Source organism: Salvelinus namaycush, chromosome 5 (genome assembly GCF_016432855.1).
Source record: "Salvelinus namaycush isolate Seneca chromosome 5, SaNama_1.0, whole genome shotgun sequence".
Classification (NCBI taxonomy): Eukaryota; Metazoa; Chordata; class Actinopteri; order Salmoniformes; family Salmonidae; genus Salvelinus; species Salvelinus namaycush.
In genome coordinates, this window is record NC_052311.1 from 55,746,770 (window position 1) to 55,818,384 (window position 71,615).

Here is a 71,615-nt window from a genome sequence, read left to right on the forward strand (position 1 = left end):
CTGTCGCTCCAGATCCAAAACCGCCTTGGCTTTTCCAGGGCAGTGGTATTGATGGTGTTTCTTCAGTGTGTTGTGTTACTGTGTGGAGGGATGTGAGTTTACGTAGTTTTCTTTATTTTCCATCCTTACTTTAACACCCACAGAACAGAAGCCTTTTCTTCTCCTAAACCAAAGGAGTGATGTCATCTCAATGTGCTTGTTATTTCTCTAATGTTCCACATGGATGATTTGATATGATGGGTGGTGTGTGTGTGTGTGTGCGTACACTGTATGAGATATTCCAGCTCTCGCTCTCGCTCTCTCTTTCTCTCTCTCACACTCACTCTATCCCTCTCTTGCTCTACTCTCAATTCAGTTTAAGGGCTTTATTGGCATGGAAAACATATGTTAAGCAAAATAGATAAGATACAAAACAAAACAATTTACAGTAAACATTACACTCACAAAAGTTCCAAAAGAATAAAGACATTTTATATGTCATATAATGTGCAAATAGTTAAAGTACAAAACGGAAAATAAATAAGCATAAATATGGGTTGTATTTACAATGGTGTTTGTTCTTCACTGGTTGCCCTTTTCTTGTGGCAACAGGTCACAAATCTTGCTGCTGTGATGGCACACTGTGGTATTTCACCCAGTAGATATGGGAATTTATCAAAATTGGGTTTGTTTTCGAATTCTCTGTGGATCTGAGTAATCTGAGGGAAATATGTGTCTCCAATATGGTCATACATTTTGCAGAAGATTAGGAAGTGCAGCTCAGTTTCCACCTTATTTTGTGGGCAATGTGCACATAGCCTGTCTTCTCTTGAGAGCCATGTCTGCCTACGGCGGCCTTTCTCAATAGCAAGGCTATGCTCACTGAGTCTGTACATAGTCAAAGCTTTCCTTAAGTTTGGGTCAGTCACGGTGGTCAGTTATTCTGCCACTGTGTACTCTCTGTTTAGGGCCAAATAGCATTCTAGTTTGCTCTGTTTTTTTTGTTAATTCTTTCCAAAGTGTCAAGTAATTATCTTTTTCTTTTCTCATGATTTGGTTGGGTCTAATTGTGTTGCTGTCCTGGGGCTCTCTGTGTTTGTAAAAAGAGCCCCAGTACCAGCTTGCTTAGGGGGCTCTCTCTCAATCTCTCTCTCTCTCATGCTCTCTTTCGCACTGTCTCTCTCACTCGCTCTCTCCTGCTCTCTATATATACACACACCATTATTGCCCACCCCCTCGCTGTTTAACTACTTAACTCCCTTGTATGACTGGGGAAAGAGACTACAGATTCTAACCGCAGTAGTTTCACTTGATAATTGACCTCTTTTACTACGAGTGAGTTCCCACAGCGTGCAGATAGAGACCACCTTGTTGCCCTAGACTGTGTAAAGGGTACTGTCTGAGCCCCCTGCCGGGTGCTGACACAGAGCCTGCTCTCCCTCTGGAGAGGGAAATAGAAAAACTCATCCAGTCTAAAACCTTTAGAATAGCAGGGCCTTGGCCTTGCGTGTGTGTGTGTGTGTGTGTGTGTGTGTGTGTGTGTGTGTGTGTGTGTGTGTGTGTGTGTGTGTGTGTGTGTGTGTGTGTGTGTGTGTGTGTGTGTGTGTGTGTGTGTGTGTGTCAGTCATGTCTATGAGTCAGCTCATAAAGTCCAACAAGGATCATTTAAAGTGGCAATCAGCAGTTACATACATTTTTGGACTTATAAATTAATTATACTGCATGTACCCATTGATTCTTAATTCGCTTGACAAGTGCGTGAATTGGACCATTTTCCTGTCCTGCTAAGCATTACTTTAGGAGTACTTTTAGGTGTCAGGGAAAATGTATGGAGTAAAAGTACAGCATTTTCTTTAGGAATGTAGTGAAGTAAAAGTAAAAGTTGTCAAAAATGAAAATAGTAAAGTACAGTTACCAAAAAAAAGTTAAGTAGTACTTGAAAGTATTTTTACTTAAGTAGTACTTGAAAGTATTTTTACTTAAGTACTTTACACTACTGCTCAATTGAGATAATTTCCACACTGCCACATAGGACTGCACGATATGGGCAAATAATCTAGGACTTATTTTTAACCAAATGTTGCAATTGGGATTTGACTTGCGAATTAGAGCAAAATTGAAAACATGGAAATAGAATGACTATTCTAATTCTATAGTTAGAATATAATAGTGGGCACTTTGAATACAGTGTTGTTTGAGATGACAACGAATTAAAATGCTAGGGAGGAGTTATTGTGACAGGGTATGAACTAAAGTGTTGATAGGTGTTTCCTAGGGGACCCTATAAACTTTGGCCAGGTTGCATGTTTTCTCTTAGCTACTTCATGTAGCTAACATATTCTTGCTTTACATATTCCTCTTTGATTTAGAAGACACTGTTGCACAAACAACATGCTGATTTACGTAGGTCTACACCATCACTGGTATTATCAGGCTGTATTAGCTAGCTATGTTTGCTCTTACTCAGTACATTTATTAGCTAGCTATTGGCATTAGCGGCTAACAATTAGCATCTCACAAGATTTAGTGTAACTTGCTAACAAAAGACAAACTAGCTGTTTGCTGATGTAAGAAACACAAACTAATAGTGTTATTATAGAACGCTAGTGGATTTATATTAAGAAGCAAAGTGAAAACAGCATCGTTGCCATCAACATTGTTGCATGTGCTGCATTGACCATGAAGACTGAACACAAGCGTCATCAAATGCGCTCCTTGAGTGAGAGGGGGCGTGGCTAGGTCTGTGTGGAAAGTGGCACAGAGAGAAAGAGCTGAGAGAGATGCCTCAAGTAGCGAAGTAAACTATAGAAATTGAGATTACACATTGCGTATCACATTTAACAAAACAAACATTCCAGTATAGAAGGTCAAGTAAAAACCCAAACCGGTCCTGCACCAATACTGGTATTTCATAAAATACGGTATACCGCCCAGCCCTACTAAAATGTATCTGTGTCCAGTATAAAGGAAGTTAGAGGTATGTTCGCGAGTCAATGCTAACTAGCATTGGTGCAATGACTGGAAGTCTAAGGGTATCTGCTACCCATAGACTTACAGTCATTGCGCTAACTCTAGTTAGCAATTGCATTAGCGCTAGTTAGCAACTTCCTTCAAACTACACGCAGAGACATAGAAATGGTATCCACATGTTAATCTGACTCTGGAAGATAATGGGCCTCTTTGCCAAAATCCCAAAGTGTCCATTTAATACTTCACACATACTGTATGCATCAATTTGACTTGCCTAGTTAAATAAAGCTTTAATAAAATAAAAAAATCTCACTTTTTACTTTGATTCCTTTGACATTTAAAATGATAATTTCCAAACATTTTAATGTATCGTTTTTATTTTTTCCCCAGCCAATGAGGCAAGCCAGGGCTCTGAAGTTTAGACTCAGAGTAGAGCTTGGAGGAGGACGCAGCTAACAAGCGTTACATCAACTCATGCAGATACAGAGAAAAGAGGCTTCCAGAGAGAGATGAGAAAATGAGAAGAGGGTAAACTTGCAACTGTAAAATGTATAATGCTCAATAAATAACAGGACCGATTAATTCCATTCCATTCGTGTCAGTTAGCTGGACGGTAAATCAGACAGACTTCATGGACCCATATGTGTCAGATCAGTTGTTCTGCTACAAAGGTGTTGAGAAAAAGACCAGATTATTCAAAACTTTTCCATGAGCCAATATGGTTCAATGGTTCTTTTAATAGCCATATTTTATTGTTAATTCAATTAAGGTGGAGCTGGTATACAGAAGGTCAGTGTTGGGTAGCAGTCAGGGTGAAAAATGTGTCATATCTAGATATCTATGTCCCTCCACTCTCCATGTTCTCATGTGACTGACTGGGTTTGAACTCGGGTCATCTACACACCATAAGACAGTGTTAGCCCGCTTCCCAATGTAAAAATCTACATACATTCATAGAATGTGAATATGGAGATGTCGGGGAGGGGGGTTCAACTTTGGGGGGGGGTTTCAACTGTTACAAACTGATGCGGAGTGGAGTGTTGGGGTGATGGAGGGGTCATTGGTTTTGATAGGGCCCCATAACAATTAGGAGCGTCTAACTGCCTTGCTGCATCCAAGCCTTAATTAATTCCTTATAATGTAAAGTTTCCCCACCAACCAGTTCCCCCACCTCAGGGGAACCCTGGCAGCGAATTAAACAGCCTCTCCGCCTCCTCATGCTGCTTGGCATGTCTGTTTTTTATTACAGGTTGAACTCGTTTAGCTATGTTTTGTTTTTTCAACTTTCATTACACAAACCTTTATTTTTGGAAATACGTTATTTGTGATAAATGACTGTTGGAAGCACACACTGTATTTCACCACTGGGGGAGGGGTGGGGGGAGGGGGTGACCGACAAGGACATTAAATCATTTTCTACACAGCTACAGTAAAACACACACACACACACACACACACACACACACACACACACACACACACACACACACACACACACACACACACACACACACACACACACTAGCAGACCCACACCAGTAGACCATTACAGTAGACCAGTACAGTAGACCCACCCCAAGGATGAATCAGCCTTACAAACAACTAGGTGAGGATGACTGCATGGCTGCTGCCTGTGGTCCTGTGTCAGGATGGTAGCTATGCCACTAGCAGAAAAAACACCCACCCACCGTGGCTGGAGCAGCTCCAAACTCCATGTTAACTACCCCCGTCTGAAGGTCGGCTGATGAGGTGCTAAGTGTCTAATAAAGGCAGATCAACACTCCTTAAATCAGGAAATTTCTCCTTTAATACCTCACCAAATTCACCTCCAACTGATGTGAAACAGATCAGGCTTTCTATAACAGCATCTAAAGAGTGGATAAAAGACACTTTTTCAAAGCACCCTGAACATTTTTTAACAAGCTCTGTTTTCTCTTTCCTTCCATGCTTCCAAATGAGAAATTCTTGAATAAATATTAGTGTTTCAGATTTGTTTTCCAGAGATCGTTCATCTACCCCTTGCAGTTTATGGCCTCGATACTCATTATGCCTACAATATTGCTACTGCACATGAGATCAGTTGAATATGGGCACTATCATAACAACTGAGCAGCAGCGGTAGAGGTATCCCAACCCTACCAACACTATAAATCTATAGCTATGCTTTTCTGAACCAAGCCACCAAGGTTTCAGACAAGGAGGTATGGGTATGACAATGTGAATCTATCATCTATACTTTTCCTTATCTCTACTAAACTGTATCCCTATCTGATCTGATCCTGGATAACCTTTGTCTCTCTTGGTTTCCCACTGAGTTCCTGGCACTGGTTCTATAGCTCTGGCTCAGGCCTGTGATCCATGACAAATCGTGTGATGTGTGGAGAGCATGGAGCCGCAGGGAAGCGCTTCACACAGCAGAGCTGTAAACACCAGACTGTATGGGGAGCGAGAGAGAGATAAACACACTTGTAGGTTTAGGAAGCCTGGGTGGATAAATATGCTAGGCCTTGGGACTATGAAGTTTTATCTGACATTTAGGTAAAAAATGATATATTCACTAAGGCCTCAATTCTGACCCGAGTTAAGCGTGCGTAAATGGAACGTAATTAAGTTTTTATGCATTTTTCCTTGACCTTAAGCATGATAATATTGTGCTATTCACCTGCTGTTTGTTTTGAGTGGAGCTCGAATAAATTAAGGTGTGGCATATTATGATTTTGACTTAATTCCCTAATAATTCCACCTACTTTATGCGCGAGGAAACCTAGAATAACGTCTAGCGAACCTACAGGTTCCAAGTGGAAAAACATCTAGGCCTACTTTCTTTTTTCTGATAGAAATAACACCATTCTCCATGCACTGTAATTTACAAATAGACAAGCGCTATCGATAAGAGCTAGATAAATGTGTAATCTGTTTGGATAAGGGAATTGTAGCCTAAATATAAATTCTACTTGTTTTAGATCTATTTTACCTTATAATCGCTGGAGACAAATGTGAAACCAGTCACTTTTTTCCACAGTAAAGTTTATGAAATGCTGTGCATTTATGCAGAATTTAAATTGTACGGCCTTTTAACTTGCAGGGATGCGCACTCTCGAAAGTCTTAATTACAGGCTACCCCGACTTTCTCTGTCTCCTATTTCTATCATGTTAAATATTAGCCACTATCAGTATCGACCTTCAGCAGGCCTAATAACCACACATATTCAACTGCCAATTTACTGTTAGTTCCCTTCAGTTGCATGGTGCAATCCTTGACTGTGTCATCACACAGTTCCAAGGTTAGTGCAGGCAATAGACTGTAACGATGTGCGCTGAGAGTCAGGAAGCAAGTTCAAGGAGTGAGTGTTTTAATAAATAAATGCAACATAAACCAAGAACCACAAACATCATACAGACTAAACACTGGAACAGAAACAATAACACCTGGGGAAGGAACCAAAGGGATTGACATATATAGGGAAGGCAATCAGGTAGGTGATGGAGTCCAGGTGAGTCTGATGACGCACAGGTGCGCGTAACGATGGTGACAGGTGTGCGTCATAACGAGCAGCCTGGTGACCTAGAGGCCAGAGAGGGAGCACACGTGACATAGACAAGAGTATAGCCTACTATTATACATATTATAATTATATGTACACTAACCTGCCAACATTATCATGGGTTGAAGAACTGAATATCGCAATTTTCAGAATAAATCAAACCAGTTTTCTTTGTTTTGTGCGTAAAGGCTCTCCAAACCTGTTCTTTTAGGATTCATAAATACTTTTCTTACCCTAAATAATCAAAAAATTGTATCTACCAATTGGTGCTGAAAGAGACGAATATGCATATATTTAGATGGCTTTCTTTCATTGATCCCTAATATTCTGAACCTGTTCCCTCCATATATTCTAGTGAGTCTGTCGACAAAATTATAACTTAAAGGTACACCGTATTTAAAGGGATGACTTAAGATAAATGTACTCGAAACTCTATTGAATGAAAACTCCACAAGAAAATCTGTTGGCCAGCAAGAGGAAAGGTTTTCAGCGGTTGAATTACATTTATGCAGCGAACGCAAGGGAACCATGCCTGCAAAGCCTGTTAAGTCTGAAAACCAACTACTGAGAAGTGCGTAGGAAATGTGTGTAAGAAAGATGTAACTTCCTAATTTGGAACGGGCCAATAGAGTTACTCTTTAGTTGGTCCTTTACATGTGAGATATTTCAGAACGATGAAAAACATGAAACATCTATCTGCACAACACCTTTGAACTTGGTGCTATAAGATTCTATCTGCAATCCAATCACACAATGCTGGGATGTCAATCACAAATAATTGTATGTAAGGTGATATACTTAGAGTCATGAAAGAGGAAGACATCACAAAGCAGTTCTGAGATCTGGGACTTGAAACATCCTCATTATCTCAAAACTATACATTTTGCAGTTAGAACTTTATAGTCCCAAGTCCATGATTATTCATATCATAGGTTCTGGTCCTCTTTTTCAATTCATTACATTTTTTTCACCACTTTTTCAGAAGAATGGCCATAACGTAAGCTCTTTATGGTAAAAACAAATAAATACAGGTTCCTTAGAGCATGTTTTAGTCCCTTAGGAGAGGCATTGCTGTTTTTTGTATTGTTCTATATCAATACGGAAACCTACATGGAAGGGGGTATTTCAAACATTACAAACTTACCACATTCTATTGATTAATAGCAAGTATTTTACTGACTTTGGGTGTCAGAGACCAGAAAAAGATATCAGTTTACTTATCCAGAGCGAAGCTTTAGCAAAGATGCTAGTTATCCATAGGATTTAAGGTGCATTCAGAAAGTATTTAGACCCCTTGACTTTTTCCACATTTTGTAACATTACAGCCTTATTCTCTATTGGATGAAAAATATTTTTTTGTCCTCATCAATCTACACACAATATCCCATAATGTAAAAAAACAAAAACAGGTGGATTCATTTTTTTGCACTTTTTACTCAGTACTTTGTCGCAGCACCTTTGGCATCGATTACAGCCTCGAGTCTTCTTGGGTATGACGCTACAAGCTTGGTACACCTGTATTTGGGGAGTTTCTCCCATTCTTCTCTTCAGGTTCTCTCAAGCTCTGTCAGGTTGAATGGAGAGCTACGCTGCACAGCTATTTTCAAGTCTCTCCAAAGATGTTAGATCGGGTTCAAGACTATGCTGGGCCATTTAAGGACATTCAGAGACTTGTCCCGAAGCCACTCCTGTGTTGTCTTGGCTGCGTGCTTAGGGTCGTTGTCCTGTTGGAAGGTAAACCTTCACCCTAGTATGAGGTCCTGAGCGCTCTGGAGCAGTTTTTCATCAAGGATCTCTCTGTACTTTGCTCTGCTCATCTTACCCTCTATCCTGACTAGTTTCCCAGTCCCTGCTGCTAAAAAACATCCCCACAGCATGATTCTACCACTACCATGCTTCCGGGTAGGGATGGTGCCATGTTTCCTCCAGACGTGACGTTTGGCATTCAGGCCAAATAGGTGTGTGCCTTTCCAAATCCTGTCCAATCAATTTAATTTACCACAGGTGGACTCCAATCAAGTTGTAGAAACATCTCAAGGATAATCAATGGACAGGATGCACCTGAGTACTATTTAGAGTCTCATAGCAAAGGGTCTGAATACTTATATAAATAAGGTATTTCTGTTTTTAATTTTTAATACATTTGAAAACCTTTCTAAGAACCTGTTTTTGCTTTGCCATTATGGGGTATTGTGTGTAGATTGATGAGGATTATATATATTTTTTATCCATTTTAGAATAAGGCTGTAAAGTAACAAAATGTGGAAAAATTCCAGGTCTGAATACTTTCCGAATGCACTGAAGTGTATTTGTCATTTTAGGGAACTACCACTTTAACAAATGTATGATGAACATGAATTAATATATCTGATGATGTGATTAGAAAGAAGGGTATTCTTTTTATTTCATTATTGAATGTCTGTACTTTACTATTTAAATTACTTTAACATTCTGTGCCATATGGCTGAACCCAGATTGACATTTCTATCTGCGATTGCACTCCCCCCAAAAAATTTGTTGCAAAAGTCTTAGGATTTTGATACTCACTTTAGGTACCTTTAAGGTGAGGACCCTGGGTTATGAAAGAAGAATTCACTACAAAACAGTTATGCGATCACAACCTGGGATGTGAAAACTTTGATGCTCAATATCTCAGAACTATGCTTTGTGCAGATAGAACTGTATAGTCCCAAGGTCTCGTATTGTAACTTGGGAGAGTCGGCCATGTGTCTAAGGGACACGTTTGGGGTTCTAAGTCTCAGACAGGGCTACGTCTTCATGAGAGCGTGTTTCCAAATCACCTCCACTACACAATGTACTCTATTGTAGGTTTGGTTTTTTGAAGCTTGGGTTCACATGGTCTCAGGTTTGAATGAAATACCTAATTCAAGGTAGGCCAGTATTACTGAAGTCTGCAGAGTAATTACGGTGTAGTTACTGTAAATGTTTATTCTGATCAAACACCTTTCTATAGGATTTCTCCTGAATGGACGATCCAACCAACAGAAAATCCCAGCGGAACAAAGGTACCACCTGAACTACAATGGTTTTGATGTATCACTGTCTGTGCTGATTCACTATATTACCTTCAGAGGTGAAACTACATAGTCATCAAGAGAGAAAAGAGAAGCACATTTCAGTGTGGGCAAGAAAAAAGTATCAAGCACAGGTTTTGGAAAACCCCACCTTGACACATAACCGCAAAGATATGTTAATCTCTCTCAATCTCATAAAACACAAACGCACGCACACACACACACACACATACACATGCACGCAAGCACAAACACACACGCCAACAAACAATTTGCCTAAAACAACCCACACACATTCACAAATTTAACCCAATCAACTCCCATACACATAACCAATATTCACACACAGCCCAGATGAAAGCTGTCTTTAAGCACGGTGAGTTTGTACCATGAGGGTAGCTACTGTTCACATCCTGTATACAACCCATTCCCAACCACCCAGACCCAGACCTGACAACCTCCAGCAGCACTGCAGGCTAGGCCTCGCTGCTTCTTTGTGGTTTATCCTTTTATAACAAAAAGGGGTACTATGGTAACATTGTTTAATAACAGTAAAACTGAAAAGAGCAAAAATAAACATAATTTCTGGCAGTAGCTTGAAATCAGTTGTAAAAGTAAACTTGTTAACCTGCCCATAACACTTGATTTTACACAAGCCATTTACAGTGCCTGAAGTAGCTACTTTTCCTTCTGTCTCTAGAGAGGAAAATACAGCGCTGTGGTTTTCCCGATCAGCCCCATCCAAATATGTTTATTAGAGAGAAAGAGACAGATCGAATTCCAGATAAAGTAAGTGAATGGATGGAGAGGGGCTGGAAGAGAAAAAGATGCCCTCCTTTTCCAAAGGCTGTCTGATAAACTTGCTACATTGCCACATTGAACCTTTTCTCCACAGAGAAGCTGCACTGAAGGCCTGTGGTTCAGAACCACTCATATTCCACAGATTCAGCTACCTAAAGTAAACCTCAGAGCACATAGCAGTAACTTTGTTTTATTTTCTGGCTCACATGATGTTTGATACTGAAAGCCCATGGTACTTTATCATCATATTCACAATCACCATCATGTCCAGGCAATGTGCATATATACAGTACAGTACATAGCCCCTCACCAGTTCAGTGGAGGTTTGATCTAACATACACCATGGATTACAACAGTAAATGACACAACTGTCTTTGCTGGGTTCATTGGGTATGAGCTGAGCTCCATCCAGTCATTGGCAGCCAGTGTTACAGTTGGATCAGCCTGGTCTAAGGCTGTACCTGAGTTGAGGAGCAGGCATAGCATGCAGGTGAGCGGGCTGAGGGAGGGAGGGATCCAGCAGGCTCACCTGTACACCAGCAGACAGGTGTGCCTGCAGCCAGGGCCTAACTCTACCTGTACCTATAGCTCCTTAACACCCAACACCAATCAGCTGGCACAGATTCCCAATAGGGGTGACTGTCTCCAAGGTCCCAGGCAGGCAGAGAAAATAACATTTCAGCACCATGCGTATTTCCTGGCCCCTGCTAACGTAGACCCCCATGGATAACACATTCCAGTGATCAAGGCAGCTGTGAGATCCACCCCCCCAACTCCCCTCCACACACACACCCCCACACCCCAATCACACCCTCCCCACGAGCACTCAGGCGCATCGCCGAAATTCAAACCCAACGACCCTCACAGACAACACTCCAGTTCCTGGAGAGACAAGAGGCAGAACATCTCATCCTGAAAGATGTAATATGTCCTCAGAGTGAGATGAGTGTGAGGGCTGCAAACACCGTGTAGGCAGGGATGGAGGTACATATGGTTCAGACAGGAGTTGAAGTTAGGAGCAATTTAAGTACCGTTACCTGAACTCTAATAGATTCATTTGATTCTATCGAATTAATTGATTCCACTTTATTCCAATAGATTATATTCTAAGAGATTCTATTGATTCTATTGTTTCAGAGAGGATCCTTCCACTGTAGGCCCTATTTTCACAAAACAAAGAGAAGGTTGAAGACTATAATACTCACAATATCTGTTATGAAATCTATTTCGAAACCATTTAACCGAGTCAGTCTTGCAACTGTTGCATACCAAACTCACGCCAACTATTTGAATAAACACAGTGCATTGCCATCTTGATATAAAGTATAAGGACTGAAGAGGCTTTCTGATTTGAAGAAAACATCTATTTATTCCACACACAAGAAACCCTGACTGAAATACGACTCTGCCTATAGTATACATTCCAATTTGCTTCGTTAAAAAGCATTAGCACTTCTCGTCTTGAGTCCCCTGACGGACTGGAAAAGGAAATGTGTTGTGGATGGTGTCACTGCCGCCCTGGTCGCCCACTTGGCACCTCAGAGTCATTATACAAGGGCTGGGTCATTGTGAGCCCGGCGGAGGTATGCCTTGTTAACGAACCAGGAACTGAGAAGCATGGACCAAACTGAACGTTTACCCACTTTTTCCTCTCTTCATTGCGCTCTCTCCCATCTCTTTCTCTCTCAATATCTCTCACCTTCTCTCCTAATCTCTCTCTTTCTACATCACTCTCTCCCTTCTCTCCCCTCTATCATCATCTCTCTCCAACCCCCTCCCTAGCTGAGCTCACCCTCCACTTCACTCTGGTTCTTCTCCCAGTTGCTCTGTATATTACACTTTCTCTGTAGAAACCTGTCAAATAAAGTGATGACCCTATTAACACACTGCATGCAAATGACCAAACAGTCAAGAATGCAGTCTTTACTAGGGTGAGCAGAGGCCATTGAAGGCTCTTTCCACAGTCTCATTTTCCATATGCAGGGGCCACAGTTGTATAATGGCAGTGATTCGCTTTTTAATAGTTGTGTAATTACATATTATTGAGGTTGAACCAGGTTAACAAACTGATTATTTAGTACACTATAAAGGAAATAGGGTGCCATTTGGGATGCACCCTAGGCCTTAATACGAATAAAAGGCACTGAGGGAAGAGGGGTGTGCGGCAGAGTGGGGTGTGAGTTTGGTGACAGAGCGGTCAGTGCCCTCTTGTACTTCCAGGTCACTGACCTGCTCCACGTCCAGGCGTGTATCTTTAACAGCATGGCGTGTGTTCAATGGTCATCTGCCTTTTTTCAAAAGCAACTCATCTAGACTATCCACCATCCAGGGCGAGGCACGATACAGCAGGACATGTTGGTTGGTGTATCCTTTACTCAAGGCTGTCACCTAGTGGTTTATTTTTAAAAGAATAGACACTCTTTTACTTGTTGACCTTTTTAAAGGTTAGACAGAGAGTTTGAGAGCTGTAGCCTGTCCTTGATGTTGAGGCAGTAGCCTACAGTGGTTTTAGTTTCACACAGCTGTATAGAAACAAGCCACGGTCTCCTGCAGTGATTTGTGGCTCCACAGCTGACTGCCAGAGGAGAGGAAGGTAGAGGAGGGGAGGCCAGGTCGAGGTGGCATGGAGCGGGCATTGGGGTGACCTGGGGGCAGAAGGTAGAAGTGGGTGGGTGGGGAACCTGCAGGTGTGTGTGCGCTGCTAACTCCTCTGGCTAGGGACAAGTGCACTGCACCTGCACCACATATGATCAATCAAACCCACACTCATTCGCATTCCAACATCCGCAATGCAAATACATACACACGGACAACAATAGTGGTACTGTGTGTGTGTGTGTTTGTGAGTGCGTGATGCCTTGTGTTACAACATAAAACACCTCTCTCTCTCCCCCAAAACACGTCATCAGTCAACAACAAACAGATGTGGGACAATCTATCTGACTGGGTAGGAGACATCACCATGATGAATGTCTTCTTCTCCCTAGACCTGGACTCCCTAAATCTCTGGGGAGGGGGGGGGGGCGTTGACACTCCTTATTTTCTACCTCCTGCTCCTCTTGCTTGCTGGCAAATGATGCTAATCGCGGTCTGACTCAGCAGTTTGGAGAGCACTTTCACACACTGGAGAAAGTAATCAGGAGTAAGCACTGTTCTGGAACAGCGGGCCTGGAGGGGCGGCTAGCTTCCAACCCTTCCCCCAGGCTAGCAGTCAGACCTCCAGGAGCTCGGGATGCAGAGGAGATGCCTTGACTGATATAATGGCATGGACATGGACTTTCTGGTCTCACAGGGTATGTGACTTGTAATGGTAGTACCTTTGACCTTTAAGTGTTTCCTGCCACTTCAACAATATCTCCCTCAGGTTATATAGACAATCCCTCAGTATCCTGCAAATGATCACATTTTAGAGGACCTTTTAGAGTGGCAGACAGTAACGACAATGAATCACCACAACCAACACAATCATCTATTCCCAATAGACAATGTGCACAACAAAGATGACTGTATGCAAGAAGAGTGAAGACACTAAATTCCCTTCTGGTCTAAGAGAAAGGAAACAACTAAATCCACTGCAGGGTCATTCCATGTCATTTCCACAAGCCATGACACCCACAATCTCAGATTGTTCTGAAATATTTTCTGTTGTTAGAAACATAAGATAAGCATTCCAGAAACTTAATTTTGTTTAAATATAATTTGATCTCTGTGAATTTAAACTAATTGATTGCACCCAAATGGTCCATTTCAATTTATAGGATTAATTTAATATGAAATAATTACAAGTACTATGGAGCTGCAGCTCATAGTATTGTTCCCCCCCTATTTTTATATGGATAGTTCACCCTAATTAAAACATTGCATAAGATTTGGACCAAACTTTTTCCTAACAATGAGTAAGAATACAAAGAAGTGGTCAAAAACCCTCCATGGACCCCCCACGCCCCACGTCAATCCCACCCCAACAATAAGAATATAGCATCAGCTCTCTGTTTGACAGGTAGGATGGAGCTGCGGCTCAGAGGACTGTTTCTTCATCCTATGTAATGTATTCTCAATGAATTTGGTGATGTTTTTTCCCTGTCATTGAAGTTGTTGGGTTTATTTTTAAAATGTAACCTCTATTTAACTAGGCAGGTCAGTTAAGAACAAATTCTTATTTACAATGATGGCCTACCCCGGCCAAACCCGGACGACGCTGGGCCAATTGTGCGCCACCCTATGGGACTCGCAATCACGGCTGGATGTGATGCAGCCTGGATTCGAACCAGGGACTGCAGTGACGCCTCTTGCACTGAGATGCAGTGCCTTAGACCGCTGTGCCTATTGGGAGCCGGGAGCCATCCTACGTCCTGATATTACCAGGTTCTGACTACTATATGGTGCTGTTCCTGCTATTAGGTGCTTATTTTTTAAAGAATTCCCCCACACACATGTTTAAAGGGATAGTTCACCCTAATTACAAAATTGCATTACCTGTTAGCAGTCTATGGATCATGTATGACAGCAACTTTTGTTTGTTTACCTGGCCACTGTTTCAAATGCAAACCTTTTATCATTTGTGGCACAAATCCAATACAAGTTAATAATACAAATATTAGCATTTTCGCAATCTTTAAAACAAAATCACCTAAGACCAGGAACAGCACCATCTAGTGGTCAAAACTTGGTAATATCAGGATGTAGAATGGGACATAAACTCAACAACGTCAATTACTAATTTCTCTGAACAGAGAAACAAAACATAACCAAATTCACTGAAAATTGGGATCCTCAATAAATACAAATACAAAAATACATTACATAGGATAAAGAAACAATACTCCATGCCGCAGCACCATACTACTTGTCACTTAGAGAACTGACAGTAAACTCAATAAAAAAAGTTACGTCCACTCACTGTCAACTGTGTTAATTTTCAGCTAATCTTACATGTGTAAATATGTGTATGAACATAACACGATTCAACAACTGAGACATCAACTGAACAAGTTCCACAGACATGTGACTAACATAAATTAAATAATGTGTCCCTGAACAAAGGGGGGGTCAAAATCAAAAGTAACAGTAAGTCTCTGGTGTGGCCACCAACTGCATTAAGTACTGCAGTGCATCGCCTCCTCATGGACTGCACCAGATTTGCCAGTTCTTGCTGGCCCTCACCCTCCGATCCAACAGGTCCCAGACATGCTCAATGGAATTGAGATCCGGGCTCTTCGCTGGCCATGGCAGAACACTGACATTCCTATCTTGCAGGAAATCACGCACAGAACGAGCAGTATGGCTGGTGGCATTGTCATTCTGGAGGGTCATGTCAGGATGAGCTTGCAGGAAGGGTACCACATGAGGGAAGAGGATGTCTTCCCTGTAACGCACAGCGTTGAGATTGCCTGCAATAACAACAAGCTCAGTCCGATGATGCTGTGACACACCGCCCCAGACCATGACAGACCCTCCACCTCCAAATCGATCCCGCTCCAGAGTACAGGCCTCTGTGTAATGCTCCTTCGACGAGAAACGCGAATCCGACCATCACCCCTGGTGAGACAAAACCGCGACTCGTCAGTGAAGAGCACTTTTTGCCAGTCCTGTCTGGTCCAGCGACGGTGGGTTTGTGCCCATAGGCGACGTTGTTGCCGGATGTCTGGTGAGGACTTGCCTTACAACAGGCCAACAAGCCCTCAGTCCAGCCTCTCTCAGCCTATTGCGGAGTCTGAGCACTGATGGAGAGATTGTGCCTTCCTGGTGTAACTCGGGCAGTTGTTGTTGCCATCCTGTACCTGTCCCGCAGGTGTGATGTTCGGATGTACCGATCCTGTGCACGTGTTGTTACACGTGGTCTGCCACTGCAAGGACAATCAGCTGTCTGCCCTGTCTCCCTGTAGCGCTGTCTTAGGCGTCTCACAGTACGGACATTGCAATTTATTGCCATGGCCACATCTGCAGTCCTCATGCCTCCTTGCAGCATGCCTAAGGCACGTTCACGCAGATGAGCAGGGACCCTGGGCATCTTTCTTTTGGTGTTTTTCAGTCAGTTGAAAGGCCTCTTTAGTGTCTTAAGTTTTCATAGCTGTGACCTTAATTGCCTACCGTCTGTAAGCTGTTAGTGTCTTAACGACCGTTCCAGAGGTGCATGTTCATTCATTGTTTATGGTTCATTGAACAAGCATGGGAAACAGTGTTTAAACCCTTTACAATGAAGATATGTGAAGACATTTGGATTTTTACGAATTAGCTTTGAAAGGCAGGGTGAAATCCCACCTCTGTTGTTGGGGTCAGATTGGTGTGGGTTCTGGGGGGTCCGTGGGTTCTGGGGGATCTGTGGGTTCTGGGAGGTCCATGGGGGGCTTTTGACCATTCCTTTGGATTCCTCATGTCTAACTCATTGTTAGAAAAATCGGATGGTCCAAATCGGATGTTAGGTACTATATTTATTGAATATTATATAAACCCTATAAATTAAAATGGCAAATTTGGGTGCAATCAATCAGCTTAATTAAAAATTATATTTCAACAAAATAATGTTTCAGGAATGCTAATCTTTCTAACAGAAACGATTTCAGAACAATCTGAGATGGTGGGTGTCAAAATCCTCTTTCTTGTGCTTTTTGAGGTGGAACAACCCTGTATCTACTTGTGTCTGGACAGCATTAGAGAGAGCGAGAGAGAGTGAGAGCGAGAGTGTGTGTGTACAGCACATGTCCGAAGAAAGAAGGAACCCCCTCCTAATTATAGTCTCCAGCCACACACTGGAAGTTTCTGAGTAAACCTTTTCTCACTACGTGGTGGCAACACTCTATAGAAAGACCAGTAAAAATAACAAGCCTGAAAAGCTCTTCTGTTTCTTCATAGGAATTGTTTGTTTACACGCAATGAGGGGGTGAGGAGGAGTTTGGGGGGATAGAGGGAAGATGGGAGGTCTGTGTGTCGTGTGGTAGGGTAGAGTTTCCCCTGATGGGCCAAGGCATGTTGGGTAATCTAAACGATATGCACCACAAACGATGCAACTGGTGATCGTGTGATCATGTTTTTGCCCTTTTTCCTCTGGGGAAATTGGGGGGAATTATGGGCGCAGCTGAACCCCGTTGATAAACAGGCTGAGGAGTAAAGTATATAAATGGTCGCTACGCAGGCTTTGGAGATGAAAAATGACCCAGCCACATGTAAACTGTGGTCGGAAAACACAGAAAGCTGCTGACTAACTGCAGTGGGGTAAAAGGTGGGGGCGCCCTGTTATTTGGTCTGGGCCTGGGCTGCCTGACTGAGAGTGCCTCACTCATCTAAACAAGTCCTCTTTAGTCTGGGTATACCAACCAACCAACCAACCTACCAACCAGGGCTGTATTTTTTGCCACCATCTGTATCACATAAATAAGTGCTCATCACCTTCCTCCTTCCATCCAAAATAGCCCTGCTGTAAAATAGAGACCTGTTGCTGTTATTGTTTTTGCTCTTTATCAGTTTAAAGGCTTGTTCGTGGGCACCCTATTTAAACAACACAACTCATTTTAAAACACAGGAAATTAGTTCACTGACTGCAGTTTATTATCACTTACCTTCCTTACAGAGGATAAAGAAACACTTCAATCTGAGGAGTTTTCCTAAGTCTTCAAGTGTCTCATTAAAACTTCAAGTGACTTCAATACAGATGACATTTAATCTGCTCGGGGACTAGAAATCATATCTCATTGGGTTCATATCTCTAGTAAATGTGTGTGTCTTTTACTGGGTTGACAGGCATCATACTCAGAACCAGTGAAATCTCTCGCTCCCTGGAGTGAATTTCCTGTTGTGCTTCCGCTGTGTAAACACTAGAATGTAATGATGTATCAGGTAAATGTTTTAAAACTGGGCTTTTTATATGGATTCTACTACCATTAGTGCAAATCAACACATCATTAAAAAAGATAAAATAAACAAGCATAACCCTGTCACCTTGGAAACAGATTAACAACAGCTTTCCTACTGGACTAGAGGTTGGTTAGTGGACTGATGATGCCCTCAAAATGCCACTCAGGGCTCCAGAGTAATATTATTTCAGCCCAACACGCTGACAGGACCTGTCCAGAAACAAAACCTATCCCCTACCCCCCTAACAAGCCCTAGCCCTAGACACTTGGCTTCCACCTTACCACCAGCACTGAGAGCTAAGCCTCTCAGGTCATGGGTTTATTTATCTGTCTCAGTTCAAAGGTCACAGTTCACCAACAGACAGGGTAGTAGTATTCCATCTTTATTACAGGAAGGTACCAACCCAGCCCGTTCAAAACAAGATCCCTGATTGATTTATGGTATAGTAGTAACAGGGTTCATACGCAGGAGGCACCTTAATTGGGGAGGACAGGCTCGTGTTAATGGCTGGAGCGGAATCCGTGGAATGGCATCAAATACATCAAACACATGGGTTCCATGTTTGATACCTTTCCATTTGCTCCGTTCCGGTCATTTTTATAAGCCGTCCTCACCTCAGCAGCCTCCGGTGGTTCATACACATTTTGACAGATGGAATTTCATGACTTTTCCATGACCAACCATTAGCAGTGTTTCTATGTACATAATGTATAAAAAATTAAGTGTAATGTGGTATTGACACCGGGAGGCTGCTCTCTGATCCCATTTACCATCTCCTGTAGTTGTGCAAGGCACTTGACCCCCACAAAGTAAAATACCAGGTAGGCAACTGAATAAAAAACATGTGGTCAACCCTCAGTCTGTAGAGATACTGGATGTGCAGGCATTTGATCAAGCCCTGTTCAAACACATCAGAGCCAGTTTATCAAGGCCCGGCTGAGCAGCTATTTTCCAAAATGTGGTTTGTTAAATGGGGACTGGAATAAAAGCCTGCACACCCACTAGCTCTCCTGGAGGATCGTTGACCACCCTTGATGTACAGTATAACATACAAAATACATGTTATGCCTTTTTAAAAGAATTCACTGATTTAATATATCAAAGAGCAAATGGCTATGGTAGGCTACAAATATTTTTATTCAGCTGATGCAAGTCCACAACTTTTCTTCAGGAAAGTACCTTTTCTAGATAACTCAAACTAAGCAAAAAAAGAAACATCCTCTCACTGTCAACTGCATTTATTTTCAGCAAACTTAACATGTGTAAATATTTGTATGAACATAACAAAATTCAACAACTGAGACATAAACTGAACAAGTTCCACAGACATGTGACTAACAAATGGAATAATGTGCCCCTGAACAAAGGGGTGGGGGGTCAAAATCAAAAGTAAGTCAGTATCTGGTGTGGCCACCACCTGCATTAAGTACTGCAGTGCATCTCCTCCTCATGGACTGTACCAGATTTGCCAGTTCTTGCTTGGAGATGTTACCCCACTTTTCCACCAAGGCACCTGCAAGTTCCTGGACATTTCTGGGGGGAATGGCCCTAGCCCTCACCCTCCGATCCAACAGGTCCCAGACGTGCTCAATGGGATTGAGATCCGGGCTCTTCGCTGGCCATGGCAGAACACTGACATTCCAGTCTTGCAGGAAATCACGCACAGAATGAGCAGTATGGTTGGTGGCATTGTCATGCTGGAGGGTCATGTCAGGAGGATCCTGCAGGAAGAGTACCACATGAGGGAGGAGGATGTCTTCCCTGTAACGCACAGTGTTGAGATTGCCTGCAATGACAACAAGCTCAGTCCGATGATGCTGTGACACATTACACAGGCCTCTGTGTAATGCTCATTCCTTTGACGATAAACGCGAATCCGACCATCACCCCTGGTGAGACAAAACCGCGACTCGTAAGGGAAGAGCACTTTTTGCCAGTCCTGTCTGGTCCAGCGACGGTGGGTTTGTGACCATTGGCGACGTTGTTGCCGGCGATGTCTGGTGAGGACTTGCCTTACAACAGGCCAACAAGCCCTCAGTCCAGCCTCTCTCAGCCTATTGCAGACAGTCTGAGCACTGATGGAGGGATTGTGCGTTCCTGGTGTAACTCGGGCAGTTGTTGTTGCCATCCTGTACCTGTCCCGCAGGTGTGATGTTCGGATGTACCGATCCTGTGCAGGTGTTGTTACATGTGGTCTGCCACTGCGAGGACGATCAGCTGTCCGTCCTGTCTCCCTGTAGTGCTGTCTTAAGCGTCTCACAGTACAGACATTGTCATTTATTGCCCTGGCCACATCTGCAGTCCTCATGCCTCCTTGCAGCATGCCTAAGGCACATTCACACAGATGATCAGGGACCCTGGGCATCTTTCTTTTGGTGAGTCAGTAGAAAGGCCTCTTTAGTGTCCTAAGTTTTCATAACTGTGACCTTAATTGCCTACTGTCTGTAAGCTGTTAGTGTCTTAACGACCGTTCCACAGGTGCATGTTCATTAATTGTACTTGGTTCATTGAACAAGCATGGGAAACAATGTTTAAACCCTTTACAATGAAGATCTGTGAAGTTATTTGGATTTTTACAAATTATCTTTGAAAGACAGGGTCCTGAAAAAGGGATGTTTCTTTTTTTGATGAGTTTATTTATCTTAGCTACCTTAGAAGTGTTTACTTTGCAGGCTGACTAGCATGGGCAGACTAGCCATCTGCCATGGCTGGTCCATTTTTAGCCTAGTGGGCCTGCCTAACTAGTTTTTTTGTGGAAAATGTATAAATTATCTGACTAATAATGGGGGCCTCAATGGAAGAAAACGGGCCGGTTTTGGGGCCTCATGGAAATAAATTGACGATGTGTTACAAATGCCAGGGACAATTTCTGGTCCCAGTCCGCCCCTGCTGACTATCGTCTATTGAGTTGCAATGTCCCATACGATGGATGCCCAAATCAACTGGAAGTATCTACAAAACAAGTTTTGAAGTCAAATAATCCATAAGTAAAGCTACATCTAATCTTTTATCCTAAAATTACTGTTCGCGATTCACAAATTATTATTTTGATTCACATTCGGTTCGCTTGAACAAACACAGACGCGCTCAAGTGTCATTCCAATCCTGGCTGATAATCAGATTTTTTTTATTTGATTGATAAAATATGTAAAAACTGTGCCTAAACAAATTAAATTAACAAATTATTAAATACATTCCCATGACTTTTCCAGGCCTGGGAAACACCATTTTGAAAATCCATGACCATATAAACCCTGTAATAAAGTTATGATGGTTGCTTAACCCACTGAAAGAGGTCAATCACATTTGACAAATTAGCAGGTAACACATTAAACCAGGTGGAACCAGCCTGATCGCTGCAGCTAGGTAAAATTAACATCATCTAAAAAGTTATTCCTCCCTGATTCAGCGGCGATGAAGTCTACATTTCTGACAGAAACTACAGACAGTTAGGTTGCTTCTCACTCTAGCCATATTGTCAAATGTAGACTGGTATGATACAGGCTGCGTCCCAAATGGCATGCTATATAGACGGCCCCCTCCACAAAAGTATTTCCTTCAGTCCCACAGACACCCCCCCCCCCGAGGCTTGGACCATGCAGGGTAGCCAAGATGATGGCATCACTTCTCAGAGCCAACGTTAGATAAACAACACCTTCACTAAAAGAACACACAGTTGAGCATGTCTCAGATTCTGCCAAAGATGGCAAAACAACAAACCAACAATGGCTGGCACTTCAGAAACTGTTATTCTGAGTGTCTTACAATAAGGAACTGTTAGTTTCTTTAAATGTCCGGATATAAAAGCTTGAGAAACGACTTCTGAGAAACAAGTTTGTCCCTCGTCTCGTCTGGAATCTTGCAGGGATACTGTCAAACTGTTATCTAAATGCCCTCTAGTACATGGATACAGCTGTCTGAAAGTAAAGCCCTTAAACAGTTCTCTGGACACTTAGGGCCCTCTTCAATCAAATCTGATAATGTGCTTGCTGGGATAAAACAAAACATAACACAGAAAGATGTAGAACATTGAGAGCCCTTAAATCTCCTGCATCCAATAAATAAATACATTTTAAAATGGTGTTTATTCGTTCACAATTCACATTCATTATTACACAAAGGGCAATAAACATCAAATAATAAAAAACATATTTGAATAGAAAATGAGACATTTAAAACAGGGAGCCCTATGTCCCCATGGAGTCCATTGTAAACCATAGGCAGGTATCGGACCAATCATAAATGGACCCCTAGAACCTTCAGCTAATGCACTTGTGCAGATCTGTGAGAATTTGATTTGTATATGCAATATGGTGAAACTTCCATCTAGCCTATCAAACAGCAAGGTGGAGTTATTATCATATTGATTGCACCGGTCAAATCCTCTGCACAGTTGCATACTGGCTTAGGGGTCCATTTTGAATTGGGCCATCCTGTGATCCTTACATCACTCCCTACCGTTGGCAGCCATCTTGTTGGTCTCCTCCTTTCCTGTCAATGTCCTCTTGCTGATGCCGCTGAAGTACTTCTCCCTGAAGGCGTTGTGGCCTTGGTATGGGCTAAAGTGATGGTCTGACAGGTGGGCCAGCGCATCTGTCTCCTACAGAGAGAGAAAATACAATTCAGCCCCATATACCAACGACAGAAAGTTCTTGGTACAATTATACCTCTTAAAATTGCGAGAAAAGTGTGAGGGTTTGCCTTCACAAAGTGGAACCAATTCACCTACAACCTCGGTTAAGTAAACAAATTTAGCGTCATAAAAATGCCTTTGAACACAGGCGAAGGAAGAAAGAAACCAGATGATATCAGACCTCTGCCAGGTATCCCATTAAACTAACCAAACAACCACAGGATAAAATGTTCACCTTGTATTCCTCTCCTTGCCATCACAAGCTCAGTGTAACAATAATAAATGTTAGCAGAGTGTTACGTTCCTCATATTTTCCTGGTTGGAGCTTTATCCAGGTTGTTAGGCAGTGTTTGGAAGGCCAGCAGGCAAGAAAGTGTTGGGGCGGACGGACAGTTGGATGGAGCGGGAGGGATGAGGAGTAACGAGGTGCCGGGAATCCAGAGTGCTAGAAGAGCTGACTCCACAGCTGGCCTGCCATTCGTCAACGCCACCTCTCTCTGTTGGCCCTGGTTACCACTGCCAGGCAACCTGTCCTGGACCTAGAGATGGTTACCCTCAGTCGCCACCACATCCAAGAGCATAAAGAGCAATCACAGATATGAAGCTCCTAACACTTCCTAAGGTGCCATAGAGCAGGGCTATTCAATAACCAGAGGGTCAACGTTTTCCAGGTTCTTTTCTACCTGGTAGTCCTTGATAGGCCTATAGATCACACACCTGTCCCAAATCTGAACATTTCCCAACACGACCATACACCAAACCATTCAACACAGAATAGGAAAGCACAGCAACTAACTTCAAAGTGCTCCGTGGTAGGAGTTAAAAACACAACCATCACTTCTGAATGGAAGCAGTTCAATTCACACAAACTGACAACGCAAATTCTCTCACACACACCCAACACTGCTGTCCCATGTCATAGAGACATTGAACCACTGGACACTTCCCATTTCCCACTGAGTATTTAAATACTCTATTACCGTCATAGCTCATTCTAATAATTATACTGTACTTTGTATTATGTTACTCTATTTATACACACACAACATATTTATTTAAATACTGGATTATTGACAGCTCACTAATATATTTACTGCTGTACATATCATTCTTAGCACATCTTGTGTAAATTGTTCCGGTGTATACGTACAGTGGCTTCGGAAAGTATTCAGAGCCCTTGAATTTTTCCACATTGTTACGTTACAGACTTATTCTAAAATATATATATATATTTTTTTAAATGTCCTCTGCAATCTACACACAATACCCCATAATGGCAAAGCAAAAAACGTTTTTAAAAATGTTTGCAAATGTAAAGAAATACCTTATACACATAAGTGTTCAGACCCTTTGCTATGAGACTCGAAATTAAGCTCAGATGCATCCGATTTCCATTGATCGTCCTTGATGTTTCTACAACTTGATAAGAGTCCACCTGTAGTAAATTCAATTTATTGGACATGATTTGGAAAGGCACACATCTATATAAGGTCCCACAGTTGACAGTGCACGTCAGAGCAAAAACCAAGCCATGAGGTCGAAGGAATTGTCCGTAACAGGATTGTGTCGAGGCACAGATCTGGGGAAGGGTACCAAAACATTTCTGCAGCATTGAAAGTCCCCAAAGAACACAGTGGCCTCCATCATTCTTAAATGGAAGAAGTTTGGAACCACCAAGACTCTTCCTAGAGCTGGCCGCACAGCCAAACTGAGCAATCAAGTGAGAAGGGCCTTGGTCAGGGAGGTGACCAAGAACCCAATGGTCACTCTGACCAAGAACCCAATGGTCACTCTGACCAAGAACCCAATGGTCACTCTGACAGAGCTCTGAAGTTCCTCTGTGGAGATGGGGGAATATTCCAGGACATCCATCTCTGCAACACTCCACCAATCAGGCATTTATGGTAGTGGCCAGATGGAAGACACTTCTCAGTAAAAGGCACATGACAGCCCGCTTGGAGTTTGCCAAAAGCCACCTAAAGGACTCTCAGAACATGAGAAACAAGATTCTCTGGTCTGATGAAACCAAGATTTAAACTCTTTGGCCTGAATGCCAAGCATCACATCTGGAGGTAACCTGGCACCATCTCTACAGTGAAGCATGGTGGTGGTGGCAGCATCATGCTGTGGGGATGTTTTTCAGCAGCAGGGACTGGGAGACTAGTCAGGATCGAGACACAGATGAACAGAGCAAAGTACAGACAGATCCTTGATGAAAACCTGCTCAGGACCTCAGATTTGAGCGAAAGTTCACCTTCCAACAGGACAACAACCCTAAGCACACAGCCAAGATAATGCAGGAGTGGCTTCTGGAGTGGCTTCTGGAGAAGTCTCTGAATGTCCTTGAGTGTCCCAGCCAGAGCCCGGACATAAACCTGATCGAACATCTCTGGAGGGACCTGAAAATAGCTGGGATAGCAACGCTCCCCATCCAACCTGACAGAGCTTGAGAGGATCTGCAGAGAAGAATGGGACAAAAGGGTCTGAATACTTATCTAAAATGTAATATTTCAGTTTCATTATTTTTTATAAATTACCAAAAATCAGAGGATAGAAAACAAAGGAATAACAATACAAACTGAAAGACTAAAAAGCACACTAAGGAAAAGCAGAGCTAAAAATGTGTGTTTTAACATCCCATTTAAATAGGTCCAGTTTCAGCCCCCCTCAGGTTCTCTGGCAGGCTATTCCAGGGGCTGGGGGCATAGTCTTGGTACTAAGCTTTGGGACAGTTAAAAGGCCAGCGCCAGAGGACCCGAGGGACACATAACTAAAAAGCATGTCTGACATGAATTTGGGTGCACAATCATTAATTGAATTAAGAACCAATAGAAATCTTAGCATTTATTTTAAAACTCACAGGCAGTCAGCGCAGAGACTTTAAAACCGGTGTAATGTGCGCTCTCCATCTGGTCTTGGGCAGTACCCGTGCTGCAGCATTCTGCATGTTTTGCAGTTGACCAATGGCTTTCTTGGGTAGACCCGACAGAATAGCATTACAGTAGTCAAGCCTGCTTGTAATAAAAGCATGGATGAGTCTCTGTATCAGCCTGATCAGCATGTAGCTACATTTTAATTATTTGTGTACTTTGACATTGTACTGCATTGTTAGGAGCTGGTAACATAACCATTTCGCTGCACCCGCTATAACATCTGCTAAACTGTGTACGTGACCAATAAACATTGATTTGATCTCAATATGAATGTAGCCTACATTCTCCAGCTTTCTAGCTATTGCAAATCCTTACCTCTGATTGGATAAATAGTCATTTCAGTTTGAGACTGAATTTTGGCCCAAGATCACAACATATGGAGGACGGGGAAAGTTCACGGCCCAGTCAGGAAAGCCCGTCTTGATTCGATTCTTACCACTACAGCCTCTAAAGCAGAAGCCTTTGAAGACTGGGTTGAGCAGCATTGCTGGATACAGCCTGCCAGGAGGAGACTATGGAAATGTGATAAACAGTGGGGTCCCAAATTGACACCCTTGATAAAAAAAACAATGACTGTATAAAATAAATAGTTCAAATAACTCTACAAACTTGGATGCATTTGCAGTTACTTTAGGTTGTTTCAGATTATTTTGTGCACACTATAAAGTAATAGTAAATAATGTATTGTGTAATTTTAGAGGCTCAGAATTTGAATTATTTATTTTACAGTCATTATTGCTCATCTTTATCAAGGGTGTCAATAATTTGACGCCACTGCATACAGTGCCTTCAGAAAGTACTCACACCCCTTGACTTATTCCACATTTTGTTGTGTTACAGCCTGATTTGTCTGACCCATCATATGCACAATACCCCATAATAACAATGTTTTTTTTAGAAAATGTAGCAAATGTATTGAAAATGAAATACAGAAATATCTCATTTGCATAAGTATTCACACCCCTGAGTCAATACTTTGTAGAAGCACCTTTGGCATGTTCTTCTGGCATGTTCTCCCATATTAGCCAAGGAACTCTGTAGTTTGGTCAGAGTGGTCATCGGGTTCTTCGTCACCTGCCTGACCAAGGTCCTTCTTGCCCGGTTGCTCAGTTTGGTTAGACGGCCAGCTCTAGGTAGAGTCTGGATAGTTCCATATTTATTCAATTTCCCAATGATGGAGACCACTGTGCTCTTGGAAACTTTCAACGCTCTAGAAATAGTTGTATACTTCCCCAGGTATATAGATCTACAGACAGTTCCTTGGACTTTATGGTATAGTTTCTGCTCTGGCATGCACCCTCAACTGTTACCTTATATAAAACAGGTGTTTCTTTCTAAATCATGTCCAAACAATTGAATTGGCCACAGGTGGACTCCTATCAAGTTATAGTGACATCAAGGATGATCAAACGAAATCGGATGCACCTGAGCTCAATTTGTAGTGTCTTAGCAAAGGGGTGGACACACCTACTCATTCAATGGTTTTTCTTTATTTGTTCTATTTTCTACATTGTAGAATAATAATAGTAAGTAAAAAAGTGTGAAATAAATCAAAATATATTTTATATTTGAGATTCTTCAAAGTAGCCACCCTTTGCCTTGACAGTTTTGCACAAGTTTGGCATTCTCTCAACCAGCTTCACCTGGAATGCTTTTCCAATAATCTTGAAGGAGTTCCCACATATGCTGAGGACTTGTTGGCTGCTTTTCCTTCACTTTGCAGTCCAACTCATCCCAAACCATATCAATGGGTTGAGGTCAGGTGATTGTGGAGGCCAGGTCATCTGATGCAGCTCTCCATCACTCTCTTTATTGGTCAAATAGCCCTTACACAGCCTGGAGGTGTGTTGGGTCATTGTCCTGTTGAAAAACAAATGATAGTGGTACTAAGCCCAAACCAAATGAGATGGCGTATCGCTGCAGAATGCTGTGGTAGCCATGCTGGTTAAGTGTGCCTTGAATTCTAAATAAATCACTGACAGTGTCACCAGCAAAGCACACCCAAACCATCACACCTCCATGCTTCACGGTGGGAACCACACTTGCGAAGATCATCCGTTCACCTACTCAGCATCTCACAAAGACACAGTGTTTGGAACCAAAAATTTCTCATTTGGACTCATCAGACCAAGACAGATTTCCACCGGTCTAATGTCCATCGCTCATGTTTCTTGGCCCAAGCAAGTATCTTCTTCTTGTTAGTGTACTTCAGTAGTGGTTTCTTTGCAGCAATTCAACCATGAAGGCCTGATTCACGCAGTCTCTGAACAGTTGATGTTTAGATGTGTCTGTTACTTGAACCCAGTGAAGCATTTATTTGGGCTGCCATTTCTGAGGCTGGTAACTAATGAACTTATCCTCTGCAGCAGAGGTAATTCTGGGTCTTCCTTTTCTGTGGCGGTCCTCACCAGTTTCATCATAGCGCTTGATGGTTTTTGCGACTGCACTAGAAGAAACTTTTAAAGTTCTTCAAATGTTCCGGGTTGACTGACCTTCATGTCTTAAAGTAATGATGGACTCTCATTTCTCTTTGCTTATTTGAGCTGTTCTTGCGATAATATGGACTTGGTATGTAACCAAATAGGGCTGTCTTCTGTATACCACCCCTACCTTGTCACAACACAACTGAATGGCTCAAACGCATTAAGAAGGAAAGAAATTCCACAAATTAACTTTTAACAAGGCACACCTGTTAATTGAAATGCAATCCAGATGACTACCTCATGAAGCTGGTTGAGAGAATGCCAAGAGTGTGCAAAGTTGTCATCAAGGCAAAAGGTGGCTACTTTGAAGAATCTCAAATATAAAATACATTTTGATTTATTTAACACTTTTCCGGTTACTACATGACTCCATATGTGTTATTTCATAGTGTTGATGTCTTCATTATTATTCTACAATGTAGAAAATAGTAAAAATAAAGAAAAACCCTAGAATGAGTAGCTGTGTCCAAAACTTTTGACTGGTACTGTATGTAAATCAGATATTTCTGTAGACGATTGAGAGAAAACAAAATCGATTTAATCCATTTTAAATTCAGGCTGTAACACAAGAAAATGTGGAATAAGTCGAGGGGTATGAATACTTTGAAGGAACTATTTATCTATATATAGTAGCATGCTATGAGATATATGTTCCCGGTTTGGGGCACTGGGAGTCAGAGACAGATGCCAGTGTGTGTGTGTGTGTGTGTGTGTGTGTGTGTGTGTGTGTGTGTGTGTGTGTGTGTGTGTGTGTGCGTGCATGCGGTGATTCACACAGGGCTTGCCTTTATGGGAACAATTGTGTTTTGAAGTGAAGAGGTTGTCAAATCCAAAGATGGATTATTTTCCATAAAATGTGTGATTAAGTCATTTAAGTGCTGTATATAAAAAAAGCCAATCATAGCCAGATGCTGAGGTTTATGGCAGACCTCGAGGGAAGCACCATCGACATCTCCTTTAACTGTGTTGTATTACGCGTGTGTATGTTTAAAGAACACACACCGACAACACTCATAGTACACATATGTGCATGCTTGTACATACAAACACGGCACAAACATATTCAGTGGCACGCACGGATACTTTACTTTGTAGATACATGCATGTAATTCATAGTAAGCACACCACAGCAACATGAAAACCTACAATTATATAGTGTTGCAATCATATTCACAAAGGGATCCATCTACCTTTTCGAAATGAGTGACATTCCAGTCAAACGCATACACACGCTCGTAACTGCAGTCACACACAGGGTAGACAAGTACAAAAGCATATATACACACACACCAGACAAACGGACGGACACATACAGATGGAAGGACAGACAGACACCCACCTCTGGTTCCTTGATCTTCTCCATGGTGATGAGACGTCTGGAGGTGTGGCTGGAAAGGGTCTGTTCACAGTTACTGACCAGTCTGAGACAGGCATTCAGGGGCACCATCTCTTCACAGTACCTACAAACACACACACACACTACTGGTGAATCATTATGGTTGAGGACATTCTCAAACAGCTGGTCCTGTACTGTAAAGCATGAACCAATACGTCTAAAGGGTTGATGGGTCCAAATCCAAATTACACTACATCCAGGCCAGGTCAGCTCTCTCTCCGTTAAACTCAACCCAGATCAGCTCTCTCCTCACTCCCACTATCCCGCTCCCAACTCTAGGCCAGTTCTCTCTCAGCTCCAGGCCTTTACTGACCATGTCATGATCTGACTGAAGTGGACAAAAGCCATGGTGAAAAAGGTGAACTAGATTAGATTTAAGATATCGGGAAAACGTATTCTTGTAAGGAGCGCTCTTTGTGTGTGTGTGTGTGTGTTCGCGCGCATGTCGGCCAAGCACCACAACTAAAGCTGTCCAGGGCAAGGTACGGTGTTTATTAGGATCCCCATTAGCTAGGGTCAAAGCTGTAGCTACTCTTCATGGGGTCCATGAAACATGATATTAATAGACCATTACAGCTGAAGGACAGAACTACATAAAATGACATAATACATAACATCAAATCGACAGGTACAGAACTACATCAATTAAAAATAAGAATACACACTTTCATATTCTTTTGCCTTAGCAATCCATGCAACATATTCAAATGGCTCCACTACAGTCATCCATTTTGATACACTTGCTTACTGCTACAACTGCAGCTCCTCATCCTAACCTCTCAGAACCAGTTGTTCTGTAAACACTAGCGAGAATCGCACAAAATTAGGAACTACCCGTGTCCTTGGTTCTCCCGTTTGACGTCAATACTATTCATAACAATAATAATATGATTAATAGATGCTACTGAATGCAAGTGCCTGTAGATTACAGGCCTCTAGTGTGTGTGTGTTTGTCAGCACCGTGACCAAAGCGAGGCGTTCATTCTACCTGCCAATCACATCTTATTACTGGGTAGCTGGACCTTCCACATGGGCAGTTTCATTTAAAGATGGGTGGGGCCTTTCAATACAGCTTTTTCCATCTTCTCAGACAAATACAGAGTTGAAACCTCTGTGCAGATGTTCCATAGGCAGGCAGATTGGGGGTCAGGTTAGAGGCCATTTAAGCCCTATAGGCTGAGGTGCAGTAGACTAGCCCACCTACCTTTTATTGCATGGTATACTGTAGGCCAGATAGACATTGTCAAGGCATATTAATTAATTCAATTGTTGTCAAGATGGCGAGAGGCCTGTCTTTGATAAGGAGAAACTCAGCATTCTTAACACCACAACTGACCAAACGAGTCTAGTTTTACCTTGACTACTGCCTGGTAATGTGTTTAGGTGCTAAAAAGAAAGACAGAATAAAGCTACAGCTGCCCAGCAATGTTCCATTGTCAACAAAACGCATGTTGACCTTTCCTGGCTCAAACTAAAATGAGTCCTTAGGACATTCCGGCAAGGTCTGGAGGTTGTGTCAATGTCTCCTGGAGATCCTTAGGACACCCCCTGTTTGCTGGGGAGATTGGAAAACAACAAAAAGTGACGCAGACAAACTGTCTATTCAGTCAACTAACATACAGCTCTGACAGACATTCATATTCCACAAGGCATGCAAATAAAAGGTCTCTTCATAGTCCCTAAAGCCAAAAGGAATTCAAGGCAACACAGTAATACACTGTATGTAGCCATGATAGCATGGAACTCCCTGCCATCTCAAATCACTCAAGCTTGCTGCAAAATTAGCTTAAAAAACAAATAAAACAGCACATCACAGCCCAATGCCTCTGACCTAAATTGCTTGTAGCATCTCCTTCCAGAGCACATCTGGTGTTTTGGTGAAAGATAAGACGTGCCCTTGACATCAGGGTATCAGGGCCTGCTCAGGGAAAGCAACTGGAAGCAAAGCCTCAGTAGAGTAAGGACGTCCTGCTCCATATGATAGTCTGGTCAGCTTACTGAGGTTAGTCAGTAGAGTTATGTTTTATTGAAGTGAATTCTTATTTTGTGTGTGACGAGTGGATGCTGCGGGAATGAAAATGCAAAACAAGTTTATGAGAATCAGAGGAAACTCCATATCAAGGGGACTTTATTCATTTTATAAATAAGTACTAAGGCCATGCACTATACCTTAGTTAACCCTTTATGGGTGGTAGACTGTATGACATTACACTATACCTTAGTTAACCCTTTATGGGTGGTAGACTGTATGACATTACACTATACCTTAGTTAACCCTTTATGGGGGGTAGACTGTATGACATTACACTATACCTTAGTTAACCCTTTATGGGTGGTAGACTGTATGACATTACACTATACCTTAGTTAACCCTTTATGGGTGGTAGAGTAACACAATATCTTAGTTAACACTATGCGTGGTAAACTGTAAGGCATTACAATTTACCTTAGTTAACCCTTTATGGGTGGTAGACTGTATGACATTACACTATACCTTAGTTAACCCTTTATGGGCGGTAGAGTAACACAATATCTTAGTTAACACTATGCGTGGTAGACTGTAAGGCATTACAATTTACCTTAGTTAACCCTTTATGGGTGGTAGAACGTAACACAGCAAATGTTTGGTTTAGTTCATTTCTATGCACTAGACAGGAGGACGTAAGTGAAGGACGTAGGTGAAGGACGTAAGTGAAGCCCATCTGATCATAATGATGACTCTGTTCAATTTATAGGATGGAGTGGAGTGACGAATCTCTAAAAGGTCCACAACGCCTCGCTTTGGTCAGTGCTGACACACACACACACACACACACACACACACACACACACACACACACACACACACACACACACACACACACACACACACACACACACACACACACACACACACACACACACACACACACACACACACACACACACACGAGAGTCCTGTATTCTATAGGCACATCTATTAATCACATTATTATTATTATGAATAGTATTGACATCAAACGGCAGAACCAAGGACATGGGTGGTTCCTAATGTTGTGAGATTCTCGCTAGTGTTTACAGAATAGCTGCTTCTGAGAGATTAGGATGAGGAGCTGTAATTCTAACAGTAAGCAACGAACTAAATGTACGACTGCAGTGTAGCCATGATTATGAGTACAGGTAGATCACGAGAGAGTGTTTGTTTGCATATTTATCACTTTCTCCTACCAGCACCACACTGACGCTGGGCCAGATTTTCACCCTACTGTTTGTCTCCTGGTTTGCTATGGCCACTGTAGAACACAGGCCTCTAATGTGTTGTGGTGTGTGTTTGCGCGTGCTTCGGTGAGCACCGCGACCAAAGCGGGTGTTAATTCTACCTGCCAATCCCCTCTTATTACTGGGTAGCAGGACCTTCCACATTGGCCGTTTCATTTAAAGATGGGTGGGGCTGGGCCTTTCATTTTCAATACAGATTTTTCCATCCACAGACAAATATAGAGTTAAAACCTCTGTGCAGATGCTAAGTAAGCAGCACAGGAGGCTGCTGAGGGGAGAACGGATCATAATAATGCCCAGAACAGAGCGAATGGAATCAAATACATCAAATCTCAATGTATTTGTCACATGTGCCAAATACAACAGGTCCTTACAGTGAAATGCTTACTTACAAACCCGTATCCAACAATGCAGTTAAAAAAAATATATACCCCCCCAAAAATAAGAAATAAAATTAGCAAATAATTAAAGAGCAGCAGTAAACTAACAATAGCGATGCTATACACAGGGGGCACCAGCACAGAGTCAATATAAAGTTTATAAACCATGTGTTTGATACGATTCAAATAATTACGCTCCAGCCATTACCACATGCCACCAACCTCATGTGATATGCAGACTGGGGGTCAAGTTAGAGACCATTTAAGCCCAATAGCCTTTATTTCCTGGTCAGGGCTCTAAGGAGCATGTGTGTGCCTAGGTTGAAAAATTTAGGAGCAGAATGAAATATATTTGATGTAGCAAGCCGTTTTCTTTGTAGAAATAGTGCAAGGGTGACGGGCATGAATCTGCACTCCGTGTATTCTCCATGCCACTCAGGGGCTGCCGCACAGTGAAGTAATCCTTGCAACGATTATCTTTACATTTCTTGGTGCTCTGTTGCTCCAAATAAAAAAATGTCAGGTCACACAGCAAATTATTTAGGCGCATATGCGATTAAAATGGTCGCACTGTAGAGCCCTGATGGTATACTGTAGGTCAGATAGACACCGGCATTAAGCACAAGGATCTCTCTCTCAGTAAGGCAGCAGCAGGAGTGTTGTAGACAAAAGGAAGTCGATAACCCCTTAAACCAACCATGGGGGTTCAAACCCCATCAGCTTCCTGTTAGCTTTGCACTCTGCTTCATTAGCGCCGTCTGGCTTATGACTTTAACCCATAGAGAATGATAGAAACCTCTAGTGACCAAAAGGTCATCTTAGCATTGGCAGCGCCATTGAGGGCTTCAACCACGCAACGGACATTTTAAAGTGGTCAACTCGGTGGGGATTCCTATGGGTTGTAGCCTCAACGGCGCTGCCCATGCTGTCACAGACGCTATAATAGCACAGATATAAAGATGAGTCCTCTATCTATCTCTATGCTTTAGCCTCTGAGATAATGGGTCTGGTTCCTGCCAAGGCGCTGCAGCAGAGAGGAAATGGCAACAGACCACACCGCGGCTGGAAAAGTCTTGAACTAGTTCAAAAAAAGACTAATGAGCTTGAGAAGCCACAGAGTTAATTGAAACACTGAAAGGCAGCTGAGGCACAGGGCAAGGCGGTGCTCATCATGAAGACGGCAGAAATGTTTTAATTGGCCGGCTTAGGGGACCTCATTGCCCAGGCCTGTGACCAGTGTTAGGGGACCTCGTATTGGCCTGCGTCTGGTCTGACCCCAGCCCAAAACAACACAACAGTAACACAACACAGCAAATCGTTTTATTCCTACAGCAGCTGCACTGCAACCCCTCTTTGTGACTCCAGTGTTTACAAACAAGCATGTTGCTACACAGTCCTGTCCCCTTGGACCATTTAGTCACCCTGTTCTATGTCAAAGGTCCACTGCAGTAACAGTCATTGGTGAATGGCGACATCTAGTGGTGTAGTATATCGCGCTCTCTCAGGACAGACTTAGGACCACCTAAATCTAACCAGCTAAGACATCTACTATTAACTTTTCAACAGTGTTACTAACCAACTTTGTGCAGTAACATTTTCTCTCAACCGAATTCCCACCTCTACCAAAAACCCACATGCCTTGTCTTATTAGCATCCCCTAAGTCTCTTGTTACACAGTGGCAGACTTTCCCTTTTCTCTCCATATATTTTCTTTCTCTAAGACCCCCCTTCTTCTTTGCTCAGTAAATGTGGAGATGAGTGGAAGGGTCAGAGTTCAGGCCCAACACAGAGGCATTTTTGTTCTGACCCAGTCCTGACATTCTGGAGGTCATGACTCCTGACTGATACTGTGAGGACCTCCAGCCCAACCCAGCCTGGGTGCACACGGCCTTTCTCCCTCCTTCCCGTCACCATAGCAGGGTGACAGAAACCCAATAACCCCCCGACAGCCTCCCAATCCCCAGTGTGAAGCCCACAGATCAGGACCTGAAGACAGGCTGTGTTTGGTCGGTGTCAGCATGTCTGGCCTCATGGGATTATTTTGGCACTCTGCCCTGAATGAGACAGGGTCAGGAACTGCTAGGTAGTTACACACCCGGAGTGAGGAGCAGAGCAAAGCAGAGCACAGGCACACAGTTAGTCAGACAGAGGCACACAGTTGCACAGACTCTCTCTCTCTCTCAACCACCAGTACTAAAGGCTGTAGCCCTCTTTCCTTTCCCTGTCTCAGCCAGTCAGTGTGGGGAACTCCACTGTGCGTGTCTCAGCCAGTCAGTGTGGGGAACTCCACTGTGTGTGTCTCAGCCAGTCAGTGTGGGGAACTCCACTGTGTGTGTCACAGACAGTCAGGGGGAACTGCTGGAGGTGAGCGGGAGGTATAATAGAAACATCACAGGGCTGTGGTGCGTGGTCTGGTCTCATCTTCCTGATGCTCAGACCCTGCCCTGTAATCAGTGGCCAGAAGTCCCAGGGTCCTGTATCCTGTCTGTGGTCCACACAGTAAACCAGCTGTATGGAACAATACACCCAATATACCTCAGGACACCTGCACACTGACCAGAACACCACTAACCCCAGGCCTGAAGTCTTTATGGGACAGAGAATGAGATGTACTGATGGGAATAAACCCCTGGTCCTGACAGAGAATATGATGCTTATGAGGGGAAGAGGTGCAGAGAGAAAAGCCCTCATCTAAACTAGAATGCTTTGTTAAGCAGATCTAGTACAGTAGCAACACTTCATCAGGGTGTAGGCTAAATCACCAATGTGACTGTTGCCCTGTAGTGGTCTAACAGGGTAAAGGGGAAAAGATAACAGCATGTATCAGCAGGAAAAACAGCTGACTGGTGAGGTTGACCCTGTGTGCAATAAGGTCTTATCAAATGCTGTTTGTATCTATTCGACATCACAACAGTTGATGACAGTGCTATTTGGTTTACACATAGAAGAGGGAGACTGTAGACAATACATCTGTGAGCTCAAACCCATGTAAACACCACGATGATACAGTAGATTCAACAACACCAGATGTGAATATTTGACCAATTCAGACTATAGAGCTTTAACAGGAAGTGCTGTATCCAGAGACCACAGATGGATATTAACCATGTACCTATATGTAGATAACTCTGGTGCAATACTGGTGTTGTTGTGAATGGTCCCTGACAAATAAACAAACACAACAATACTCACTCTGGCCTGTAGATTGGTAGCCAGTAGACTAGCCGCCCCCCGATGACCAGGTGGAGAGCTGAGAAGTTTAACAGGTCAGTGAAGATGTCACTCAGGTGGTAGGCCATGGAAACGGGGACATGGCTGTCTCCAACGCTGGATGAAAGATAAACGCATCTTCACTGTTTACACACTGATTTAACATCATCTGAGAGGACTTTATATCTCTCTAGTGTATCTATTGCTTGCTTGCAAGTTTTACAGGCTGTCTTTTTCAAAACTGAGCAAATATACAAAGCACTATAAACAACCCTGAGACTCAAGAGGAAGATGAAGACGTACTAGTCTTCAGATGGCTTCACACTGTTTACACTGTCCTTCTGAGAGCCTGTTCTCCTGGTTGACTCCCGAATCCCATAGGGGGCTGAGAATTAAACAAACACACACAAAAATGAAAGATAAGAGATTTGAACAAATCACAAAGAATGTGGACTTCAACAGAATAAGACGTTTTACTCGTGCATGGCTCTACAGGAGACATTACAGGATGGAGGACCCTACATGCGAAGAGAACACACAGAGCTCTAGGATAAGAACGTACGGTCAGTGATGATGGTATCAAAGAGCACTCCGTCCCTCCAGATAGGCTTGGAGGCGTCAGACACAAGGACGTCCACATACAGCTTCTCTGAGCCGTACTGACGCAGGTTGGCTCTGATGTTCTCATCTGGACCCCTCCACTTCTGGTTCTTACGACTCGCTTTTCCTGAAAAACAAACCAAAATACTATTATATAGCAATGCACTTGGTTGTAATTAGGGCTGGGATGATAGCAGTATCATCAGTATCATCGTTAGTATTGTGGAAAGGAAACAAAACACGTAGCGGATTTTTCTTCTTTAGGAAAACAGCTCGAATGTTGAAAACATTATGTTGTCATCGAGATTCACATTTATTTATTTCTTTTCTAAGCTATAGAACACAATATTTTACACACAACAGGTGTAAAAGGACCAGTAGAGTTTGATCTATTTCTTTTTCTTTTTTTTTGCCATGGAAAAAAATAGAGATACTGGTATCCCCCCGGTCCTAGTTGTAATCATATCACGTATCAAGTGTTAGGCCTATAGGACAATGCAATTGGATTTGAGCGTGAAAATGAGCACAGAAAAAAATGACTATTTTAAAAGATGATAGAAAGAGCATAAACAACATAATGTTCATCATATAAATGGATTAACTCACTTGCCAAAGCACAAGATATTTAGCACTGGGTTCCAAAATAAGAGAAAGTAAACAAGGCCATTTCTAGGACATTACCTATCCCATGGATGGTGTTGTAATCAATATCCGTTCCACAGACATATGCACCAAAATGAGAGCATGCAACCAGGAGGCTACCTGAGAGAGAAAGAGAGAAAAAAAATATCCAATAAGCACAGACTAGCATTGGGTTCAGCTAAGATGCAGTGTATTTCTGCAAGTGTCAGTTCAAAGACCAAAAGTAACTTTTCTCTTACCAGTCCCAACGAAGGGGTCATAGACCAGGTCGTGAGCTTTGACCCTGGCGTGGTTGGCCATGATAAAAGACAACCCAGCGTCCATACTGGTGTTACCTATGAAGTGCCTGTTCTTCACACTGTGAGAGCGAATCAACTCACGCTGGCCATCTGCAATCTAAGGAACATACAGTTGATAAGACAAGATCAAATATAGGCTTACCTTTATCATTAAATTAAACAGTGCTTCTCAACCTGGTACCTGGCTTATACACGGGGGACTTGGGAAGACTCATAAGGACATAGGCCTCATGATAAGTTTCACAAGAGGGAATACTTCAGGCAGATCAAAATATGATTGGCAACCAAAGAAGGTTAACAACCACTGTGGTAAATAACATTCATGAGTTATAGTAATTACTAATCTGTATAATGACACAGAAATGAAGGAGCACACAGCACACTGACTCACCCATCTCCCAAAGTAGATGTAGAGGGGCTCGTCTGGGATGTTGTTAGGGTCAGTTCCATAGTCCTCCAACAGACAGAAGATGTGTTTAGGGTTCCTTAGATTGACCCTTCCCTCAAAGGAGAGATATTCCATTGCCTTGGGGAGGAAGACCACAGGGTAACTTGTCCAGGTGTCATGGTGCAGGTGTCATGGTGCATACTGCTTATCAGTGCCTGCCTTTAACACAATAGGGCAGTAAAAAAGGTAGAGTAAGTTGACTTTTCTGGGCTCAATCTTAAATACAAATTACTGGGAGCAAGTCAAGTGTATCATACTCACATCGATCTTCTTAATTCTATCTTCGAAATCTAGAGTCTTGTTGAAAGTGTAGACATTGATTTTGTATGTTGAGTCTTTCTGTAGGAAGGGTGACTGTTGGGAGCAGTAAAGTTACACACATTAGATACTCCACATGATTAGTTTGCCCTCCATTTAGATGTAATATAATTTCTCACAAACCATGTTCTCTGTTGGATATTTCAAGAGCGAGTTCCTGAGTTCACTGTGCGTTCTGCCATGACCCCACAGCTCAAATGCAGACCTAGGTGATAAACAAATAACCACAAGAAGGTCATTACAATTTACTGTGACATTCAAGTTGAGAATCATCTCAGAAGAGATGGGCTGATGAGCAATGCTGCAGTACCCATCTAGCTCTTTTCATTGCAACTCCATTGTTGATCTGTCTCACTTACTTTGCACAAACAGTTCTGGCCATGATGCTGTTGACATCTTCCTCTGACAAGCCATTCAGGCGCCAGAATGGAGACTGGGGAGAAGAATTACAGATGATTTTAGGATTTGAGTAGCCTATGCATGGACACCTGATAATGGCCAACTCCTCCCTTCATTGGTAAAGCTATCAGGCTAATAATACATATAGACACTAACGTATTTTACCTTTTCTTTGAAGTTTTCACCTGGATCAAACGGTTTGCCCCTGAGGGACAGCAGCGACCTAATCTCCTGTAATGTTACGATGGACAATAAATAAAATCAGAACATTTCTGAAGAATTCAAACATGACAGCTTGTAGATAGTAACGTTACTAGCTTAGCAAGCGAATGTGTGGGGGAAATTCCGTAATGACACACCAACATCTTTAGAGAAAGAGAGAAATAACACAACATTTACAGTTTGATAGAGAGGTACGACATTTATATGCATACAGGTAGCCTGAAGTCAACATTGTCTTGGGCCAGATGTATCAAATATTGTAGGCATATTCTGCTACAGTGGATCGCCATGTTCGAGTTCCCACGCAAAATACATCCGGCTTAAAACTGCGTCCCCGCGAATAGTGGTTCCTGTCTGTTTCAAAATAAATACCACTTTACCAGCAATGATTGTGCATTAAATGCATGTATTTTGGCAAAGCAAAATTAAAATGTGTATGTTTTAGTTTTAGTTTTGTCATTAACGTCTAAATCATTGTGTGCTTATTATTCTGTATAGCTGCTATATAACTGATTCATTTTACTGTAGAGGGAGCTAATGACCCACCAACTAAACATATCCCAAGGGTAACCGCTTTACTTCAGAATATCGCTCACTGACAGGGCACGTGACACCTCAACGATTGGATCAACATTTAGCCACTTGCATCATCACCACATTGTCATTGGCTACTTTGGATGCCCATCAGTGTTTTTCACTGTCCCAATGTAAAGTTCCATAGCATGGATACAATGTTGCTAACAGACACATGTTCCTCAGGCTATATCAGTGTTAGTGACAAGAAGTGTTAAGGTACCTAAAATCAAATATCAGGACCAATGTCAGCTATTCATAACGGGTCGACACGGACAGAAGAAAAAAATCTCGGAATAAGGAATATATCGACTTTGACATTGTAGCAGTGACACTTGTCACCTTACCGTATGTATGTTACTTTCAGTTTACAGATGTGTGCTCACTTTGCATTCCTATGTTTCTTGTCATGTAAAATTAATTTGTGCGAGATGAATGAATTGTTTTTCATTTATAACTCAATCTGGAACAGGGGTATCATGTACCCTAAAAATTTGAGGGGGCACAAAGTATGTGAGGATGGCAGGGGGTGGTCCCCTTCCAGAAGTTGTCGAATTTAGCATTTTTCAAACACTGGAAGCAGCTTTTTCCTGCAATCTAGAGCCATAATCATTATGCTTAATTCTATGTAAAAAAAAATATGTTTATTTTACTGCATATCTAAGCATACCTCCTGAGCTCTCTGTATCCTCCGGACTGGTGCTAGGTGGCTAGTAGTATTACAGAGAAACAACAAAATATTTAACAAAAAAAGTTTATAATATATACACTGCTCAAAAAAATAAAGGGAACACTTAAACAACACAATGTAACTCCAAGTCAATCACACTTCTATGAAATCAAACTGTCCACTTAGGAAGCAACACTGATTGACAATAAATTTCACATGCTGTTGTGCAAATGGAATAGACAAAAGGTGGAAATTATAGGCAATTAGCAAGACACCCCCAATAAAGGAGTGGTTCTGCAGGTGGTGACCACAGACCACTTCTCAGTTCCTATGCTTCCTGGCTGATGTTTTGGTCACTTTTGAATGCTGGCGGTGCTTTCACTCTAGTGGTAGCATGAGACGGAGTCTACAACCCACACAAGTGGCTCAGGTAGTGCAGCTCATCCAGGATGGCACATCAATACGAGCTGTGGCAAGAAGGTTTTTCTGTGTCTGTCAGCGTAGTGTCCAGAGCATGGAGACGCTACCAGGAGACAGGCCAGTACATCAGGAGACATGGAGGAGGCCGTAGGAGGGCAACAACCCAGCAGCAGGACCGCTACCTCCGCCTTTGTGCAAGGAGGAGCAGGAGGAGCACTGCCAGAGCCCTGCAAAATGACCTCCAGCAGGCCACAAATGTGCATGTGTCTGCTCAAACGGTCAGAAACAGACTCCATGAGGGTGGTATGAGGGCCCGACGTCCACAGGTGGGGGTTGTGCTTACAGCCCAACACCGTGCAGGACATTTGGCATTTGCCAGAGAACACCAAGATTGGCAAATTCGCCACTGGCGCCCTGTGCTCTTCACAGATGAAAGCAGGTTCACACGCACATGTGACAGACGTGATAGAGTCTGGAGACGCCGTGGAGAACGTTCTGCTGCCTGCAACATCCTCCAGCATGACCGGTTTGGCGGTGGGTCAGTCATGGTGTGGGGTGGCATTTCTTTGGGGGGCCGCACAGCCCTCCATGTGCTCGCCAGAGGTAGCCTGACTGCCATTAGGTACCGAGATGAGATCCTTAGACCCCTTGTGAGACCATATGCTGGTGCGGTTGGCCCTGGGTTCCTCCTAATGCAAGACAATGCTAGACCTCATGTGGCTGGAGTGTGTCAGCAGTTCCTGCAAGAGGAGGGAATTGATGCTATGGACTGGCCCGCCCGTTCCCCAGACCTGAATCTAATTGAGCACATCTGGGACATCATGTCTCGCTCCATCCACCAACGCCACGTTGCACCACAGACTGTCCAGGAGTTGGCGGATGCTTTAGTCCAGGTCTGGGAGGAGATCCCTCAGGAGACCATCCGCCACCTCATCAGGAGCATGCCCAGGCGTTGTAGGGAGGTCATACAGGCACGTGGAGGCCACACACACTACTGAGCCTCATTTTGACTTGTTTTAGGGACATTACATCAAAGTTGGATCAGCCTGTAGTGTGGTTTTCCACTTTAATTTTGAGTGTGACTCCAAATCCAGACCTCCATGGGTTGATAAATTTGATTTCCATTGATAATTTTTGTGTGATTTTGTTGTCAGCACATTCAACTATGTAAAGAAAAAAATATTTAATAAGAATATTTCATTCATTCAGATCTAGGATGTGTTATTTTAGTGTTCTCTTTATTTTTTTGAGCAGTGTATATATATACACTCAACAAAAATATAAATGCAACATGCAACCATTACAAAGATTTTACTGAGTTACCAGTCACAGATACCTTAAAAATAAACGTAGGGGCGTGGATCAGAAAACCAGTCAGTATCTGGTGTGACCACCATTTGCCTCATGCATCGCAACACATCTCCTTCTCACAGAGTTGATCAGGCAGATTGTGTCCTGTGGAATGTTGTCCCACTCCTCTTCAATGGCTGTGCGAAGTTGCTGGATATTAGCGGGAACTAGAACACACTGTCGTACACATCAATCCAGAGCATCCCAAACATGCTCAGTGGGCGATATGTCTGGTGAGTATGCAGGCCATGGAAGAACTGGGACATTTTCAGCTTCCAGAAATTGTGTATAGATCTTTGCGTTATAGGGCCGTGCATTATCATGCTGAAACATGAGATGATGGCGGCGGATGAATGGCACAATGGGCCTCAGGATCTCGTCACGGTATCTCTGTGCATTCAAATTGCCACCGATAAAATGCAATTGTGTTTGTTGTCCATAGCTTATGCCTGCCCATACCATAACCCTACCGCCACCATGAGGCACTCTGTTCAAAATGTTGACATCAGCAACCTGCTCGCCCACACAACGCCATACAGCTGTCTGCCATCTGAACTGTACAGTTGAAACCAGGATTCATCCGTGAAGAGCACACTTCTCCAGTGTGCCAGTGGCCATCGAAGATGAGCATTTGCCCACTGAAGTCGGTTACGACGCCGAACTGCAGTCAAGTCAAGACCCTGGTGAGGATGACGAGAACCCAGATGAGCTTCCCTGAGACGGTTTCTGACAGTTTGTCCAGAAATTCTTCAGTTGTGAAAACCCACAGTTTCATCAGCTGTCTGGGTGGCTGGTCTCATACGATCCCGCAGGTGAAGAAGTCGGATGTGAAGGTCCTTGGCTTGCATGGTTACACGTTGTCTGCGGTTGTGAGGCCGGTTGGACGTACTGCCAAATTCTTTAAAACAATGTTGGAGGCGGCTTATGGTAGAGAAATGAACATTCAATTATCCGGCAACAGCTCTGGTGGACATTCCTGCAGTCAGCATGCCAATTGCTTGACACATCTGTGGCATTCTGTTCTGTGACAGAACTGCATATTTTAGAGTGGCCTTTTATTGTCCCCAGCACAAGGTGCCCCTGTGTAATGCTTATGCTGTTTTATCAGCTTCTTGATATGCCACACCTGTCAGGTGGATGGATTATCTTGGCAAAAGAGAAATTCTCACTAAGAGGGACAGTACCAGTCAAAAGTTTGGACACGCCCACTCAAAGTTTTTTTTTTTTTTTACTATTTTCTACATTGTAGAATAATAGTGAACACATCAAAACTATGAAATAACACATATGGAATCATGTAGCAACCAAAAAAGTGTTAAACAAATCAAAATATATTTTATATTTGAGTTTCTTCAAAGTAGCCACCCTTTGCCTTGATGACAGCTTTGCACGCTCTTGGCATTCTCTCAACCAACTTCACCTGGAATGCTTTTCCAACAGTCTTGAACGAGTTCCCACATATGTTGAGCACTTGTTGGATGCTTTTCCTTCACTCTGCTGTCCAACTCATCCCAAACCATCTCAATTGGGTTGAGGTTGGGTGATTGTGTAGGCCAGGTCATCTGATGCAGCACTCCATCACTTCTTGGTCAAATAGCCCTTACACAGGCTGGAGTGTATGTTGGGTCATTGTCCTGTTGAAAAACAAATGACAGTCCCACTAAGCGCAAACCTGATGGAATGGTGTATCGCTGCAGAATGCTGTGGTAGCCATGCTGGTTAAGTGTGACTTGAATTCTAAATAGATCACTGACAGTGTCACCGGCAAACCACCCCCACACCATCACACCTCCTCCTCCATGTTTCACGGTGGGAACTACACTCTGCGTCTCACAGACACAGCGGTTGGAACCAACAATCTCTAATTTGGACTCATCAGACCAAAGGACAGATTTCCACCAGTCTAATGTCCATTGCTCGTGTTTCTTGGCCCAAGCAAGTCTCTTCTTCTTCTTGGTATCCTTTAGTAGTGGTTTCTTTGCAGCACTTCGACCATGAAGGCCTGATTCACAGTCTCCTCTGAACAGTTAATGTTGAGATGTGTCTGTTACTTGAACTCAGTGAAGCATTTATTTGGGCTGTAATTTCTGAGGCTGGTAACTCTAATGAACTTATCCTCTGCAGCAGAGGTAACTCTGGGTCTTCCTTTCCTGTGGCGGTCCTCATGAGAGCCAGTTTCGTTATAGCTCTTGATGGTTTTTACGACTGCACTTGAAGAAACTTTCAAAGTTCTTCAAATGTTCTGGGTTGACTGACCTTCATGTCTTAAAGTAACGGACTGTTGTTTCTCTTTGCTTATTTGAGCTGTTCTTGCCATAATATGGACTTGGTCTTCTACTAAATAGGGCAATCTTCTGTATACCACCCCTACCTTGTCACAACACAACTGATTGGCTCAAACACATTAAGAAGGAAAGATATTCCACAAATTAACTTTTAACAAGGCACACCTGTTAATTGAAATGCATTCCTGGTGACTACCTCATGAAGCTGGTTGAGAGAAGTGTGTGTGCAAAGCTGTCATCAAGGCAAAGGGTGGCTACTTTGAAGATTCTCAAATATAATATATATTTTGATTTGTTTAACACTTTTTTGGTTACTACATTCCAAGTGTTATTTCATAGCTTTGATGTCTTCACTGTTATTCTACAATGTAGAACATTTTAGAGTAAGGAAACCCCTTGAAATGAGTAGGTGTGTCCAAACTTTTGACTGGTACTGTATAAATATATATTTGTATATTTGTTTACAGGACAAATCTGAGGGGGCACGTGCCCTTGTGCCTCCTATGGGTATGATACCGCTGATCTGGAAGAACTCTCACCTTCATCATAGCATTAGTAGGATGATGACCTGTTATTATAACTTTATAACTAATATAGTTTATCATAACTTCATTTAGGGTGTAATTAAGTGTTTAAATAGGCTATTTCTGATTATTAATTTGTCTTCGTAAATTAGAAATAGGCCTAGGCTACCATACACAGACATGTAATTGTGCTCTCAACAGTTGTTCATTGAAACTTTTATTACACCCACAGAAAATGAACTATGCCTAAAAGTGGACGGATCACTTAATATGTACAAGACATCTGAGACACCACCATGGAGAACAACGATGCACCTGTCGAGTGTAACGATGACAGGACAGTGTGTGTGACATCAGTGAAAGGGTTAAAGGACAACTGGCAGAGATGGTCCAACGAGCACCAGGAGTACCAGAAACACAACCCCTTCAGTAACGACCGGGGGGCTATGGTGAGTGTGACTGCCCAGCAGCAGAGGCTCCAGCGGGACCAGGCTGGCTACGGGAAGCCCCTGGAGGGCTCCTTGACAGAGCAGAGGGGCCAGGACGCCCACGTCCACATCAGCCGGGAGGTGGAGGAGCTCTGCCAGGTGATCAGGGACATCGGGGAGAGCCGTGGCGGTGGGGACGGAGGCAGCGAGAAGAGACCTATGGTGACGGTGGAGTTTGGGAAGCTGTTTGAGCACTATGTGAACATCTCCAACAAGGTGGTGGGGATCCTGCTGAGGGCCAGAAAACAAGGCCTGGTCAGCTTTGAAGGGGAGATGCTGTGGCAGGGGCAGGATGACCAGGTCCTCATCACACTGCTACAGTGACCAGGGTGAAATGACAGGGTCGCCATTATGCTGCTTCAGTGACCAGGTTGATGCAGCCGATGGACAAGACGGTAACCAAGGACCTGTCCAGAAACATCCCCTAGCCCTTAGGCACTCATGTACAGTAGTTGTGAAAGGATTGGATAGGTCTAAGCAATATGATGAAAATTACATTAGGTAGCAAGGTGCAGCTTCAACACCTATCAATTCTTTCAGATTTACACCTGCACCTAGTAGGGGTAGTTGTTTCTGGGCAGGGCCCAAGAGAACCAAACTGTGGCAGCAGTGACATGCAATATGGTGCTGTAGGATGAACCTGAGCTTATTGGCCTGAATGGACTTTGCGTTGCATTCCCAGTTACACCACACCGCTACACTGTAATCTACATAGCGTTTACAATGTTCCTTAGCAACCTTTGTAATTAGACACAGAGGAAAGGTGTACTTTTTAGGGCACAAATACAACACACTGACACTGTAGGCAAATGTTAGAAATTCTGGAAGTAGGCTATGAAACTGCATACATGGTTGACAATGTAGCAAAATGTACCACCGTTATATTTACATTCAGTAGAAATAGCACATCACTTTTTGGGCCACTGGCATTTGTGGAATTCACATTGTTCAACCTAACAAGGGTTGTTTGAGGAATGCTTTTGCAGCTACTTGCACTCATAACACAATATGATGAAATATACTGTAACACTTTACTCATTTGAAAAATTATTATTTTGTCACCAATTAATATACTTTATTCCACACACACACACACGTGTTCATGTTTACAAAGGAAAGCACTGATGTTTTTCAATAAAGTCTTCCAACAGATCACCAAAAATGACTGTTAATTCATGATAAATTACATTAGAATGATAGGTAACACTTTATGTAAAGCCTGCATAACATATACTTTTTATAAGGCATTAGAAAAGGGTCATAAACATTTATATCAAGTCATAAAGCCTTATAACTGCATACTTTACATTAAGTGTTACTGAATGATGTTTCCCATTAATGAGAGACCAGGAAGGAAATCTAATACCCTAGTGGAGGCAGCAATGCATCATTTATTTAACCTAACCATGAACAACCATTTACATAAATACATGTTGAGATTTTTTTACAGCGACACGTCAACCAATAAATACAAACACATGACGCTCTCAATTTCATGCAGCAGCATACAACTAAACATACATTACATAACCGAAAGGTTGCTAGATCGAATCCCAGAGCTGACAAGGTAAAAATCTGTCGTTCTGCCCCTGAACAAGGCAATTAACCCACTGTTCCTAGACCGTCATTGTAAATAAGAATTTGTTCTTAACTGACTTGCCTAGTTAAATAAAAGGTCAAATTTATATATTTTTTTAAATAATTACTTTGTTGAGTGTTCCATCAGGCTGCAGTGCATAACAAAATTAAGAATCACTCTCCAACATTCATAATCAAATAACACAGTTAATGTAGTGTATTGTGTTAAAAGAATGTGTGACTCAAACAATTGTTTATGGATGACTGAGCTCCTACTATTATGTATCTTGATGAATTAGTAATGTAAGTATTATTCAGTGAATATATTAAACCTCCACACCAGTGTATACTTCCATTTTACTCTTTGATCATATATGATTGATTACCATTCATGCAAAACAGTTGCTTTTCTGACCACTTGACTGAGGCCTAAAAGAGCTCATACTTCTCATTATGTTTCTCTGCTTTCAGTTATTTTACCTCATAATACAGGATCCTGTTGACAGTGACTGCATCGTGAATGGCACACTATTCATTGAACTACTTTTGAGCCCTATAGGAAAAGGGTGCCATTTGAGATGCCGGCCAGTGGCACAATGCACATGCATTACTCATCTTTATCAAAGGTATCCTGCAATGACACTTACAGTATGTTTCCCAGTCCCAATACATCCCATTCACTTACCATTCTCAGGTCTCCTGGTCATGATCACTTAGGAATGCCTTTACGTTACTAATTGTTCTTTACATTAATACTGAAGCCTATGCACAAACATGTATATTTGTATCACTTTGATATCTTTCTTTACCACGGGAAAAATGACCCCAAAATCATTCCAGTCATTACAATTTCATATACCATGGTAAAAGAAAAATAAAGCGTAACAATTGGTAATTTTCATAAAAGTCTTTAAAATTAGAAGAAAGGAAAAAATATTTGTCTTAATTTCTGATTTGGCTGTTTGATACTAGAATTAAAAACCTCAGTTGAGTTGATTTGTAACATCATCACTAGTCTCACTGTAACCTGCTAGGGAGTACAGTACACTCACACAGAGAACCACGGAGGAAGACCAGACCAGTCCTGACCTGCTCACTACTTCACTACTAGTAAGGTAACCCCGTTTCTCACTGAACCAGCCCAGACTGCAACCCACGATTCAGTTGGTCTCTCCCTTAAGAGTTCAGCTGCTGAATCAACTGGTCCGCCTGCAGTAGACAAACACACATAGTACAATAATAAATAAATGACAATTCATGGCTTCTTCATGGCTTTTTGATGTCTGAATTTCCAGTCCATTGTCACGCTCATGTAGTGTATCTAAAGGTAGAAAAACAAAGGCTCTTGCATGAGGTGAGAGCCTGCAAACCAACCTGATAGGAATAGACTGATATGGGTGAGTGTCCCTGACATACTGTATAGATGACCATCCTTTAACCTGGGAAGACCCATATACACACCAAAGGCAGACACAGGTAAAAACAGGTTTCCTAGTCCGGTGTATTTGGGGCTTTAGTCACCTTACTTCATCCCAACAGATTTCCCCAGTACAGTAGTCTCCACATGGAGTTAATCGACCATGAAAGCTGGCAGTGATAATGCAGTGAGAGATTAGTGTTGGCTGACTGGCTCTTAACAGATGACAACAACACAACAGCCAGAGTTAAATAAAAGAGCTGCTAGAACAGTGAGGCACAATGGAGCTGTTCATCAGCTGCCAATCTAGACTGTCTAACTATATGTTTAAAAAAAGAGGCCTCTTTCCCAAACACAATGCTAACAAGCTACTCTGACAAGTCTAAATGAGTGGAGTTGATGTGTTGGTGTCCAGGTGCTGTCAAGGCAGCAAGGCAAGGGAAATTATTGCTCTATCCCGACTTTGGTACTGTACGAACACTGAACTCAATAGATGGACAATATTACCACAGAACAGACAATGTGGGGGGAATAGTGAAACATTTATCACACAAATTCTGACAGCTACTGTACTACAATGGCCATTTGAAAGAGACTTACCGTGACAAACCAATAGGAGTTGGGTCTGTAGAAGAGGCGGGACATGAAGCCCATTTGACTGGCAGGTGCCAACACATGGAGATGCAGGTGAGAGACAGAACAGAATGGGGGCCAGTGGAAGCCAAACCTGTAGACAGAAGCAGGCAATGTTTCATATTTTTTTGTCTTTGCATGATCTGCTGTGACAACAGCAGCATGTTCAAAATGCAAAATTCTACAGACTGCTCAAATCAAATCAAATTTTATTTGTCACATACACATGGTTAGCAGATGTTAATGCGAGTGTAGCGAAATGCTTGTGCTTCTAGTTCCGACAATGCAGTAATAACCAACAAGTAATCTAACCTAACAATTCCACAACTAATACCTTATACACACAAGTGTAAAGGGATAAAGAATATGTACATAAAGATATATGAATGAGTGATGGTACAGAACGGCATAGGCAAGATGCAGTCGATGGTATAGAGTACAGTATATACATATGAGATGAGTAATGTAGGGTATGTAAACATAAAGTGGCATAGTTTAAAGTGGCTAGTGATACATGTATTACATAAAGATGGCAAGATGCAGTAGATGATATAGAGTACAGTATATACATATACATATGAGATGAGTAATGTAGGGTATGTAAACATTATATTAAGTGGCATTGTTTAAAGTGGCTAGTGGTACATTTTTACATAATTTCCATCAATTCCCATTATTAAAGTGGCTGGAGTTGAGTCAGTATGTTGGCAGCGGCCACTAAATGTTAGTGGTGGCTGTTTAACAGTCTGATGGCCTTGAGATAGAAGCTGTTTTTCAGTCTCTCGGTCCCTGCTTTGATGCACCTGTACTGACCTCGCCTTCTGGATGATAGCGGGGTGAACAGGCAGTGGCTTGGGTGCTGAATGTGATTTGCTGTTGTATGTCATTGCATTAAGCCAAACCAATCAACTATGCATGCATAGCAAACATTTGGCCTATACAATTGGAGCCACTTGTTAAAAGGGCCGGGACGATACCAGTATTGCAACACTCGTCAGTATCGTGGCAAAGAAACAAAATCACAACATGGATTTAACTTATTTAGGAAAACAGCCCTAATGTTGGGAAAATACATTTTGTTGTCATCTAGTCACATTTGTTCATTTTTTCAGGCTAAATCACACAATACTTTGCATACAGCAGGTTTTTAAAGAACCAAAGAGTTGTCTGCTTGTATTGAATTTTTTTGCCATGGAAAACATATCTCAATACTGGTATTGTCACAGCCCTAATAACATCTGAAGATTGAAAAACGCTCCTTCATTTGAATCATGTGACATTGACTGGAGAATGTTGTGGTCATACCTAACATCGCTGAGGTCTAAGACATTGTTCTTCTGAAGGATCTCCATCCCTATCTCCACCATCTTCTCTACTGATCACACACACAGAAGGATAATCAGTTAGACACACACACACACACACACACACACACACACACACACACACACACACACACACACACACACACACACACACACACACACACACACCTTTAAAGTTGCATACCTAATGACACATGCTCTTTACTGAGGGATTTACAGTTTCCAACATGTCTCGTGGGCACAACCAGGTAATGATGGGGAGCTCCAGGCTTGATGTCCCTGAAGCAAGATACCTCCTCGTCCTGTCAAGCAATACGAAGTCAAACACATGGGGTGGTCACTCGCTGGTTCAACTAGGACGTCCATCACAATCAGCATTGTTTTCAGTTTGGAAGCTAACCTGCCTAAAAACTATTTTTGAGATCAATAATGTATATTGTTTCCAGATAGCTATGGAGTATGATTATGGAACAAAGGGGATAACGGATTAGCTAAAATGACCTGTCGTTAACTGTCAGTGGTCATCATTGTCGCCGTTTATCTGACAGCTAACATAGCTAGCTAACGTTAGTTAACGTAACGTTAGCCTAGCTAGCTAGTTTGTTTAGTGTCAATAATTCACTCATACTTACAACATGAAGAATCTCCGTGCCCATCTCATTGTTGACAACCTTGCAGAATATGCATTTCTTTTCGTAACCTTCGCCTTGACCTACGTTTATTTTAGAAATATCAACATATTCAGGTTCTGACCCCTCGTTGGTTGCCATATCTATTGGACGTCATTAGTTACCACAGCCACAAAGTCATAAACCCCACCTATTTCTACAATGTATTTTCTTAAAATGTGATTTTAAACCTAACCTTAACTCTAACCTTAACCACCCTGCTAACCTTATGCCTAGACAATTTTAACTTTGTGGCTGTGGTAATTAGTGGAAACCATATTGTCGGTGAGACTGGGACCTATCATCAACGAAGGAATACAAGTGGATCAAGCGGTTATCGTTGGTGAGTCAAAGGGAAAAGCAAACATTTACCCAATTTGGCAGTACGCACTAATGACCACCTGAAGGCGGAAGTGAAACACGTCCCTCACTGAATCAGTCTAGATAAAATATTTACATTTTAGTCATTTAACAGATATGCTTTTCTATTTTCTGCCACGTCTTCAACATGTATAAGTTAATGCATCGGTTATATTACATTGTTGTTTTTTCCTAAATGATTTAAAGATGGGATTTTCTAATCCATTTTCGTGTTCTGCAGCAGCCAGACCTAGGAAAAGAACGATACAGATTAACTTGATTTTTTTCTGATCATAGCCTATACTTTAGTTGATCTAACTCCTCCTTACTATTTACAGTAATAAAGATGTGCTCAATTTAGGTATTTTGTATTTTATTAGGATACCCATTAGCTCTTGCGAAAGCACATTAGGCTGCATCCTATGTAGGCCTCGTTTTTGAGATTGCAGGTGTCGTTTTCATTAAACAAACGTCCTTTCTTTGACAGTACAACAAGATGTAAATCAATGCTGTGACATTTTATAATTTCTTTCAAAACCAATACTTGTACAATGACTGATGTGTGACTACTGAGGTGGCCTTAGGCTACCTATTGCTAGATTCATTTCAACATACAGAAATGACTGGGCATCTAGTATGATATTTCAAACTACTGGGTTAATCTAAAACATGTCATATATCCTTTTGTTATCATAAATCTTGTTTTTATATTGTTGTTGATGAGATGAATATTAGTATTACTATTTCAGGCAATGATGCTTATTGATCTTATAACAATCAGTCACATAATCACACAGGTTTAAAGCACATTTTTGTCACCTGGAAATGCAGAATTTTAATAAGAAGCCATTAACAGTGCCAGCACTGTACAGCACACATACAAAAAAAACATACATACTTACAAACTCAACACATACAAATAGAACAGAACAAAGCAAACAGAACAAAATACTTCCCTCGATAACATTTCTTTAAATAGTGGTTAGAGCGTTGGACTTGTAACCGAAAGGTTGCAAGATCGAATCCCCGAGCTGACATGGTAAAAATCTGTCGTTCTGCCCCTGAACAAGACAATTAACCCACTGTTCCTAGGCCGTCATTGAAAATAAGAATTTGTTCTTAACTGACTTGCCTAGTTAAATAAAGGTAAAATAAAAATATATATACTTTTTTTTTATAGCAAATATAAAAAACATCAAAGTAATGTGAAGAACATGCCAAATTAAAATAATTGGTACATCTTATATCCTGTTTCGTTCTTTACATTTTTTTTCATTATTCTCTTTTAGAAATGTAAGAAAACATTTAACATGGGATTTAAACCCATACCTTTAGTACAAACCATTAGAGGCCACAAGTGAATGGACTTCCAGGTATTTCTAAAGGTTTTAGTTCCACAGGTGCTTTTAGCAGTTCTAAGAGACAGTACTCTGCCGTGGCTGTTTCTGGACCTGAGTGTTGTGTGTGTGAGGAATCCCTAGGGGGCATCTGATGTTGTACCCTTGTAACCAAGACAAATAAATAAATACAAAATAGTAGTCTAAATTAGTTGGGTAGTACAGCAGTGTTTTCATCTTAGCCTCTATAAAGTTTAAAGCTTATGATGGAATTGTAATGAGAATAGGATCTTACTCTAAAATGGGCTTTGGTTGTAAATGCTGTTCATAACAAAGGATTGATTGAGGGTTTAAAATGTAGATGTCTAGAACCAGTTGTAATGTTGGTATTGGACAGAGCTTGTTCAGTAGCAGGTATTGAGCAGCAAACAGTAGGACCCTGTAAAACAGCCTGTCTATCTTTCACCATACAGTCCTCAGTTAACCAGGCAAAACACAGATACAACCCAAGTTAATGCTGGTATAATAGGTTACGCGCTAGTAAAACACAGGTAAAACCAGCCTAAAAGTCACTCGACCAGGTTTTACACAGGACAAACCCAGAGGAGAATGATTGCCCCCTCTCATTCAAGGCCAACCACAGTACTGCAGGCATTATTTGCAGAACACAGGATCACCATTATAGTGAATGGGAAGATGGCAATCTTCATGGTCAATCTTTGTGTAAATAAAATAATAACAAACAAAACAATAATGGTACTAATAATTGATTCTATTATACCATATGTATGTGCTTGAACCGATTATTTTAAAATCGCACACAGAATAAGTCATTTTCATAATTTCGTAGCTAATGGCAGTGTGCATTACCCCAATCTGCCTTCAACGTGAAATATTCAATGAGAGGGGGCAGCACTGAGCTAGCCTGCAGTGTCACATTCTGGAGTAGCTCAAACTAAGCATGTTATGCCTACGTAAATCTCCCACATGAGACGCCATCTTAACGGACTTCCTTGGCTTCAAATGCACTATTGACTTTTCACATAGCAATGATTGGTGTCACGTGATCGATGGCTTTGTCCGTTCATATATGAATTAAGCTTACTGTACTCTAACAGCTTGAACACAGGCTAAACCTCACTGAACACAAGTAAAGCCATTTGTAAACCATAGATAGAAATGGCTCTGGCTTTTTTCTCTCTCTTTTCCGCTTCTGAGTCTCTCAGTGTCTCGCTCTGTTTACTGGACAGTCCAGACCTCCAGGTCCTGCACTATGAAGTCTTGCTGGGTGGACAGGGGCTGGTTGTTGAAGGTGTGACAGGAGTAGCTGGCACCGTGGTACAGATCAGCATCCAGCCACAGGCCAAAAAGCCCCCTAGAGGTCAACAAGAGAAACATATATCAGACCAGAGGGATGAGGTTTAGCCTATCTGATCTGTAGACATCAATGAGTTTGTGGAAGCTAACTAGATTTACTTTTAGATGATAACGGCTTAGGTATTTCTGATAAAGAAAATTCTGAACACTTACCCTCCTCCACCAATCTGTAGAGAGTCCATATGCCCCCAAATGAAGTACGAGTTCTCACCACTCCACCTGTAGGCCTGTGTGAAGAGAGAGGTGTCAGACTAACTCACGACAGTCAGGGGAAAGATACTGTGATGTGGACCACAGCCTATTAACTTCAACAACAGGGGCTGTATCTAAATTGACACCCTATTCCCTATAGTACAAAGGTAAGCTCTGGTTAAACGTAGAAGTGGACTATATAGTGAATAGGATGCCATTTTGGACAAAGCCGTGCACACAACAGTATGCAGTGTTACCTTGAATGCAGGGTCGAGGCTGTAGACAAAAGTCTCTCCTGTTCCGTAGCAACAGTCACTCACTCTGAAGGGATGGGAGGAGAAGGCACCAAACACCTAAGAGAGAGGGAAACAAACCTATTAGCATTTTACTGGGATCGTATGACCCATTCATAATGTAATAACATTGTAATAGCAGTACATGGATGTAACAGTACGTTAGATGTCAGTCATATAGAACAGTGCGTTGTTGAGATGTCTACCTTTTTTTCCATGTCTTTGATGACCAGAAGCACAGGACTGTCGATGTGGGCCATTTGCCTGTACAGAGTCTTCAGGCTGGTGCCATGAATGGCTGTGCTGTAGACCAGGTTCCATGGATACCCCTGTGTCCTTGCTGGCATGTGATTGGCTAGCTGGGGTTTCAGAAACAGAGGATGAGATGGATGATGAGAAAATGTCCCATTAAATTCACATGTCAACGCTGTGTAGTGCTGAGATTAGTATGTGCACTTTATTTGCCCAGAACTCAGTATAAATTGAAGAACCAAAAAAAAGTCCCATATTTAGCTTTGTACATATCAAATAAACCAAAGCACTAAGTTCCTCCCATGAGCTGGCAGTGTAGCCTATATAGTGCTGGGAGATGATTGCTTAACTTTTCCTTTACTTCATTGGGTTTATTTGATAGGTACAAAGCACCTTCATCAACATTTCTGTAAACGTGCTAGAGTTGACTGTATTAGCCACAGTGTTTCGATGTGGTGTAGGTTAACAGTAACTCACACTCTCGATGTGGTGGTCATTGAGGAGCTGGCTGTGGTTTCGGAGAACAGGAAGTAAGTCCTCAGGCTCCTCGTCCTCAGAGCGGTTACCCTCCTCTGAGCTGCACACGCTCCGTCGACACTTCACTGCATCCTTCCCTGTGATGATCTGCAAGGAAATAACCACAAACTCTTTAAGGGGAAAGTTCATGCAAATTACAAAATGACACATTGATTATGTCCCCGATATTATAATTTTCCATGTTCAAATTATCTTAAAGTAACTTTATTAAGGTACACAATCAATTTAAGATATTTCAAGATGATTTGGACATGAAACCACAACTCTGTTCACTCTTTTTCTCTTTGCTGTTAGTTTCTTAACCACACTGATATTGTAAAACATAAGGCTGAGTGATTAACTGACTCAAAAGCAAACACAAACGCAAACACACATAAAACATGAAACCACCCACAATCAGTGTTAGTGAGGGTGGGTGATAAAAGACTAAATACAATAATTTATTCAAACCTTTCACCAAGAAATTACAATTGTTGCAGACCACCCAAAAACGACTCGTCAATCAACAAAAAAGGCATACAAACTAGTACATTATCTCACGCTAAACATTACAATTCATGAACATCTGAGTATAGTTAGCAACCCACCTCTACATATGGCTCCAGACATTTGTTTGCAAAGTAAAGCACCTTGATGTTCTCCTGCATTGGTCTCATGTCTACTAATATTCCTCTTAGTCTAACACAACTCATGTATACTAATAATGTAACATTAGCCTTAGTATATGATACTGTATGTACCACAGGCACAGGCAAGAGTGTGAACTGATAACCTGTACCCAACCATCAAATGCTCTCTCTTACATCATTCAAGTTTCATCCCCCTAAATATCATTGGCTGATAGCAGCCCTGCTTATGGTAATGTCATTGGCCACCTCTGTTTTGTGGTTCAGATTCATTTCTCGAAAAACAGGATGTCATTTTCAGTTAACTGAATTATGGGAAGTATGCCCAAATATGGGATGTCCACCAGGTTTGAGCTAGCAAAGTATGTCATGATTGCACTAACAGCAGTGGGCAAACAAATATGTAGCCTGGGTTCTAGTCTGTGTCTGCTAACCTTCCACTCCTTGTACTCCATGCCATATGCCAAACATGTTTAGCATTATGAGAAGTGGCAAGAAGTGGAATGTTAGGAGAAGAAGACTGGTACCCAGGCTAACAAATCTGTGCCTTGCAGCGACAATAGTTCATAGATATTTCATCACAAAAAACCTAACCTGGATAAATAAATGTCAAATAAAAAAAGTTTCAAACTTGCTTAAAATCTATTATTTCATACTTGATTCATTTTTCTAATCCATTCTTTATAATGATAAACTGCTCTCATTGTATTAGAGATAGAGATCCTTGAGAGATAGAGATCCTTCAGTCAGAACTCACCTCCCAGTTTTTGGAGGCAGGGGCAGCTGGGTCGAGGAATAACTTGTCAATCACAGCCAGCTTGTCTTTCTCCACTACCAGGTAGTGGTGTCACGCCCTGGCCTTAGTTATCTTTGTTTTCTTGATTATTTTAGTTAGGACAGGGTGTGACATGGGGGATGTATGTGTTTTGTATTGTCTAGGGTTTTTTGTATGTTTATGGGGCAGTGTCTAGTCTAGGTGTATGTATGTCTATGGTTGCCTAGATTGGTTCTCAATTAGAGACAGCTGTCTATCGCTGTCTCTGATTGGGAACCATATTTAGGCAGCCATAGTCATTAGGTAGTTTGTGGGTGATTGTCTATGTGTAAGTTGCCAGTGTCTGCACTTATTGTTTGTATAGCTTCACGTTCGTCTGTTTGTTGTTTTGATTAGTTTGTATAGTGTTCGTTTCATTTTCATCTTCTAATAAATAAGAAGAATGTATTGTTATCACGCTGCGCCTTGGTCCTCCTCACTTAAAAGTTACGACGAACGTGACAGAATCACCCACCAACCTAGGACCAAGCAGCGTGGGAAAAAGCAGCAGCAGCGATCGAAGGACTCATGGAATTGGGAGGAAATTCTGGACAGCGGAGGACCCTGGGCACAACCTGGAGAATATCGCCGCCCTCGTGAAGAGCTGGAGGCAGCTAAAGCCGAGAGGCGGTGGTATGAGGAGGCAGCACGGAAGCGAGGCTGGAAGCCTGAGAGTCAGCCTGAGAGTCAAATTTATTGGGGGGGGGGGGGGGGGGGGGGATAAAGGGGAGTGTGGCGAAGTCAGGTAGGAGACCTGCGCCAACTTCCCGGGCTTACCGTGGAGAGCGAGAGTACGGGCAGCCACCGTGTTATGCGGAAGAGCGCACGGTGTCTCCTGTACGTGTGCATAGCCCGGTGCGGTACATCCCAGCTCCACGTATCGGCCGGGCTAGAGTGGGCATTGAGCCAGGTGCCATGAAGCCGGCTCAACGCATCTGGTCTCCAGTGCGTCTCCTCGGGCCGGTGTACATGGCACCAGCCTTATGCATGGTGTCCCCGGTTCGCCAGCACAGGCTCCCCGTAGCCCGACCAGTGCGGGGAGGTGGAATAACCCGCACTGGTCGGGCTACTGGGAGCCTTCAACCAGGTAAGGTTGGGCAGTGCTCAAGTGAGCACCGAGCCTGGACTGAGGGACTGAGGGACTGAGGGGCAGCCTTCACGGTCCGGTATATCCGGCGCCACCTCCTCGCCCCAGCCCAGTACCACCAGTGCCTACACCACGCACCAGGCTTCCAGTGCGTCTCCAGAGCCCTGTTCCTCCTCCACGCACTCGCCCTGTGGTGCGTGTCTACAGCCCGGTACCACCAGTTCCGGCACCACGCACCAAGCCTCCTGTGCGTCTCCAGAGCCCTGTGCGCCCTGTTGCTGCTCCCCGCACTAGCCTTGAGGTGCGTGTCCTTAGCCCGGTACCACCAGTTCCGGCACCACGCACCAGGCCTACTGTGCGCCTCAGCCGGCCAGAGTCTGCCGTCTGCCCAGCGCCGTCTGCGCTGTCCGTCTGCCCAGCGCCGTCTGAGCTACCCGTCTGCCCAGCGCCGCCTGCGCTGCCCGTCTGCCAAGCGCCATCTGAGCTGTCCGTCTGCCCAGCGCCGCCAGCGCTGCCCGTCTGCCCAGCGCCGTCTGAGCCGCCCGTCTGTCCCGAGCCGTCAAAGCCGTCCGTCAGTCAGGAGCCGCTAGAGCCGTCCATCAGTCAGGAGCCGCCAGAGCCGCCCGCCAGTCAGGAGCTGCCAGTGCCGCCCGCCAGTCAGGATCTGCCAGTGCCGCCAGTCAGCCAGGAGCTGCCAGAGCCGCCAGTCAGCCAGGACCTGCCAGAGTCGTCAGTCAGCCAGGACCTGCCAGAGTCGTCAGTCAGCCAGGACCTGCCAGAGTCGTCAGTCAGCCAGGACCTGCCAGAGTCGTCAGTCAGCCAGGACCTGCCAGAGTCGTCAGTCAGCCAGGACCTGCCAGAGTCGTCAGTCAGCCAGGACGAACGTGACACGTGGGAATTCTTGTGGTGTCTCGTGTTGTCCTTGGTGTAGAAGTGGTCAACCCTGAGGAGGCAGTATCACAGTACCAGTCAAAAGCTTGGACACACCTACTCATTCAAGGGTTTTTCCTATTTTTCCTATTTTCTACATTGTAGAATAATAAAGAAGACATCACAACAATGAAATAACACATATGGAATCATGTAGTAACCAAAAAAGTGTGAAAGAAATCAAAATATATTTTATATTTGAGATTCTTCAAAGTAGCCACCCTTTGCCTTGATGACAGTTTTGCACACTCTTGGCATTCTCTCAACCAGCTTCATGAGGTAGTCACCTGGAATTCATTTCAATTAACAGCTGTGCCTTGTTAAAAGTTAATTTGTGGAATGTCTTTCCTTCTTAATGCGTTTGAGCCAATCAGTTAGGCGTGGTATACAGGTAGGGGTGGTATACAGAAGATAGCCCTATTTGTTATTTCATAGTTTTGATGTCTTCACTATTATTCTACAATGTAGAAAATAGTAAAAATAAAGAAAAACCCTTGACTGAGTAGGTGTGACCAAACTTTTGACTGGTACAGTACAATATACATTAATACACTGCTCAAAAAAATAAAGGGAACACTTAAACAACACAATGTAACTCCAAGTCAATCACACTTCTGTGAAATCAAACTGTCCACTTAGGAAGCAACACTGATTGCCAATAAATTTCACATGCTGTTGTGCAAATGGAATAGACAAAAGGTGGAAATTATAGGCAATTAGTAAGACACCCCCCAAAAAGGAATGGTTCTGCAGGTGGTGACCACACACCACTTCTCAGTTCCTATGCTTCCTGGCTGATGTTTTGGTCACTTTTGAATGCTGGCGGTGCTTTCACTCTAGTGGTAGCATGAGACGGAGTCTACAACCCACACAAGTGGCTCAGGTAGTGCAGCTCATCCAGGATGGCACATCAATACGAGCTGTGGCAAGAAGGTTTTTCTGTGTCTGTCAGCGTAGTGTCCAGAGCATGGAGACGCTACCAGGAGACAGGCCAGTACATCAGGAGACATGGAGGAGGCCGTAGGAGGGCAACAACCCAGCAGCAGGACCGCTACCTCCGCCTTTGTGCAAGGAGGAGCAGGAGGAGCACTGCCAGAGCCCTGCAAAATTACCTCCAGCAGGCCACAAATGTGCATGTGTCTGCTCAAACGGTCAGAAACAGACTCCATGAGGGTGGTATGAGGGCCCGACGTCCACAGGTGGGGGTTGTGCTTACAGCCCAACACCGTGCAGGACGTTTGGCATTTGCCAGAGAACACCAAGATTGGCAAATTCGCCACTGGCGCCCTGTGCTCTTCACAGATGAAAGCAGGTTCACACTGAGCACATGAGCACGTGACAGACGTGACAGAGTCTGGAGACGCCGTGGAGAACGTTCTGCTGCCTGCAACATCCTCCAGCATGACCGGTTTGGCGGTGGGTCAGTCATGGTGTGGGGTGGCATTTCTTTGTGGGGCCGCACAGCCCTCCATGTGCTCGCCAGAGGTAGCCTGACTGCCATTAGGTACCGATATGAGATCCTCAGACCCCTTGTGAGACCATATGCTGACACATGCACATTTGTGGCCTGCTGGAGGTCATTTTGCAGGGCTCTGGCAGTGCACCTCCTTGCACAAAGGCGGAGGTAGCGGTCCTGCTGCTGGGTTGTTGCCCTCCTACGGCCTCCTCCACGTCTCCTGATGTACTGGCCTGTCTCCTGGTAGCGCCTCCATGCTCTGGACACTACGCTGACAGACACAACAAACCTTTTTGCCACAGCTCGCATTGATGTGCCATCCTGGATGAACTGCACTACCTGAGCCACTCGTGTGGGTTGTAGACTCCGTCTCATGCTACCACTAGAGTGAAAGCACCGCCAGCATTCAAAAGTGACCAAAACATCAGCCAGGAAGCATAGGAACTGAGAAGTGGTCTGTGGTCACCACCTGCAGAACCATTCCTTTTTTGGGGGTGTCTTACTAATTGCCTATAATTTCCACCTTTTGTCTATTCCATTTGCACAACAGTATGTGAAATTTATTGTCAATCAGTGTTGCTTCCTAAGTGGACAGTTTGATTTCACAGAAGTGTGATTGACTTGGAGTTACATTGTGTTGTTTGTCTTTACAAAGTGTTCCCTTTATTTTTTTGAGCAGTGTATATTGTTTATGTAATTTATATTATGTAATACATGTTTCACCAAAAGCCCACACACTCTTCTACAATATGATTGAAACACAATCTAATCTAACAACCACAAGCCAGAAATCTTTAAACAAGTCTAAAGTGAAACAATTTCTGCATGGAAAAACAACTTTTCAGAAATAACACTTACAGGAAAAGCTCATTAAGGGTCCAAATACATGACTACACACCATTGGAATGCCACTATCAGATCATGCATAGCCTTCACTTGTGGCTCACCACCCACATGCATTCTAGCACACACAAGACCTGAAGTCTCATGCAGAAGTGTCACGTATCTCCTCCTCCTCGTCTGAGGATGAGCATGGATCGGACCAATATGCAGCATGGTTTGAATACATATTTGTTTATTTAAGAAAGACGAAGACGGAAAAACTCTTAAACAAACTACAAAACAATAAACAACGTGAACAGACCTGTACTTGAGAACATAAAACAAGAACGCACGAACAGGAAAGAACACATGAACGAACGAAAACAGTCCCGTGTGGCACAAACACTGACACAGGAACAATCACCCACAAACAAACAGTGAGAACAGCCTACCTTAATATGGTTCTCAATCAGAGGAAACGTAAAACACCTGCCCCTAATTGAGAACCGTATCAGGCTAATACATTGAACCCAACATAGAAACACATAACATAGAATGCCCACCCCAACTCACGCCCTGACCATACTAAACAAAGACAAAATAAAGGAAATAAGGTCAGGAACGTGACAAGAAGAGGCTGGAGCTGAAGCTGACATAGGCCTAGCTATTCCCCCGAACAATAAATCCCCCAAAACCTTCAATATCAAAATCCCTCCCATTGCCCTAGCAAAGAATGGGCAAGATTCGTCTTTACAAAACCCTTATTTCTCCAAATCAAGCATCCAGGTTTGGTATCCATAGTAAGTATTGTGACTTACTCTTCAACGCTGTAATTGGCTCCCATGCTGAATAGTAGCTGGGGTAGAAAGGAGGTGCAGGGGATGGAAAAGGAGGTGAAGAAGAGAGGATGATGTGGTGAAGATGACAGCGGATGGTCTGGAGGCTCAGTGCTTTAACAGCATGTCCACCCCATCTCAACCTTCAGGCATCTTATACTCCAGCATTCCCTTAGATAAGCCCCTTTCACCATAAAACCCTTTCTTAACGTCCTTCAAGGCCGCCTGGCATGGAGGATTTCATAATGGCGTTAGATAGCCTCCTTGACACATCTTGACTTGCTACAGTATGCCTCTCTGGGCTTGATCTGGGTCAGAAAATGACCGTGTTAATTCACTGTCGCAGAGACGCTAATTTCCAAACAGATTAAGGTCTGGCTGACGGACACCGTCTATCTCTATCTGTCTCTTTTCTTGATACTTTTGTTTTATTGTAATCTACACTCTACTGTGTGAAACACAGCCAGTCCCAATTGACTCCCTACCACTTCACTTTGGCCCTTACCCTTCAAGGTGTGCAGATCTGTAAGGTGGAAGCTCCACCACTACATTGCGTATACCTATCCAGACCCTGTACATAGTCTTCAAATCTCCAAGAGGTAGTGTCAAGAGGAAGGGGTAAGGAGCAGATTGGAAACTCTGTCTAAAAGAAAGCCAGGGGTCACAGAGGAGGCCAAGACGTTACACAACAGTAGACAACCGTAGGATGGAAGAAATCCATATCAGACTGTGTGGGGGCTGATTATACAGACACACATGGAGGGTCGATGGTGTTGACAGTTACATGAATATGTGAAATTTATTTTATTACGTTAAATATAAATGGACAACTTTCCATGAGTGAAAAACATGAATCATGTGCAATAGACAGCAGTGAGTTAAAGATCTAATGGTACCTACTGTATATAAAAATAAATAATGCAGACTGAGCTATCAATCTGGTATAGTGGGTGTGGTTTCCAGGAAATTGCTTAATAGTTACAGTTTGTACTGTACCTGTTAGACAACTTTCACTTGGCACTTAAGCGTCTATTAGTTGCTTCAACTCTCCTCCAATTCATGCAAATCCGCCCTCTGCCTCAGCATGTTCCAGACAAATCATAGGAAAATCCCACATGGACCTGGACATGCTAAATGCATCCTTAGTGCATTTAAATATTAATTGCAACTAATTGAATGGCCGCTTTGGGATAGTGTACAAAATGCAAATCAGGCAATAAGTATTTAAGCAAAATGTGTATATTTAGATGGGGGATGGGGAAGAAGGCCATGGTATGTCTTTAGTTTGGTTTGCTGTGGTAGACTGCTGTAGGCCCTGTGGCAGGCCCTCTATCAAAAACAATAGAGTAGAAGGATGAGGAATTATCATCCAGAATACAAACAGAGTTTGACACTTCATCAGACCATTATCACAGAGACTTTGACTGGACCTAGGGATATTACATGTAAGAACCACTGAAACTTTGTATAGCGCAACCCCAATCAATGAAATCCATTGATTTAAAAAAACGAACTGTTTCACATAGAGGTTATCATTCCAACTCTTGTTGTGTGTTTTCATGTCAATAGTGGTACATGTCTGAGTGATAATAGGCAGTAAACATTTGTCTATCACCCCTAACCTGTGTCAGTTAGTCTTACCTGCTGTAAACTGTGTACGTGACAAATAACAGTTGATTTGGGATGGGAGAGATACAGTAGGGTTCACACACAGGTCACAGACTCTAAAGAGGTGTCAGAGAACTAATAGGCTTACTAGGCTACCATGTGAAAACAAAACTGTGAGGAGAATATTGACCGTTCAAAAGGTTTTGAAAGAGTAAACAGCATTTACTGGTAAAAGGCAAACCTGCAGGTGTCAGCCCTCTTTAAAGATGGACGCCTGATGTCCACCTGTTCGCTCACAGATGTTGAGGAAGAGGAACTGCCTTACTGTAAAACAAAACTTTACTACTGTATTTATCATCCTCTGATAGGGAGTTGTCTCTTCCTCCTATATATGCACGCAAATACCCATTTTATGAGGATTAAATTAAATAGAGAAGTACTATCCACCTAAAAGCACATAGCCATTCAACTGTCAAATATAGACAATGACTACATTGTAACCTTTATTTAACTAGGCAAGTCAGTTAAGAACAAATTCTTATTTACAATGACGGCCTACCAGGGAACAGTGGGTTAACTGCCCTGTTCAGGGGCAGAACGACAGATTTTTACCTTGTCAGCTCAAGGATTCAATCCAGCAACCTTTCGGTTACTGGCACCACACTCTAACCACTAGACTACCTGCCGCACCATTCAGTTATATGAGAACATGAAACTGATATTTCCCTTTATTTATCTCAGTTTAGCAATTTCATTCTGTCACAAGCCACCCATTAGGGAAAGGGGATATCTGGTCAGTTGCACAACTGAATGTATTCAACTGAAATTTGTCTTCCGCATTCAACTCAACCCCTCTGAATCACAGAGGTGCGGGGGGCTGCCTTAATTGATGTCATCGGCGCCCGGGGAGCAGTTGTTGTTGGGGTTAACTTCCTTGCTCAAGGGCAGAACGGCAGATTTTTCCACCTTGCCGGCTCTGGGATTCAAACAAGCAACCTTCTGGTTACTGTCCCAACACTTTAACCGCTAGGCTCCTTCACCAGCCAGAGGTTCCAGTCAAGTCAAACGAACTACATGCAGTAACAAATGCATTTTATTAGCAGCTAAACATGCATAACTCTCTCTCTGATTTTCATGTGTAACCTTTTGCTTTGGGATCAGTACCCATTTAGAGCGTAGTCAAAAAGTTGAACATTTGGGCCAAGTTATAAAGGTTGTACTTTTTCTTCAGTAGGCCTTCAGTCGGCCATAATATAGCTTAACTGTAGTTTCACATGTCTCTTTCTTGGTTTGCTGCAGCAGTGGAACATTTTTCATTACCAAGACAACTCTGGGCCCGTTATAGAGAGGAGGCACCCTCTGTCACGCCCTGACCTTAGAGAGCTTTTTATGTCTCTATTTTGGGTTTGGTCACGGTGTGATTTGGGTGGGCATTCTATGTTCTACTTTCTACGTTTTTGTATTTCTTTGTTTTGGCCGGGTATGGTTCTCAATCAGGGACAGCTGTCTATCGTTGTCTCTGATTAGGAACCATACTTAGGTATCCCTTTTCCCTCCTTTCTGTGTGGGAAGTTAACTTTGTTTGTGGCACATAGCCCTTAAGCTTCACGGTGGTTTTGTATTGTTTATTGTTTTTGTCGGCGTCATTTATAATAAAAGGATAATGTACGCTCACCACGCTGCGCTTTGGTCCTCTTCCTTTGACGGCCGTGACACCCTCACCTGTCCTGCTATAAGGCACAGGAGAAGAACTTGTTGAGTTAAACCAGTTAATTTTGGGTGATGTAGAACTGCACGGCTAGTGTCCTAGGCCCCACAGAGCACCAGTAAAACGACAACAATAGCAGCCACATCCTCCTGACTTGGGTATCTTAAACTCACCCAAATGACAATACACTACATATCTCAATGAGAGATCCAACCACTTTCAGCCGTTCTTGAATAAGAGAGTTGGCACAAAAGGACCATGACGTAGAGTAGATTCAGATGGCTGTGCAAATAAACTTGGTAATACTGTATTCCTTTGCCTGGCTGTTTTTTTTTAATGTATTTTTATTTCACCTTTATTTAACCAGGTAGGCCAGTTGAGAACAAGTTCTCATTTACAACTGCGACCTGGCCAAGATAAAGCAAAGCAGTGCGACACAAACAACACAGAGTTACACATGGGATAAACAAACGTACAGTCAATAACACAATACAAAAATCTATATTCAGTGTGTGAAAATGTAGTAAGATTGGGGAGGTAAGACAATAAATAGGCCATAGTGGCGAAATAATGACGATTTAGCAGTTAAACACTGGAGTGAAAGATGTGCAGAAGATGAATGTGCAAGTAGAGATACTGGGGTGCAAAGAAGCAAAAAAGTAAATAACAATATAGGGATGAGGTAGTTGGGTGTTTTCAATAAATGTATGTAGTCAAGTCAAGGATCGGTAGGATAGTCAGTTTTACAAGGGTATGTTTGGCAGCATGAGTGAAGGATGCTTTGTTGCGAAATAGGAAGTCGATTCTAGACTTTATTTTGGATTGAAGATGCTTAATGTGAGTCTGGAAGGAGAGTTTACAGTCTAACCAGACACCTAGGTATTTGTAGTTGTCCACATATTCTGAGTCAGAATCGTCCAGAGTAGTGATGCTAGACGGTCGGGCGGGTACGGGCAGCGATCGGTTGAAGAGCATGCATTTAGTTGTACTTGCATTTAAGAGCGGTTGGAGGCCACGGAAGGAGTGTTGTATGGCATTGAAGCTCGTCTGGAGGTTTGTTAACACAGTGTCCAAAGAAGGGCCAGAAGTATACAGAATGGTGTCATCTGCGTAGAGATGGGTCAGAGAATCACCAGCAGCAAGAGTGACATCATTGATGTATACAGAGAAAAGAGTCGGCCCGAGAATTGAACCCTGTGGCACCCCCATAGAGACTGCCAGAGGTTCGGAAAACAGGCCCTCCGATTTGACACACTGAACTCTGAGAAGGAGTTGGTGAACCAGGCGAGGCAGTCATTTGAGAAACCAAGGCTGTTGAGTCTGCCGATAAGAATGCGGTGATTGACAAAGTCGAAAGCCTTGGCCAGGTCGATGAAGACGGCTGCACAGTATTGTCTTTTATCGATGGTGATTATGATATCGTTTAGGACCTTGAGCATGGCTGAGGTGCACCCATGACCAGCTCAGAAACCAGATTGGCTTTCGAAGACTTTAGAAAGGCAGGGTAGGATAGATATAGGAACCAGACTTGATCAGGAAAGAAGTAGAATAGTGGTGAGGACAGTGTTCAGTCTGGTTTAACCAGGTAAGTACAGATGTACTATTGAAATTTGATCACTCTGGTCACAGAGAATTTTCCTGCACCTGAGGAAATTAAAATGTGCCTCTTGATTTACATACATTTATTGAAAACCTGCAGTTTCTTTCTCTCTCACTTGCTCAAACGCTAAAGCACCAGACAGAATAAATGTCCTACTACTGTAGGTCCTACTGCTGCAACATTCAAATGTACAGAAATGTATCTGAAATGCAGCCATACACATCAACATCCGTTGTTTTATATAGCTTAATAACACAAGATAGATATTGTCCTGGCGCCTGGCTCTGATGCCATGGCGCCAGGACCGGCTGGTAGCCCAACACGCACTGGAAGGGAGACATGTTAGTAGAGGAGTGGCGAAGGGAGTTCTGAGCGAGCTCCGCCCATGGGATGTACCCCGCCCACTCACCAGGCCGGTCCCAGCAATACGACCGCAGAAACCTACCCACATCCTGGTTTACTCTCTCCACCTGCCCATTACTCTCGGGGTGGAAACCCGAGGTCAGGCTGACCGAGACCCCCAGCCGTTCCATGAACGCCCTCCAAACTTTGGACGTGAACTGGGGACCCCGATCAGAAACGATGTCCTCAGGCACCTCGTAGTGCCGGAAGACATGGGTAAACAGAGCCTCCGCAGTCTGCAGGGCCGTAGGGAGACCGGGCAACGGGATGAGACGGCAGGACTTCGAAAACTGATCCACAACGACCAGGATCGTAGTACTTCCCTGAGACGGGGGAAGGTCGGTGAGAAAGTCCACCGACAAGTGCGACCACGGCCGTTGTGGAACGGGGAGGGGCTGTAACTTCCCTCTAGGCAGGTGTCGAGGAGCCTTGCTCTGAGCGCACACCGAGCAGGAGGAGACATAAAACCTCACGTCCTTCACCAGCGTGGGGCACCAGTACCTCCCCCTAAGACTCCGCACTGTCCTCTCAATGCCAGGATGACCCGAGGAGGGTAGTGTATGGGCCCATCAAATCAACCTATCACGGACACTACGCGGCACGTACTGAACCCCTGCTGGACACTGAGGGGGTGCAGGTTCCAGCCGTGACGCGCGCTCGATCTCTGTGTCCACCTCCCATACCACCGGTGCCATCAGACATGAAGCTGGAAGGATGGGAGTCGGCTCGATGGACCGCTCCTCGGTATCATAGAGGCGGGACAGCGCGTCGGCCTTCGTATTTTGGGAGCCTGGCCGATATGAAATCGTGAAACGAAAGCGGGTAAAGAACATGGCCCACCTAGCCTGACGCGGATTCAATCTCCTCGCTGCCCGGATATACTCGAGATTACGATGGTCAGTCCAGATGAGGAAAGCGTGCTTGGCCCCCTCAAGCCAATGTCTCCACACTTTCAGGGCCTTGACTACAGCTAACAACTCCCGGTCCCCCACGTCATAGTTCCGCTCCGCCGGACCGAGCTTCTTCGGGGAAAAAAGCGCAAGGGCGGAGCTTTGGTGGCGTGCCCGAGCGCTGTGATAGCACGGCTCCCACCCCAGCCTCGGACGTGTCCACCTCCACTATGAACGCCAAAGAGGGGTCCGGATGCGCCAGCACGGGTGCGTCGGTGAACAGCTCCTTCAGACGACTGAAAGCTCTGCCCGCCTCTGCTGACCATCGCAAACGCGCCGGCCCCCCCTTCAGCAGTGAAGTAATGGGAGCAGCCACCTGACCAAAACCCCGGATAAACCTCCGATAGTAATTGGCAAACCCTAAAAACCGCTGCACCTCCTTCACCGTGGTCGGAGTCGGCCAATTACGCACGGCTGTAATGCGGTCCCACTCCATCACCACCCCAGAGGTGGAAATGTGATAACCCAGGAAGGAAACGGCAGGTTTGGAGAACACACATTTCTCAGCCTTGACGTACAGGTTATGCTCCAGCAGTCGCCCAAGTACCCTACGTACCAGAGACACATGCGCGGCGCGTGTGGCAGAATAGATCAGTATGTCATCGATGTACACTACCACTCCCTGCCCGTGCAGGTCTCTGAGAATCTCGTCTACGAAAGATTGGAAAACGGCTGGAGCATTCTTCAACCCATACGGCATGACGAGGTACTCATAATGGCCCGATTTGGTACTGAATGCGGTCTTCCACTCATCCCCTCCCGGATACGCACAAGGTTATACGCACTCCTAAGGTCTAGTTTTGTGAAGAAACGCGCCCCGTGAAATGATTCCACCGCCGTGGCGATGAGAGGTAGCGGGTAACTAAACCCCACTGTGATTGAATTTAGACCTCTATAATCAATGCACGGGCGCAGACCTCCCTCCTTCTTCTTCACAAAAAAGAAGCTCGAGGAGACGGGTGACGTGGAGGGCCGAATGTACCCCTGTCCCAGAGATTCAGTGACGTATGTCTCCATAGCCACTGTCTCGTCCTGGGACAACGGGTACACGTGACTCCTTGGAAGTGCAGCGTTCTCCAGGAGGTTTATCGCGCAGTCCCCTCGTCGATGGGGTGGTAATTGGGTCGCCTTCTTCTTACAGAAGGCGATAGCCAAATCGGCATATTCAGAGGGAATGCGCACAGTGGAAACCTGGTCTGGACTCTACACCGTTGTCGCACCGATGGAAACTCTTATGCACCTGCCTGAACACTCCTCTGACCACCCCCGAAGAGCCCCCTGTCTCCATGAAATCACCGGATTTTGATGAGCCAGCCAGGGGATCCCCAGCACCACCGGAAACGCAGGTGAATCAATAAGGAAGAGACTAATCCGCTCCTTATGATTCCCCTGCGTTACCATGTCCAATGGAACCGTGGCCTCCCTGACCAGCCCTGACCCAAATGGTCGGCTATCTAAGGCGTGCACGGGGAAAGGTTGGTCTAACGACACCAGGGGAATCCCTAGCCTTAACGCGAGCCCACGATCCATGAAGTTACCATCCATGAACCTCCTCCTCCGGTCCCCCTCGCTGCGGCCCCCCCTAACTCCATGGGGATGGGAGCAGGAGGGCCTGGAGGTGGAATCGACAGGGCCCGTTCTGGATGCCCGCGGGCAGCCAGCAGGTTGTCCAGTCGAATGGACATGTCGATTAGTTCATCGAGGGAGAGGGTGGTGTCCCGACACGCTAGCTCCCTGCGGACGTCCTCCCGGAGGCTACAACAATAGTGGTCCATCAAGGCCCTGTCTTTCCACCCCGCCCCTGCGGCCAAGGTCCGGAACTCCAGGGCAAAGTCCTGTGCGCTCCTCGTCTCCTGTCACAGGTGGAACAGCCGTTCACCCGCCGCTCGGCCCTCCGGTGGGTGGTCGAACACGGCCCGGAACCGGCGGGTGAACTCGGGGTAGTGATCCATCGCCGAGTCTGGGCCATTCCACACTGCATTGGCCCACTCCAGGGCTCAACCTGTCAAACAGGAGACGAGGACGCTCACGCTCTCCTCCCCCGAGGGAGTCGGACGAACAGTAGCAAGGTACAGCTCCAGCTGTAGGAGGAACCCCTGGCACCCAGCCGCCGTCCCATCGTACTCCCAGGGGAGCGCTAGACGCAGGCCACCGGATCCGGACGCTGAAGAAGGGGTAGGTGGTGCTGGTGGAAGAGGCGCTGGGGGTGAGGTAGGAAGGCCACTCCTCTCCCATTGGTCCATCCTCTCCATCATCTGGTCCATAGCCGAACCAATCCGGTGGAGAATGGTTGTATGATGGAGGACCCTTTCCTCCATCGATGGGAGAGGAGGTGTGGCTGCTCCTGCTGACTCCATAACAGGTGCGGGATTCTGTCACGGGTTACTAGGTGTGGAAGGTAGGAGTCAGGCACAGAGAGCAGAGGGTTCAATAATAGACTATTTATTTTCTCCGTAACAAAAACGGTCACGCCAAACACAGGGCGCAGCACCACTGACCCGCCCAAGCACACAGGGCAAAACGATCCGGAGAGAAAATACATCCAACACCGACAGTGAACACAATAATCCCGCACAAACCCCAGCGGGCCTAACAGGCTTACATAGACCAGAAATCAAGAAACACAAAAGAAACAGGTGCAACTAATAAGACTAAACCAACAGACAAGGGAAAAAGGGATCGGTGGCAGCTAGTAGGCCGGTGACGACGACCGCCGAGCGCCGCCCGAACAGGCAGGGGAGCCACCCTCGGCGGGAGTCGTGACATTTATACTGTTGGCGAGTAAAGTTTGTACATTTTTGGGAAGAGGCCTGGGTAGAATGGGGACAACATATTCTCCTCATGCTATTAGTGTTTATTATATGGTCATTATCTGAAATAGAATTGAAAAGATGAGAGGGGCAGTAAGAACAAGGAAGGAATCCAACTTCACTACAGACTGTTCAAATAGATTGCTATTCATCAATACCACATCTCTCCTTTTATTTCTAGGGGCAGCAGGTAGCTTAGTGGTTAGAGCATTGGGCCTGTAATTGAAAGGTTGCTAGATCGAATCCCTAAGCTGACAAGGTTACATTTGTTCCTGTAAATAAGAA

The 71,615-nt window shown here is 43.6% G+C and overlaps 4 protein-coding genes across 7 annotated transcripts; 1 reads left to right on the forward strand and 3 right to left on the reverse strand.

Moving 5' to 3' along the window:
* Positions 1-20,838: 20,838 nt before the first annotated feature.
* LOC120048515 (tRNA (guanine(10)-N2)-methyltransferase homolog) lies at positions 20,839-39,696 on the reverse strand. 2 transcript variants are annotated; one of them, XM_038994571.1, is made up of 13 exons: positions 39,615-39,696; positions 39,346-39,411; positions 39,141-39,214; positions 38,905-38,986; positions 38,725-38,817; positions 38,407-38,541; positions 37,956-38,112; positions 37,756-37,836; positions 37,037-37,201; positions 36,778-36,859; positions 36,457-36,591; positions 29,570-29,690; positions 20,839-22,781 (listed from the first exon to the last, which is right to left on the reverse strand). In XM_038994571.1, exons 1-13 carry the CDS (start codon positions 39,690-39,692, stop codon positions 22,629-22,631), a joined length of 1,422 nt encoding a protein of 473 aa, XP_038850499.1. In that variant the 5' UTR covers positions 39,693-39,696; the 3' UTR covers positions 20,839-22,628. The 2 variants fall into 2 exon arrangements, with proteins under 2 accessions (XP_038850499.1, XP_038850500.1); XM_038994572.1 differs by lacking the exons at positions 38,905-38,986; positions 39,141-39,214; positions 39,346-39,411; positions 39,615-39,696 and having other exon boundaries at positions 38,407-38,622; positions 38,725-38,803.
* A 419-nt stretch (positions 39,697-40,115) lies between these two features.
* Positions 40,116-46,874, forward strand: LOC120048516 (actin-binding Rho-activating protein-like). Of its 2 annotated transcripts, none has more exons than XM_038994574.1 (2): positions 40,116-40,327; positions 45,457-46,874. In XM_038994574.1, the coding sequence occupies exon 2, from the start codon at positions 45,521-45,523 to the stop codon at positions 46,034-46,036; it is 516 nt and encodes a 171-aa protein (XP_038850502.1). In that variant the 5' UTR covers positions 40,116-40,327; positions 45,457-45,520; the 3' UTR covers positions 46,037-46,874. The 2 variants fall into 2 exon arrangements, with proteins under 2 accessions (XP_038850502.1, XP_038850501.1); XM_038994573.1 differs by having other exon boundaries at positions 40,116-40,323.
* A 209-nt stretch (positions 46,875-47,083) lies between these two features.
* LOC120048517 (histidine triad nucleotide-binding protein 3-like) lies at positions 47,084-51,642 on the reverse strand. 2 transcript variants are annotated; one of them, XM_038994577.1, is made up of 5 exons: positions 51,298-51,642; positions 50,850-50,967; positions 50,646-50,712; positions 49,308-49,434; positions 47,084-48,499 (listed from the first exon to the last, which is right to left on the reverse strand). In XM_038994577.1, the coding sequence occupies exons 1-5, from the start codon at positions 51,433-51,435 to the stop codon at positions 48,467-48,469; spliced, it is 483 nt and encodes a 160-aa protein (XP_038850505.1). In that variant the 5' UTR covers positions 51,436-51,642; the 3' UTR covers positions 47,084-48,466. The 2 variants fall into 2 exon arrangements, with proteins under 2 accessions (XP_038850505.1, XP_038850503.1); XM_038994575.1 differs by having other exon boundaries at positions 50,646-50,715; positions 51,298-51,639.
* A 1,254-nt stretch (positions 51,643-52,896) lies between these two features.
* Positions 52,897-56,403, reverse strand: LOC120047674 (nuclear receptor coactivator 7-like). The gene is made up of 6 exons (XM_038993225.1): positions 56,269-56,403; positions 55,622-55,768; positions 55,099-55,251; positions 54,857-54,952; positions 54,561-54,634; positions 52,897-54,405 (listed from the first exon to the last, which is right to left on the reverse strand). The coding sequence occupies exons 1-6, from the start codon at positions 56,371-56,373 to the stop codon at positions 54,270-54,272; spliced, it is 711 nt and encodes a 236-aa protein (XP_038849153.1). The 5' UTR covers positions 56,374-56,403; the 3' UTR covers positions 52,897-54,269.
* Positions 56,404-71,615: the final 15,212 nt, after the last annotated feature.

What these genes read in the sequence shown, in the direction of transcription:
- LOC120048517 (XM_038994575.1), bottom strand. Translation starts at nt 51,435, where the DNA reads ATGGCAACCAACGAGGGGTCAGAACCTGAATATGTTGATATTTCTAAA. An exon ending in TAAAGAGCATGTGTCATTAG is followed by an intron (nt 50,716 to 50,849) that starts GTATGCAACTTT and finishes GTGTGTGATCAG; the next exon opens with TAGAGAAGATGGTGGAGATA. An exon ending in ACTCCTATTGGTTTGTCACG is followed by an intron (nt 48,500 to 49,307) that starts GTAAGTCTCTTT and finishes TGTCTACTGCAG; the next exon opens with GCGGACCAGTTGATTCAGCA.
- LOC120047674 (XM_038993225.1), bottom strand. Translation starts at nt 56,373, where the DNA reads ATGAGTTGTGTTAGACTAAGAGGAATATTAGTAGACATGAGACCAATG. An exon ending in ATGACCACCACATCGAGAGT is followed by an intron (nt 55,252 to 55,621) that starts GTGAGTTACTGT and finishes CTGAAACCCCAG; the next exon opens with CTAGCCAATCACATGCCAGC. An exon ending in CTACAGATTGGTGGAGGAGG is followed by an intron (nt 54,406 to 54,560) that starts GTAAGTGTTCAG and finishes GTTGACCTCTAG; the next exon opens with GGGGCTTTTTGGCCTGTGGC.
- LOC120048515 (XM_038994571.1), bottom strand. Translation starts at nt 39,692, where the DNA reads ATGGCGATCCACTGTAGCAGAATATGCCTACAATATTTGATACATCTG. An exon ending in ACATCTACTTTGGGAGATGG is followed by an intron (nt 38,113 to 38,406) that starts GTGAGTCAGTGT and finishes TATGTTCCTTAG; the next exon opens with ATTGCAGATGGCCAGCGTGA. An exon ending in TGATACCATCATCACTGACC is followed by an intron (nt 36,860 to 37,036) that starts GTACGTTCTTAT and finishes TTTAATTCTCAG; the next exon opens with CCCCCTATGGGATTCGGGAG.
- LOC120048516 (XM_038994574.1), top strand. Translation starts at nt 45,521, where the DNA reads ATGGAGAACAACGATGCACCTGTCGAGTGTAACGATGACAGGACAGTG.